This window comes from Clytia hemisphaerica, unplaced genomic scaffold (genome assembly GCF_902728285.1).
Source record: "Clytia hemisphaerica strain Z4C2 unplaced genomic scaffold, Clytia hemisphaerica genome assembly, whole genome shotgun sequence".
NCBI classification, from domain to species: Eukaryota; Metazoa; Cnidaria; class Hydrozoa; order Leptothecata; family Clytiidae; genus Clytia; species Clytia hemisphaerica.
Genome location: NW_027103962.1, coordinates 2,290,405 through 2,348,470, shown reverse-complemented (window position 1 = coordinate 2,348,470; position 58,066 = coordinate 2,290,405). Strand labels below are relative to the sequence as shown.

Genomic DNA, 58,066 nt, shown 5'->3' with positions numbered 1-58,066 from the left:
AAAAAGGCAGCTTACTTTGAAGGGCAAATTCCTCATAGGGGCAGAGTCAATTTCCAGAATTCTAATTTCATAATCTGCCAACAGCCTTCTTTTGATAAAGATGAAGTTTGTTTATGACAATTTCACGGTTTCTTTATTGTTGAACAAAATATACATTTAAAATTTACAAAACTGTCCCGCTTCCTAAAAAACAGAATCTTTAAATACTAGCAAGTAGCTTTCGCTATGATGCTCCCGATGACAGGCATTCGACAGTGATTGATTGAAATTCAGAAAAGGCGAAATGCCGTGTTTATTTTTGTCAGAAATACAGTGATATTGCAAAGTATTCAATTTTTCTCAGCCATATCTTGCACTAAACATGCCCCCTTTAATAGATATAATTTAATAGCTTGAATTACAAAGCTTTAATCATGTTTTATAGGCAGGGTCTTGGAATAATCTTCAGGAAATATTTAGAATGACTTTCTTCTCAAAAGCATTTTCTTTGAAACAACAATAACAAAAATAAAAATAACAAACATATCAAAACATGAATTTATAATTTCCAAGACTACATTTTGACAATGATATAAGTTGTTGTCTATATCGTAATGTAATATTGTTTTGTAAAGAATACAGTGGGTACAGAAGCATTCCAAAACCAAAATGATTCAAAATACAACCAAACAACAGGAACATAACATGAAATATCCTTCAGGAATTTCTCCAACAAAAGGAGTGTTAATGTCAAGTTTGTGTACTGCTCTAAAATGGGATTACTTGAGATAACATGGGACATACTGCTTTCTGGTCAGCTTTTTCTCTCTATCGTCACATCCTCTTCAACAGATTTCCATGTTTCTTGGACAGTACAAAAAAGATGATTCTGTGGAGGTTCGGTTAATATGGTTGCTGTTTTGGTGTCCCATTGCACAAACATTGCACAGCTCCATTAAAAACGCAGACAATTCATTCCAATTCTTGTTCAACATTTTGAAGTCAAAACTCTCTTGTCATTAAAATGTTATATTAAAATGAAGTTTGATGATTGGTTGAACAACTGCTATCTTTGTGCAAACTCAGCGTATTTGAAGCAGCGATTCAGACCTCGTAAAAACATATAGTCAATCTGGCTTTAAAGCAGTTGACGGTACATCCAACGTGTAAAACTACTTTAATGGTTAATATGGTATTTGTCATGGTGAATGAACAACGGCTGGAAGGCAAAACCATAAAGCTGAAATAGGAATAGAGAAGAAGAAACTGTCAATAGATAATTTGTAATAAATATCTAGGTGATGTCAATCAGACTGTTTGATTACCGTGAAAAAGGGAAACTGGTAGAGCTTTCTGGTAATAAAATTGTAAAAATTCAAAAGTCAAAAACATTTAATTTACATTTTAGCTTAGACAAAGTGCAGACCAAGAAAGGTCTGCAGTTTGGAGGCAATGTAAAGTTTCCCTCAAATGATGCAAATTACCCTTTTTCACAGGTACCAATCTAATCTAACATTATCAAACGATAGGTGTTAGATTACCGCAACCAAATCGAACAATCACAAAACTAAAAGATTCTGGTAAAGTTGAATTATGTTCGAACGACCCTGCCGATTCCCCGGACTCCAGGGATTTTCTTGTTGCGTGTCCGAGGATTTTAACATTACTTTTTGAGACTTACCCCGGACTGAACGCGTGGTCTGCGAGACGTACTTAAACAATTGGGCGATCACACATGGGCGTCAATTTCACCATCCCTATTCTGCCCGCTTTCATGCGAACTTAGTCGACCGTACGTTAACTCGTGACAACACGTTCACTTATCCAGCCGCGTGGTTCACTTATCTGGCAGCGCAATTTGTTTGTCTGGGGATAGAAATATTTCTTTCGTTCGACAGGGTCGTCTTCGATCAGGTTCAGTCAGTCTGAGAAATCCTTCTAATTGCACGCTTAACTTCCGCAGACGTAAACTTGTAAATGCGCGCTTATCATAGTGCGCCCGAGTCCACCCATATGCAATTGCACGCTTAATTCTCCGCCCTGCTTGAAGAAACTTGAGTAATATAGTGGGGCTAACTTTTTTAAAAAACGGATGCAAATATGGTCAAACGGACAAAAACTGATTTTTGAATTGGAATCTTTGTAAAATTTTGCGTAAAATTGACCAAGCATTCCAGATTTTTTTCTGAGAAAACTCAAGGAAAATCGTCTATTTTGAACACTCGCACAAACGAAAAGTGTTTTCATTTCTTTTCTAATAACCTTGTATATAAATGATGTATCTCAATGTAAGCAATGATTATAATACTGATTTAGATTATTTGGAGCATGAAATTGATAGCTGATAGGTAAAAACACTTTTAAAAACCTTACAATTTGATAGCCGTGCAATTACGCATTAAAAATCTCGGAATTTTAGGCGTGCAATTAGAAGGATTTCTCAGACTGTCAGTATTACAGTAACCACAAACAGGGAACACCTTTATAGTTTGATTCTGTTTGATAAAATTTGATAGTTCAATTACGAAAATTTGGATCAATTGAATTCAATTGACATCGCCTGGAGATAAACAGAAGGTTCGTTAATGGTGGTATGCAAAGTTTTTTCCAATTTCTGATAGTAATTACCCAAAGTAACCAGACGTCCAGTAAAGTAACTGATGCCTGATTATACCACAACAAGGATACAAAGCAAAAAGAAATTCTTTAAAATAATTTTCCTATCTGAAACATTACTTTTGATAAAATAGTATTATACTTACTATCAAAGTTGCAGAACATATGGGATTATACCTTTGCTACTTTCATACTTTCTGTTCCCAAGTCAAGTTGCTTCGTTGCTTTTTGTTTGTTGTTGTATTCCAAGCTATGACTTTGGAGCGCTAAAGACGCTAAATTTCTGTTCACGCGGTGTTGTTGTATTCCAAGCTATGACTTTGGAGCGCCAAAAACGCAAAATATCTGTTCGCGCGGTCGAGCTAGCTTAAAAGCTCACCACACGGGAATCTTTTAGTAATGCGGTCACTAGGTTACATCGTCCCGTTTTTTTTCTTGAACAATTTTTCGCCAACTCGATCCCCACCACGGCCTCGTGAAGCAACATAGGCTCCCTTCGGGAGCAAAAATGTTCACAAAAATCATCATCAAAATAGAAGTTGCAAATATTTACAAGTGGAAATAAAAAAATCATCAATTACAAAAACTTATCCAGCACAGTTTACAAGCAGGCTCAGAACACCGCCATAGAAGATTTTAGAAACATCCTTGGGCAATTTGGTTGATGCGAGTAATCATATCTAGAAAATTTAGCTGGCCATTTCATACATAAAAACACTGTTTCCTTTAAGGTAAAGAAAATGTTCACCTTGGATAGCACTTTAAAAATCATAAGGAGAGAGTATATCTTATATCATAAAAATACAATCCGGGTCGTCGTATTTCTGCATAGCCGACACCATTTTTCGTTACTTATTTTACACACATTAATACTCTATCATTCATTTCAATAAATTCTCGTAATAAGAATGAATCAAAATACAGAAATCTCTTGATATATATGCGTGGTGGAAAGATAAAATTACGTCATTTTGTAACTATCGGAAACAACCAAAAAACCGTAATTTGACGCTTATTTGGTACTGAAACAGCAAAAAAATCTCGGCTTTATTGGGTGTTTCCGACAGGGAAAATGACTTAGTTTGGATTTAAGCATGTCATATATCATAATTACACTGGATCATCGCAATAGTCGCCAGTGAATCCTGTCTTACACAAACAAGATCCAGTATAACAAACACCATTTGTCTCGCTACAATTGAAACATGCACCGCTCATCTCCACCTTGACGTGAAAGTCTACTTCGTAATGAGGATCGTAGTTGTACCAAATCCCATCCGCCACATTGGGGTTGGCGATCATGAATTCCGCCATGTCTGGGATATCATCACCAGGCGTAAATTTCTGAAACGAAGAAAAATAATTTCCATAAGGTACTTTATAATTCTTTGATCGATTTTGTACCTTAAGATGGATAAATTTCACAAGGATTAATTTTCACCATTCTTACAAAAGTCCAGATTTTTGCCAAAACACTTAAAAATTGAAAGAAATGAGATAAAAAGGAATGATTGGAGAAACTTTGTTCGAGTGAAGATTCTAGATTTCTGATGCTCGAAAAAAAGTCCGCTTTATCGTTTGTTTTATCACATCCCTTTAGAGGCTTTAGCGTGGTGTGCAGAAAACAATGACGATCTGATCTCATGTGTAAGATTCATCCACTTTCCAATTGTCCGCTTTAGATTTAAACGCGCCAAAGAAAAATTTCGCCCACAATATAATTGTTCTGAAAATAACGCTATGATCCTTTTTTTTTCCAACCTTAATGATTAATTCTATTAATACAGCAACTGATCAAAAAATTTGTATACTTTATACGTAACCTTTTTGTTCCTTACCTGTGTATAGATAATATTCCGTGCGAACATCATCGTACGATTGTGAAGAACGCGCATTGATTTGTATTCCATCTCGCGGGCCGAGCGTTGATTGTAAGCGAACCGTTTGAAATCGTCTGGGTTGACAGGTAAGTAGGTTCCTGTGTAATCAACATCCTTGAACAAAACTAACGGTTTCTTCTCAGTTGGGTAAGAATCGTTGGTTGGAGCTGAAATCAAGATTACAAAAGATTTCATTAAAAGCAGTGTTTTGCAATTGACAAGAGAGATAGAAGTTCTATAACATTATGATGGCAAGGAGAAAATTTACCTTTGAAAGGATTTAAGCTCTCTTTAGACGATCGATATAAAATTCATTTCAAAATCATTAGGGGAACGCACTTCGTTAATAATATATCACAAAAAATTCAATTTATCTAAATTTAGTTTATACATTCACTCATGCATTTTCATTTCATTAATATTATTACCCCCTCTCATAGCACGATAAATAAAAAGATCAAGATCTCAGATCTGCTCACCAGTTCCACAATCAACACCAGAATAGCCATCCGCACATTCACACTTCCCTGTCAATCCACATTGTCCATAATAACACGCACCGTTATCACCACAAGTAGAAGGAAGGCTTGTTGTGTCAACCGGATCATCGACTCTTATGTAAAAAGACATCACCCAATGCAGCCATCCTTACAATCGAAAAAAGTACAATTCTCGATTTTTTGTAAGAAAAGAATATACATTACAAGAGCATTTTAAGACTGACTGTAAAACGTGCAATTTTTTAGAAATAACACTGAAATACTCTCAAAATGCTTAAAATAGAAGATCACTTTAGATTTTAAAGCCAATAAGTAAAGGACATTGAAAAACGTGTAAGGCTAGTCAAAATAGCAAACACCACAAAAAGGTATTCAATAAAGTAGATAATTCTGTTGATATTCTAAATTCATGATATTAATGAAAGTTTTTTTCTAAGTGTTTAATAATCAGACAAATATAATAAAATCGTGCAACACTGTTTTAAGTAAGTACGGCTACGGGAAGTAAGCTATTCTGTTTACCCAAATATGCATAATTTTTGGAAATCACTGATGGAAAGTAAGTGCTTTTATTCGACTGCTCCAGTAAACGTGAATAGGGGTATAGGTAAAATATATGTTGGCAAAAATAATAGATCCTTACTTTCATACCAAATACCAGTGGGCCCTTTCAAGTCATCTTGTGTTAAAACCGAATAATGGAGATTCGCTGTGTTGTTCCAATTGTCCACAGTAGATAGGTAGTTATTTCCGCTCGGACAACACGCACGAAAAGTGAGATTAGCTCCAGGTAACATCAACATAGAATTCCATTTATGTTTTCGAGCTCTATTCGGACCTGAAATGTTTGAAACACGTAGATACTTAGGTATAATCCGAGAGAAGAACTATACGATCTGCTCCGAATCTTAGTGCTATGACTCTCGAAAGACGTTTTACTGGTATTCAAATAGAGACTTTGTAATTCACTATGTCACATCACTACACTTGGTTTTATAATATAGGGATTTAAAAGTGTCGAATTTTGTTGACAGATAAAAACATCTATCAATACTTTACATCGAATAAAGCATAATTAAAGAAAATTTTTAAATCTCCATAATTTGAACTTTACGACTATATTTCGAAAAAGTTATGGTTAACCTTCGGTTAACAAACTCTGATGAACTCAAACCGTCTATAACATGGATAGATTTTAGTTTCAATGCATCAAAATTTACCATTTTGATTGAAATATCAACTGTTAAAACTAATAGTTAAATTTAAAACGTATAATCAATATCATACATGCCAACATGCAAACAAATGAAACAATCCAATATAAATTCAACAAAGTAAAGAATGTATGTACCTGACAAATTTTCGGACCATTTTTCAAAGACTTGAGTTCTAAGTCGTCGATGTTTTCCATTAGCTGAACAATTGTTGTAATTTATTCCTTCAAAAAGTACCACAGGGTATTCTGCAGTAGGTTGTGGAAGAACTGAAAAAAACAAGAGCAATATCTTAATTAGGAAGGATAGTGTGCCAATGCGAGCAGCTCAATAAATTTTTTATTGTATCTTAAATCATTATAAAGAAAGTCCCTTAGAAACGTATTCAAAATCAAACGCTTCTGACTTTTACAAAAAATAATTTTTAAAAATATTTTCCTTCATTTAATAATAATTTTTTTTTGCTTTGTGTCGTATCTCTTTCTTTCTACTGAAAAGTTAAGCTTTCTTTCCATAAAGAGGATAATAGCCAGCTCCATGGTATTTTAGAACGAAATGACTTAAACCACAGATATTAATGGAAAGCCTTTGTAACATTTAAAATCGTTTAGTAAATATAGATTTTTAACAAAATGCATATAATATTAGGATGTGTAAATGGTTGGTTGAAAAAGGCCAACAATTATATTATCTTGTAGTGAAGAGTGTAAGATTTGGAGAATCAACATTGAACCAACTTTATGAGCATAGAAATAGTACTAACTTGAAGTGTCGCATGTATAAGTTTTGTTCTGTTCTTCGAAAAATTGTTCCTCTAACGAGCGTCGTGATCGATGCAAAATCTTGTGACTCTCTTCATTGTTTATCCATTCCTTAGAAACATAAACAAAATTAAAAATAAACAGAAAATAGTTAAAAGGGTGTATCATAAAATAAAATAAAATAAAATAATTAAAAAAGAACCAAAGGTTTGATTTAGATTGGTATTTTAGGGGTGGTAAGCTATTTTAATTTTTTATCAATCTTTCTTAAGGCACTTAAAACATACAAACTTTTGTGAAAAGAAACTTTCGAAAGGTCTGAAAATAGTCAAATTTACACATTAATCCTCAACAGACCTTTTAAGACCTCTCAAATTTCTTTCCCATGAAAGTAATGTAAATTACCTCATTCAGTAGTTCAGTATTGCATTTAACAAACAAGATGAAGCATGCAAAAAAGTTTAACTCAAAAATAAATTTTGCCATCATCTCATCATTCTAATATGCATTTTTCCACAATGGGCAAATTTCTAAAAAAAAAAGCATTGATAGAGATGATAGTTTCATTAATTTATGTCAAAATGGTATTGCAATATATTATAAGGTCTATCTAGCTATTATGGTTTTGATCACAATTTGGCAGCTGGAGTTAAGAGGGACTAGTTAGAAAAGTTTTCAAGACTTTCCCGCCTTTTTTCCCTGCGTTTTGGAGAGATGGCTCAAACAGTTTTGGCGTGTAAATATCTTCTTTCCAAATGAATGAAGATCGTATACACGTCTGTATTTTTTCATTTGGCTCTATGTTGCCGAATGTTTTCTATCAACATAAGGAAATTGAATTTTGTTTCATTCATTCAAAACCTGAGCGAGCTGTAGAGCTGACACACTTTTGTGTGTTTACAATTATTTGAAGCTCCAGATATAATTTGAAATTTTGCTTCCCTGTAGTCTACAGTTACAGGGTTTTATTGGAACCCAAACTTGTTTTCCACCAACTTCCAACTCTTCATATATAAAATTCTTGGCGACGAAGATGGGATAAAATTAATTAATAAAATACAAAGAATAATATGACCAAGTGGTGTTTATTTATGTTATTCTTTGTATTTTATTAATTGACCCTGACTCTGAAGATAAGAAATATACGAAATATATTATTAATATTTGGACTTTGTGAGTGAGTATACAGGTTTGTTTGATTGCCAATGATGACAGTGCTGTTATTAATTTTGTTTAAATTTGATCAGACTAATTGATGTTAGTAAGTGCACTTTATACTTTTGATGATCCCATTGAAGAATTATATTCTGGTTTTCATGTTATTAGATGCTGTTTTAGAGGTTTAGAGCTAGTCTTTCCAGACAAAACATAGACTCCATTGAGCGGCTCTAGTTATAGTCTGTTACCCCCTGTGTACGACATGGATTTTCCGTAGCAATTTTCTTTTTGAAAAACCTTTGGATTTCCGTAACATTCAAGAATTTTTAAGGAAAACTCTTGGATTTTCCATAGCAAGAAAATAAGAGCAAAATCTATGGATTTTCCAATACTGATGACCAAATAATTAGGAAAATCCTGTATTTTCTGTAAGTTTTTGCAAAATTTCTCAGGATTTCCAAGTGAAAAGAAATTCCAAAAAACCCTGTTGTCCACAGGGACAGGGGGTAATGGTTTTTTTCTGGAACTGCCCATTTTTGCTGTGTCTCACTAACATTTTGCCGATTGGTAATGTGAAGGATTCTATCACAGACTTGCACCGCAATGGGCTGTGTTCTAATCCCAAGCACTTCCTATATCAGGATTAGAAACTAAGCTAGTCTTACCTCTTTTATCTTTTCCTTTACAACAATACAAGGCTGACAAGTTGACACAACAAATGTGTACATGTACATTGACAAAGTAATCCCTGAGAGAAGTTTTTATAGAAATCTGCAACAAAAACAAAAGTGGTCTCTTCTACTGATTGCTTCCCAGCACTCCTTTGTAGCTGTTTATCAACTTTCCACCAATGAGGTTGCCGCTTTTCAAACGGCCCTTCTTTTTGGCACCTGTGGCCTTTCAGTGCCTTGCACGACGGGCAGCTGTAAAATCCCACCCTTAATATATTTGTTTCAATCAGTGGCTTAGGGTTTTTTTCATCTTTAATTTACTGAAGAAAGCGGGAATTAGCTGCAAGAGTTAGATTGTCAACAAAGTGCCGTAAAAAATCATTGAATAAAAGAAGAACTTAATATCTTGAATATCTTCATTTTGAAGAATAGGTGCAAAAAAGTGAAACATAGAAAAGTTTAATTTTTCATTTTATTAATTGAAATGGGGGATTTGGAAAATTTTCTACGCTTAGTTTTTTGCACAAACCCCTGTAAGTATGGGCAAGCACCCCGTTGCTAAGATGTTGGCTTGAAATCAAAAGTGAAACCACTCAAAACGAAAGTAAAATCTGCACGTACTCGAAATCCCGTAATCTTGATATACGAGTTAAGTCTATACTGACAGAAATTGGAATCCTCATAGCGAATAAAGCATTTTCTGAAAATTTCATCTTTTCCCATAAATGCTGATCGTCTTTTTAATCTGCCATGAAGTGTTATAAAATTCCTTACAGAAAGGCACATTCCCCTATCATTATCCCTATATTCTGCAACAACAAAAAAGGAAAAATAGAAAAGTTGTATTTTTTACTGCTCTATTCAAGTACTGAATTTGAAAGATCTTCTGTACAGCGTTTTTTTGCAAAAAAAAAACGGATTTTTGTCCTGCTTTTGTGGGACTTTAGCTTAAGTGCTTGCCTGCAGCATATAAAGTCCAAATATGCGTTTCCTGTATGTATTAAGAGTTAAGTCCATCCTGTCAAGTAAAATTTCAAGTGGAAGTTAGATTTTGTAGAAAAGAGACATCATCCGGAATTTGGGACGAATGTCCGTAAGGAGCGAAATTTTTGTATGGAAAGGTTGAATTTTGTTCTGATTCTCATTTGATAACATTTCTCATTTGATAGCTTGAGATTTGATTAAAAACATTGGAAAGCGTCCAGAATTAGGCAAGTGGCTCTTGACAGAATATCGTTTGTTTGATTGTCAATGATGACAGTGCCGTTATTAATTTTGCTATACCTTAAGTGGATAAATTTTCGCGTGGACTTTTTTTCGCGAATCGAAAATCGAAAATTTTCGCGTGGACTAAATTTCGCGAATCAGCCTCTTTTTCACCTAATTTCTTTAATTTTCCTAGGGGTTTTGGCAAAAATCATAATTTTAAATTTTTCGCGTGGACAAAATTTCGCGAAAATGGCCAAAATACGCGAAAATCGCGAAAATTAATCCACGCGAAAATTTATCCACTTTAAGGTAGGTCTGACAAATTGATGTTTGTAAGTGCACTTTATAGTTTTGATTCCGATTGAAATATCATATTCTGGTTTTCATGTTATTAGATGCTGTTTCAGACAGTCAGAAGAACCCAGTATGGATTCCATGAAAACTTACACCGAAGATACTTTTCCAAATAACAAATCTCACGCCAAGCAAAACTTCTTTCGTACCAGGATTGAATTTTTCACAAACTGATATAGACCTTTTTTCAAAGAGCACGTCCTATTGAATAATTATGTAGTCCAGCCATAAAAATGGTGATAGAGCCATGCATAATTACTGTATCATGCATATTGTAATAATTATCAGTTACATCAATATGCCTTCTTACCTGTCCTTAAAAATATAAATAAAAGTAATCACGAAAAAGGACGCGAAAAAAAAAGACATAAGTGTGAGAACAGAGTACTGTAATCAAACTCGTTAGAAAAAGTACCATTAGAAGTCATAAAAAATCAACCTGAATAAATGCAATAGAAATTCCAGAGAACTTCATAATTCCCCAAACAACATTATATTACTATGTCAAACTCCCATTACATAAATTTTACAGTTACGTCAGAGTAGACTACGCTCGCCACCGAAGAGGTTTATTTGGAAAGGGTAATTACATTTTATTGTTCGCTTCTTTTTTAAAGATTGGCCAGGTTGGAAAAGTATGAATTTCTTTGTACATATTTTACCTACCCCAAATATTTAGGAGGCTGAGTTTTAAACGAATCGTCAAGTTGAAACGAACGATAAATGTATCAAGGTCTGTTTTATTTACCCCCTGGTGACTTAACAAAAGAGACTTAACTCGATGTTACAATCCAATTATTGAAAGTTTGTCTCGGCCTTTTTATAATGAGCAAGACATACGTTCTCTGATTACGCAATTTTCATATTGACATTTTCGAGGCATTTTGATGTAACTGATTATGCATGGTTTTATCATTGTTTTTCTGCTCGACTACATAATTATTCAACAGACAGGGTGTCCTCCTCTCTGAAAAAGGGTCTATTTCAACCATATCTTTGGGAGTAAAATTTACGCCAATTACACCAGAATTGTTCGAGTTGTACGCCGAAGATCTGCGGCGTTAGTTACAAGAATTCCATACTGGAGAAGAGCTTTAGAGCTAGCCTGAAGCTGAAGTACTTCACACTCTATTTAACTGATCCAGGTACTTCCACTACCGTAGAGTCGTTTAATATCGACATACGTCTTGCAATCTCGACATAGCTGTTAGGCTGGTCTTCGAAATAAAAAATCAAACATAAACAAATACATACCAAAGTTATCAATCAATCACTAAATTGTTCTCTCTCTCTATCCACGTCACAGATTGTTAATATAATATGAGAAATGTGAACTGTTATTACTTATATTTGAAAAGAATACTTTAACGATGTAGTAATCACTAAAAAACTAATTAGCATGCTTTCAACGAAGATGCCCAAATCACAACAACATTTTGCACGCGAGGAATTTTTTAGTAGACCTTTTTACCGTGAACCGAAAATAATTAAAAGAACCTGGTTTCCTTATGAATTTGAAAAGGGACCGGGTGTGCTATCGGCGCCTAGAAGTTTAACGCGGCCTCCTAGCGCCTAGAGCGTGTGCTTGCAATAAATAATAAGGAAATGGAAACCAGGTCGACTAAGCGCGCAAATTATTATGACTTGAAGCGTAATAAAGTTGTAAAATTTTAATGATGGACACGAGAAAGTTACGAGGAAGTTTGCATGCGTTTCTTCGTGTGTTGTGTAAAACTGCTTATAATTTGGCTGTTTTTTTAATTGAAAGGATTGCAATGTTTACTGAACTTCTAGTTTGATGGATGAACTTGTTCGATAAGAATGATACCAAGAATTTCATTCAAGGTTTGTTTTGATTATTTTACAGATCCGGTGTCGAGATTGCAAGACGTATGTCGAGATTAGACGATCCTACGGTATAACTGAATTGCAAATGTAGAACGATTAACCCCCGGTATACATCCATTTTAAGAGATGGAGGAGAAGGCTATGTAAGTTTACCCTTCAATGATGAAAGTTAGTAACATTAATAAAATGAAAAAAAGTCATACCTAATTTTTCAACCAAAGTCCACAATTTTCCAGGCTTCACTCTGGCGCGCCAAAAGGCTTTTTAATACTAACTTTTTTTTATAATATCAACTTTCTTTTATAATACTAAATTTTTTTTATAATACCAACTTTCACTTTTATAATACCAACTTTCATTTTTATAGTATCAACTTTTTTTTATAATACCAACTTTTTATTATAATACAAACTTTCATTTATATAATATCAGATTTTTTTTTTAAATAGCAACTTTTTTTTATAATACCAACTTTTTTTATAATATCAACTTTTTTTTATAACACTAACTTTCATTTTTATAATATCAACTTTTTTTGGTCTCGCTTAGTCAATTTTCTTTTTTCACCATGTAGACGGGCCTTTACAGTTCTTCACTGGAAAATCCAGAAAATCTACATGAGGCACATGGTCATGGATGTCCTGTCCTTGACTTGGCTGTTGGCTGCTTGGGTAAAGGTCCAAAGACTGCTGTTCAGCTTAATTTTATCATTTGTGTTGTTTGTTCTCTCTCTGGCTGGTGGATTGATTCTTCAGACCAATCAAATTTTGTTGCAACTTTTGTTTGGTTAGGTATAGATATACAGTATTATGCAATACTTTAATCGTAGACATTTTAGCGAGACTAATTTTAGCGTTTTAGCGAGTTTTCCCTATTTTCGCTAAAATTAATCTCGCTAAAACACGCCGAATCGACAGATCGCTAAAATTTATCCGCGCTAAATTTTTCAAAAACGCAATTCGCTAAAATAAATCCAGTTTTTTTCTTCTTTTTCTTTTACGATTTTTGCGAAAACTAATAAAGATATTTATTTTTGTCGGTCCCTAGAGTTCTGTAAGAAAATGTAGGCTTAAAAACACACGCTTATCTCGAACCTCCGCTCTATATCTGGAACTTTCACCAAAATACATCTCAAAAAGTTATTTGGAAATGGCGATTCGCTAAAATTAATCCACGCGAAATTTTCTCAGACAAGTATTCGCTAAAATTTATCCACGCGAAACTTTTTGAAATCGTGATTCGCTAAAATAAATCCAAAAAAAATCAAGATTTTCCTGACTCGCTAATATACGCTAAAATTACTCTCGCTAAAATTTCTAATCCATATGGTTGTTAGATCTATATGGCCTTATATGAATATAATGTTCGTTTTATGTCCTCTGTATCAAAATTTTCAGGCATCAGGATTAGAGTCAAGAAAAGGCACCAACGTAAAACCCAATTAACGCAATCGAACACAATAGAATATTACCCAGATATATCAGCCGTTCGATTGAGGCTAGGTGTAATCGCGCTAAGACTCTTACTACACTTGATCGATTATACACGCATAGTAAGCGAGACAAAAATTGGTGTTATGAAAACTAAAAAAAAAGTTGGTACTATATAAAAAAAGATGGTATTATAATAAAAAAAGTTGGTATTATAAAAAAAAGTTGGTATTATAAAAAAAAAGTTGGTATTATAAAAAAAAAGTTGATATTATAAAAAAAAGTTGATATTATAAAAAAAAGTTGGTATTATAAAAAAAAGTTGGTATTATAAAAAAAAAGTTAGTATTAAAAAGCCTTTTGGCGCGCCATACTTCACTTCCAAACGAGATGAGATTTCTCTTTGCTTGACTACTATGTAAACATTTGCCTCGATTGCCCAAACCTCTCAGATAAGAGAACCTAGCTCTGAAACCAGATGACACGTGAGACCTGGTTTCTACTTTGAGCAAAATCTTGGACTTCGGACATTTGCGGTCGCGGCGGAAAATCAGAAGGGAAATTTGTGCGGAAGTAGTTGATTATTTTGATTTTGAATATTTTTGTAAGAAATGTAAGGTATGTTTAGGGTGTGTTATAGGAAAGTATCGACGAAAGAAGGGGGAAGAAGGGCATGGAGAAGCTTTCGAACGAAAGCACGGAGAAGCTTTCGATCGAAAGCATGAGTAATCATCGGGGTAATCATGATCGAACAATTCCAATATGCAAGCCGACGATATTAGGACATTGCCAATTTTGTCATTTACCATTAATAATAACACATTAAGGTTTTCCTTAACATTTTGAGTACACGTTTTTTTTTTATAAGAACGTCAAAAATTTTCGAAGCCTTCGGGTGTTCTTAGTTTTTTGGATTTGAAGCCTAAAAATGTTCTTAAAATGTTCTTATTTTCAGCATTTTTCGAGCATTTTGATTTAATTTCTTAAGAAAATCCATGTTTTTAAGTCTCCAAAGCCTTAGAATGTTCTTAGAATGTTCTTAAATTTTTGGGCCTCGAAGCCTTATGTTCTTATATAGTTTGTTCTTATAAAAAAAAAACGTGTATGGCACTCAAGGTACGCGATTGACCGTAAGGTAGTTTTAACCGGTAGGGAATTTTTTTCTCGATGCTCGTCGTTTTTGTTTGTTTGTTGTTGTTTTTTGTTTTTTTTTTGTGATTACGCACGCGCGGCCAGTTAAGTGAAAACCAGGTCCTCGGTTGGACTTCCAGGCTATCGTTCGATTTAAAAACATTGCTGCATCAGCGTGATTTTACATCTGCTGCCCACTCGCTTGCGCTTGCTGCTGATAGTCACGTCCTGTACTTTCGCTGTCTCAGTCCAACCTTCTACTTTGAAGAATCAACTATAAAGATGCCATTCCTGAGTGATGAACAACAATCCGATTTGGCTAAGGTAGCTAAATCCATTTGTGCACCAGGCAAAGGAATTTTAGCTGCTGATGAGAGCACAGGAACAATTGGCAAAAGGTTTGCTGGGATAGGAGTTGAAAATACTGAAGAAAACAGACGCTTGTACCGTCAGCTTTTATTCACGGGTGAAAAAAGCTTAGGAAGCTGTTTAGGTGGTGTTATCTTGTATGAAGAAACTCTGTATCAAAAAGATGACAACGGCAAACCATTTGTTGAACTTATCAAAGAAATGGGAGCCAATCCTGGTATCAAAGTAGACAAGGGAATTGTCCCTCTGCATGGTATGCTTTCTTTCTTTAAATATTTGGCAAAAGTCATGACATACAGGGGCACTAGGAGATTGCATAGGGATAGTATCTTCTTTTAAGGTATCCAACGTGTTGACAGGGTTGGAAATTTACAGCTACTCAGACCTTTGTTTTGCTGCAATCTATTAAGAAGGTATATAAGCTTAAAAAGGAAGGAAAGCATAAAAAGTCTACAAGGAAAATATTGTTTATTACTTACATGGGAACTGCTTGCTATCTACCGTAAGTTGGTCTAATATCGACATCCCTCATCTAATTCCGACACCCTTCTTTAGAGAAAGGAATAATATGAAAGCTTGAATCACTGATTGAAAAAGAATTATTCCTCTCTGACTAATAAGAAAAGAAAAACAGTTTTAACCTTTCTATAAATTTCAGCTGATAAAAAGGGTGTCAGAATTAGAGGGGTGTCGACATTAGACCAAGTTACAGTATCTATCTATTTGGTTGAGTCGCATGCGCAGGAGGCTTTTAAGGCCCATTCTTGCAACTACCGTGAGTGGTCCTAAATCCGACATCCCTGCCTAAATCCGACCCCTCAAATAACTGCTATGAAAAAAAATCTATGTTTACCAAAATTTCCTCTCCAAGTTGATCAATAAACTATTGCAAGAACTCTGGAAACAAAACATCTAACAAAATGACTATTATGTCAAGATGTCAATTAATGTGATCAATAAAATGTGAGTTGTAAAAATAATTACCTCTATTATTCTGAATCCATTGCTCGTGTTTAAAACGTTTAACAATTTTGTAATAAAAAATTATGTTTTGTATAAGAAGCAATTGTTGTTATTTGGTTCAATTGGTTCAGTGTATCAAATCTCTCAGTTTAGTTGACACTTTGGTATCTTCATTGTGTCACAGCGAAAGGTTTGTTTTTATTTTAGTTTGTATCTTTGAAAGTCCCCATCGGATTTAGGCAGGGCTGTCGGATTTAGGACCACTCACGGTATAGATGCTTTCGATTAGTGCCCCGTCAGCACCTTGAACCGACTACCCAATTCCCCTCACATGGCATGGGTTGACCTGGGCGAAGGTTCATTCACTTGCCAAGTGAACCGCTATGAGTGGGAATCGAACCTCGGTTGCCTGTGTAGCAACCAAGGTCAATGACCACTATACCACAACGCCTCTATAGCACAACGCCTCTCTATATTTTAAGTAAAGCTTTTGTTTTAACCGTTTATGAGATATTGTAAAATATTGACCTCTGTAAGAAAGTCCATAGCTTGTGAAGGTAATGTTTGACAGGCTGTTAGTCACACTAGGAAATCAAGCTTTCAGAAAAAACAACATCAGTCATCTACAGGATGTATTTGCAACGACAAGGATGAGAGTTACCTGAATCAAGTTTGCAAGACAATTAATTAAAAATTGAAAGTTTGAAACAAAATAAAACGTGCAGCAGCCAAAATCAACCAACCAAAATTTGTTATTCAATTCTCTAGACAGCGCTTCGATTTTTAAGGCCTTGTTTATATGCTAAAGTAAAAACAATTCTGCACATGTAAATGGGTCAGTGTTTGAGGTTCGGCAAAATTTCCAGGAAATAGCCTATCCGGCGGTGCGCAGATCTAGGTGGGTTCCCGTGTGATCTTTTTCTTGGGGAGTTGATCTTCAAATTAGTTCTCAAGGTTGGCTTGGCTCAAATTTTTTCATCTATGGCTCAAATTTTAGGCAATTTCTCATACATAGTTTTTGAGAATGTTAATTTCATTAAAAAGCGCCGGGTTATTTTTAATGAGTCCCTTTTATGCTTGAGAGTCAGGTAAACAATATAGGGTTTTCCCAGCATTAATCTTTGATACATATTTCGGCGGGACGCTAGTGTGACTAACTGACAGAGATCAATAATTTATGGAATTGCCTGAACAAGCCAGTTAGTACAGTATATTGATTGTTACCCATGTTTATATTTTTTGTGTATAATGAACCCCTTCAATGTTTGTAGTCTACACAGTATTCTCATGAAATAAAAATACTTCTTTGGATGTATAAATGAGTAGCTCAAAATGAGTGCTATTGGATTACATTGATGTTAAACCTAGTTACTAGTCTTATATCTTGAAAACAAAATAAGTCCATGTTTACGTTGTTTGGAAGTCAGATTTGATTGTTCTTTGTTTGTTTGAAGAAAGATACATATTGTGCTGGTAATTTTTTCTTGAAGGTGATGTAAATGTTCTCAATTTGAAAGTGTGCAAGATTTATTTGAAATTAGAACAATATACTCTGAACATTCAGTAAAAAAGAATCTGTCAGAGCTTTTGGTTTTTTGGTTTTTTATTCGTGTTATGTTATCTTTACAGCCAGTCAACAGACGATGATTTTAGTTTGAACATTCTCGAATGGCTTTCAGTACTGATTATTATCTTTATTATACTCAGGAACCAACAATGAAGGAACCACGCAAGGATTGGATGGACTTGCAGACAGGTGTAAGAAATACCATGAAGCTGGTGCTACTTTCGCCAAATGGAGATGTGTTATCAAAATCAACACCCCAGTAGGTGTCCCTACCGATACTGCTATCCAGGAGAATGCTCAAGTATTGGCCAGATACGCCAGCATTTGTCAAGCTAACGGACTAGTCCCCATTGTTGAACCAGAGATTTTGATTGATGGAGAACACGACCTTGCAACCTCCCTTCGTGTTACTGAACGTGTCTTGGCTTGTGTTTACAAAACTTTGGTAGACCATCATGTTTATTTGGAAGGCACTCTGTTGAAACCAAACATGGTTACTCCAGGTCAGTATCAAAACAAAATTTTTATATTGAAGCTCTTTTCTTCTGTGGCTTGGCAAGGAACAGTTTAGTTATTTTATCTACTCAATGGGGACAATTTTGTTTTCTGTTCTTTTTTCTAAAACGTTTGAGTGTCGATTTTGTTTTCTTAGTTAGTTTCAAAGGGTTTTTAAAAGTTTCAACAATTTGTTTAGGAAATTCGTGCTCAAAAAAAGCAACAGCTGAAGAGATTGGTTTAGCTACTGTGACCGCCCTTCGAAGAACTGTTCCAGCCTGTATGCCAGGTGTCACCTTCCTTTCTGGTGGACAGTCTGAATTAGAAGCTACTGCTAACTTGAACGCCATGAACAAAGTGGATTGTAAGTAGATTTTTTATTATAAATTGTTTGTAGATGCTTTGAATTCCATGAGTTGTGTTTAAAATCTATGACATACAGTACGTACCATTTCTGGGTATAAGGTATCTACTTTATTAATCAGTATTCCAGAGGGCAAGATAAGTTCTTCGTTTTTCTGTACGTTTATCTACAAAATCTCAGCAAACTTTTTGAATATTTTAAATCAGTACAGTCCATGAAAAACTTTAATTATTTCCTTCTTTTTTCGCAGTACTCCGACCATGGTCACTTACTTTCTCCTACGGACGTGCCCTTCAAGCAAGTGTATTGAAAGCATGGGCAGGAAAACCTGAAAACGTTGCCGAGGCTCAAAAAGTCTTATTACATAGAGCTAAAATGAACAGTCTGGCTTGCCGTGGATTGTACGAGGGTGAGGAAAAGAGCGCGGCCGCCGACGAATCGCTCTTTGTCGCCAACCATCAATATTAAAAAAGACATTTGCCCTCCCTCTTGTGATAATTTAACTGAACTTATATCCTTAATAATAACAGTCTTTAAATCGAATTTTTGCGAAAATGTTAGTTAATGTATCTTATTTAAAGTATTATTATCTTATCTTGTCTTATTGAAATTTCTTTTGTCACTTTATCTGTATAAATAGTAGTATTTTTTTGTATTTTCGTTTTTAGTTGTTGTTTTTTTTTTGCACGCGACATTAACTGTATTTTGCTAGAATTCTTATATAAAGAGTATGAAATGATAAAACTGAAATTCATCAGAAATAAAGACTCATTTGTAAAAAATGGGGCAACAGGTGTTGAAAGTTATGGATCATTTTTAAATTTTCAAATTTCAATGTTCATAAAAAGAGTTTGGATTTTTTTTATGAAATTTTGAAAATACTAAACTAAGTTTTGAAACACCATTACACACTACTTTGAAGTTTTACTATCATTTGCCAAATTTTCGGATATATTGAATTTGTTGGTGTCAACGTTGATTGGGCCTGGGTATAACCTATATAAATTTTGAGAACTTTGTTTGGTATTTCTGGTCTTTGAATTATTGATTATCACACGTGTAACATTGCCATGGCAACTATGTTTAAGAAAAATCACACCTCCTGTCCATCTCATTCATCTTTCATTTTCAAATTGACTGACGAAAAATCAGAAATTTCAATTCATCTGATTTCATCTTTTTGTGGAACTGCTCTTATGTAATGATTTCACTTTTAAATAATTTTCTCATTAGATGTCATGACGGATTCATTATGGAGTGTACATGGACTTCCGGCAGGAAAGTATATTTCTTTGTTAATTTATTCTTGAATTTTATTTTCATCTGTTCTTTACCTTAAGACGTAAGTCAAACCAACGATTTTCACGAAGACTATCTAGCTCGTAGGTGTATGTATATGATCATGTTAAGTTTGACGCCTACTGTATGGCTACAGAAAGATTCTCTTCTCAAATTCCTGATGTGTTTATAGATACAGGAACAATTATCAATTTTATAATTAGCGTTCAAAATAGAGTTAATGTATCTTTTTAAAACATAATAGGCGTCGAAGGCGTCCCTACCCTCATCGTAATGGTTATCGTAAACAAACCTATTTTCCCCTCTTGATGATTGTGTGTAATTACGAATGGGAAATCTTAAAGATATTTTTGTCAGACATCTTGTTGTTTGGTAAGTCAGTAAAGTATTCCAGTCAGCTATGAAGAAGTATTAATATTATAAGAATTTGATTAATTCTTGTGTGGATTTGAATTTTGGAAGATTGGGAAGTTGAAAGCCTGAGACGAGTGAAGATTAATATAATTTTCATAAAGATTTTTTGTTACATTTACAAAAACGTAGCGAGAATCCATGTTGGTAGGGATGTACTTGGAAATGTTTTCAAAATTCGCCAAAACTTATCGGGTGCAGAGAAATTTAAAATAAATACACTTGTTTCTCCAAACTTCAGTTTTAAAACCCTCTCCCATAAAGCTTGTAAATACATGCTTTATAACAAAACCATTCCATAGCGGATTATGTTTTACTTTATGTTTATCTTTATTAAGAATAGGAAGGAAGCTTGTGTAAGAGTATGTCATTATATGATGATCATTTCTCTTATAGTCAAATACACTTTATCTGATTTGCGTTTCATTAATAGACAAAGTTGTACTCGTGTCAGAGCAAATGTCGGTTTGTTGGTCTGGTTGAATGTTTCTTTCAGGTTTTAAAAGTATGGAATTTTTAGTCTCCGGAATCTTTGATATTTTAGCTTTGCTTGGGGCGTTCGGGATTAAGGTGTTCAGATGTTCCATGACAGTGCGATTTATTTGTGTTGGCAACTATTATTCACCTAAAACTGTCGCCCAACTGAAGACAGGTTTCCAATCAAGTTTTGATTAGCTATCAATGAGCGCCCCCCAGCGGACCTTCAATTCACGCAATCACGCAAATTTTTTCCGAAACTCACGCATTCACGCAATCTCTTTTCGCAATTCACGCAATTTTTGTTTACGCAAAACTTTCCAATTTACGCATTCATCCAAGTGAAAAACACCCATTTACGCATTTCACGCAAATCGCTGGGGGGGGGGCATTAATGGTGCATGATTTTGAACAGCAGCTTTCTTTAAATCCTAAGACTTTCTAATTGATGAGCCTTAACATAACCTTTTTATGGTTCTGAGTTAATAGACCTTTTAATAAATTACGTCACGAACATCACTTGTCTCGTACATTCAAGCAATCTCCATGGTGATTATGTCTCCTGATTTTTTTATGAATAGGAAGTAGTTTTAGTAAAATCCGAAGATACATGACTTAAGGTAACGTTTCATGTTTTCATGAAAAAGACCTAAAGAGCATAAAGGTTAATTATCAGTTTCTGACATCGACAGAGTCAAAGATATCTGCATAAAGTCAACCTTTGTACTATTTTTTTTTTCGACAAAATTGTTTAATACCGGATAAAACGTAATAAACACAGGATTAAAATTTGCAATGAGGAAAAACAACGGTATTACACTGCACGTTATAATGGAAAGGAAGTTTTAATCAAGAGCTTATGATCCGGGTGCTTGATAATAAATTACCAGTTCGTTTTACATGTATGGTTGTATTAAGGAGTTCGTGAGTATCAAGTTTATCATGGAGAATATATTATATGAAGTTTGAAACCTCCTCAGTGAAAACCGCTTGTGATAACTGGTAAAAACCTCAAAATCTGAACTACTCTCAGAATTGTAAGCGTCTGCCTTTCCTTGTACACAGGAACGCGGGGATAGTGCTTTAAATAGTTCCCATAAAAAATAGAAATTGCCGCGAGAAAGTGGTCTGGAAAGCCACCATAGTATAAGAAAGCCGCGGCTTTCTTATACTGTGAAGCCACGTAGCGAATGTATTGAGCCCATTGCAAGTGTAAGGCTGCAGCGAAATACAACGACGTGGTTTACTAGTCTAAATTAGTCGCAGAATTGCCGACCTCTAAAAAGCCGTGGGTAGTATAAGAGGAAACCTGCATTCGTTAGTGGATGCTATAGCACCCTATTGTAGGATCGATTTTATATTGTTTAATTTTTCACAGCAGTCTGAATAATGGCTGGAAATTGTAAAGAATACGCCACACAGGTCTCGACCAGAAGATATCAAGTCCATACTAGATGATTTTATGTTTTGTTTACGACGGGTAAACAAATTAATTTCAAAATGAGATTTACAACTTACAACAGATCAATAACATGTTTGATTCTGCGGTCTCAGAAATATGTTATCTCTGATTTTAATAACTTATTTCGTACGATAAGAAACGAAAGAAATTTTTTTTAACTAAGAGGGTTGTACACAAGAAGGTTTGTTCAAATAAACTTTGCAAACGGGCGTGTCCAAACTTCTCATTGAGTTTGATCATAGTATAGTTTGATGATAAATCGCAGGTTGTTAGAATTTGCTAGTCGGATAACCATTGATCGCTTTGTAATCGTATGTTGCTTTTAATTTCTGGTGTTTTCTTTAAGTTAGACGAAAGTAACCATTGATGACCAGTATATCAGTATTAAGGACTTACCATATTGTGCCAACACGTATATTTGCAGTATTAAGAACCTACCATATTGTGCCTCAGCTCGATAGTAACTACAATTAGACTTTAATGTTTAAGAAAAACACTGGAAGATGCTCTGGAAAAATAATGGAACTGTCCCCCTTCCCCCCAGTGGCAGTGGTAATGTTTAGTGTGAAAGACCTCCCCACCTTATTTCCAATGCCCTTCAACATTGTCACTGGGGGAAGGAGGGTTGTCTCACAATTTTCGCCCATGATTGTACTACACAAAGGAGTGTTTAGTAGCTAGTAGCTCAGAACTGAAAAGACTGAAGTTCGTGTGTGTTTCATTAAACTGATGCCAATGTCAATGCCATAGATGTATAGGTGATGACACAAAACCTAAAAAACTAGGATATTTTTTAACGAGGTTAGATAATTTAACGTTTTTTGTTTGTGTCTTTTTACTGCATATTTCGCTGGCGTAGTGGCTTACAACAAGGCACTTTGATACTCATTCATATATTATACAAAACAGTCGGATATCTCTGGAGGTCTGAAAAACGCAGAACTGTAACTTACTCAAGAAGAATAGATAGACTAATGCATAAACTTTGTTCATTATTTGACATTCCCACGCTAAATATCGCAGAATTTTTCTTTTTATTTAGCATGCGCTTCTCAAATTTTACTCGAGTCGAGTAAATATTTGGTTCTGATCTGCTGTTTAATTTTCTATTACAGTTGTTGTTATGGAAAAAAAATTTGCAAAATGATAAACGTGGAAATACTCATTTGTGTTCGGTAATGGTAGACGATTATATCGTCCGGTAGTAAAGGCAGGAAAACGTAAACGCAGAGTCTTTCTAACATAGGAAACTTAGGTCGGCCGTCTCAGGTATAGTTGTTATACTACATACATACAATTATATCTACTTCTGTATTCTTTAGCTAGGCAGGGGTCTACCATACACAAAAAATCCTAAAAATGAATTCCGAAAGAAAGGCAATCAGAGTTTGGTGTGATGGGTGTTATGATATGGTTCATTTTGGTCACGCAAATCAAATGAGACAAGCAAAAGCGATGGGTGATTATTTGATTGTAGGAGTTCACACCGATGAAGAGATCAGGCAAAATAAAGGTCCTCCAGTCTTCAACCAAGAAGAAAGGTAGTTTTACATGTTTTTTTTGCTCTGTCTAGACCATTGATTTATGAATATGATTGTTGGAGATTATGTTCTCACACTGCGTCCTTGATCTTGTAGCTAATTCTTTACTCTTGGGGGCAATGATTAGGAGCCGGCTAGTCAATCTTCTAGTTCCAAATCGTTTCATTCGGGAAATATGAATTTGCTATTTAGGCCATTTAGGAGGCTGACTGCGGGGTCTTTGTTGATGGCGAACACATCTACCGTGAGTATCACAGCTCGAATAAATGTTTTCTCTATGAAAACTTGGCCTCTGGTACCCAGGGAAGGTAGCACACATCACCGCCATAGATTCGAGCCCATGACTTAATTAATTGCTGGGGGATGACACCTTGTCTATTGTGGTGCGAAAACAGACGAAAAAAGAATCTTGCTTCAGGCAGGACGTAATTCTCATAATCTAGTTTGAAATATGGGAAACTGGGTACTAGGGTTACGAATTTACACAGATGACCGCGCCCGTCATATAAAATTCTAGGAAACAATAATATAGTGTGCATCAGGCTTTATTATTGAAGTGTGTTAAGACCCTTAAAACGCCCATTTCGAAAATCCGGCAGGATTCCGCTCGATATGTTTGGTGAGTTATCCTGGCGATTTTAAAAATCGAAATAAACAAACAAAAGGTCCGCAAACGTTGACTTCCGCCATTTCCAAAAGCAACCGCAACGCTTCGTGCAAAGACCAGAAACACAAATTTCTGCCTGGTTTTAATCAAATTTTGTGAAGATGTCTGATAATGGCCACGAGACAAATGGTAATGCTTCCAAGAAGAGAAAACAGATTAGAGTTTGGTGTGACGGTTGTTATGATATGGTTCATTTTGGTCACGCAAATCAAATTAGACAAGCAAAAGCGATGGGTGATTATTTGATTGTAGGAGTTCACACTGATGAAGAAATCAGGCAGAATAAAGGTCCTCCAGTGTTCAATCAAGAAGAAAGGTATAGCCTATATTTTGTGAGAATACACTCTTCATAACAGGAACAGGATTGACGATCAAATCGATAACCAGACCAGATCAAACAAACACCCAGACGATCTCATCAATCGAACGGAATCGACGATCGAACCAGTCGAACCAAATCGAATGCAATCAACCGATTGAAATTCGATTGTTGAACGCAATCGAATCTCAATCGAAAGTCAAAATTCTGGGTAATATTTGATTGGTTTGATTGTTGTTCGACTGGTTCGATCGTCGATTTGGTTCGATTGAGCGAGATCGTCTGGCTTTATTCTTGCAGCTTCCCAACATCCAAGCTCTCAAACATCACAAGCCGAGTGAAATTACTTTCGATTTCCCCTAGAAATTATGCGATGAACAATCCGGGGGTCAATGAATCGACGATCGAACGCAATCGAACGCAATCGAACATCAATCAACCGCAATCGAATATCAATCGAATCTGAAAATTGCGGTGATTTCTATTTCTATCCATTTATTTGCATAAGCCTAAAAAAGCTAACATCGCAAATATTTAACAAAAACTTGTTTATAAAAATAAAAAGTATAAAAAGGAAGAAGAATATTATACAATAATAAATAGTTATACAATAATGAATAGTAATAAATAGTAAGACAGTAAAAATAATAAAAAATGTTAAAATATATTGAATAAATAGTTTATCAGTGTAGACCTAAAGCTCTAAAACAGCATCTAATAACATGAAAACCAGAATATGATTCTTCAATGGGAATCAAAACTATAAAGTGCACTTACAAACATCAATTTGTCAGATCTAACAAAATTAATAACCACACTGTCATCATTGACAATAAAACAAACGATTTTCTGTCAAGAGCCTTGTAAACATTCCAACAACTCCCATCGAAATGATCTATCACAGCTCAGTTTACCATTTTTAACGCGGTCCGAGGATTGAGCCGAGAACTCTCGCATAGCGCCCGAGCTCCCGCGCGGCACGCGCCGCGGGGATGAAAAACTTCAATCTGTCAATCATTTTCTCAAGCGAAGTGTACGCGAAGTGATGCTAGCTTTACGATAGTGCCGCGGATCATCAATGGATAGTATTCAATTATCATTATCCCTTTATTTTCATTCCTAGAACTTTTGCAAAAAAAAGGAAAAATAGAAAAGTTGTATTTTTTACTGCTCTATTCACATACTGAATTTGAAAGATCTTCTATGTGGCGTTTTTTTGCAAACTTCAAAAAACTGATTTTTGTCCCGCCTTTGCGGGATTTTGGCTCAAGTGCTTGAGTGCAGCATAGGGTACAAAGTCCAAATATGCGTTTCCCGTAATTTTTGTATGAAGAGTTAGGTCTACACTGTTTATTAGTTTAAAATTCTAAAAAAAATTAAAAAGGCGCAATTCGAAAAAGTTGGTGATCATCAAAATACCAAAAACTTAACAAAAGAAAATTTAATGGGGAAAAAGAAAACGAGGGTATTGAGGAGTGTAATGCTCAAACCTGAAGGTAAGGATAACAGAAAGGCGGGAACTTAAGAATCTCGAAGTATAGGTGTTCTTAGTCATAATAAATTAGGTTTCATATGATTTTTCTACTTCTGCTATAAATTTATTTCTATCTAATATATTTGATATCTTTGATGGTAATTTGTTCCATAAGTCAATGGTGAAGGGAAAGTATGAGTTCTCATAAACTTTCAGTCGGGCATGTTGTCGCTTGTATCTAATATTTACACAGCGTTGACGTGCTGGTTTTAATTGATCGTCCACAAATTATTGTTGATGTCAAATAGTAACTTCAGACATGCTATTTGTCTTCTAGTTTCCAATGACTCCAGTTTAAGTGATTTGATCATTCGACTTGGACTGAAGACATATTGCCACTTGTTTTCCACCCAACGAGCCGCTTTTCTTTGTACCATTTCTAAGTTGTTGATGAGTAGCTGTGTACTATTTGGACTCCAAACAGAGCTAGCATATTCCAAGATTGGTCGCACAAATACTTTGTAACATAGGAGTTTAGATTCTTTGTCAAAGTGGTGAAGATTTCTTTGGAGATAAAGACGAACATTAGTTGCTTTTGATATGATGTTGCTAATGTGTTTTTTCCAATTTAGATTTTTCGTTATGGTTACGCCGAGGTACTTTGCTTGGTCAACATTCTCAAGTTGGACACCATGGATGGAATAAGAAGCTTCGATCATCTTTCTTTTGTTTGTGATACGGATAAGTTTGCATTTATCGGGATGAAATTCCATTGACCCATTATTTTCCCAGTGAACTAAGTTGTTTAAGTCATTTTGGAGCACATGACTGTCTGCTAGCTGTTTTATAATTCTGTACAGTAGAGAATCATCTGCAAAGAGTGGAAGTGACGACTCTACCGTTAGAGGCATGTCATTGATGTAAACGAGAAACAACAGGGGCCCTAAAACAGTTCCTTGGGGAACCCCTGATGTAACTGGGGAGCTTTCAGAAATTGTGCCTCTTACAACAACGTTCTGTGATCTTCCTGACAGAAAATCTTTAATCCAAGCAAGGATTTTTCCATTGACTCCGTAATGTTGAAGTTTTAGTAGTAATTTACGATGACATACTTTGTCAAATGCTTTGCTGAAGTCGAGAAGTATTGCATCTACCTGTTCACCATTGTTTAAGGCCTTAGCAAAGTCGTTTACAGTGGTTAGGAGTTGGGTTTCGCATGAGCGGTTCTTACGGAAACCATGCTGATTGTTGGATAGTATTTTCTGTTCCTCCAGGTGATTTATAATATGACTATGTAGAACATGCTCTAGGAGTTTACACGAAATGGAAGTGAGACTCACTGGTCGGTAGTTTTCTGCTTTTGATTTAGATTTGTTGTTACCTTTGTGTATGGGTGTTATACGAGCCTGTTTCCAGTCGTTTGGTACTGATGATTGTTTCAATGATGCATTAAACAGCAGAACGTAAGCATCTGCAACTTGTTCCGAGCATTCTTTTAGTAGTCGTGATGCAACATTGTCTGGTCCGCTTGCTTTTGTTGGGCCAAGATTGTTGAGGAGTTTTACAATACCGTTCCTTGTTATGATGATTTGGTTGATTTGGCAACCTTCTTTGTCGTTGATGGTGGGTGATTTGCCATCATCTTTTGAAAAAATGCTACAGTATTGTTTATTCAGTATCTCAGCTATGACTTTATCGTCCGATTGAAGATGGCCGTTCTCGTCGACTAATGGTGCGACTCCGACAATGTCTCTACGCTTTGATTTTATATATTTAAAAAGCTTTTTCTTGTCTCCACCAACAGAATTCTTGATAAAGATACTTTTTGCTTTGTTGTATAGTTTACTTGCCATACGTGAACATTCTTGAAACCTCTTCCAATCTTTTGGGTCTTTAGTAGATTTATAACGTCTGTACCTACGTTTTTTCATTCGAGCTGCTCTTTTACATTCGTGGGTGAACCAAGGTTGAGAAAAGCGTTGCGAGGTTATTTTGGTTGGTACATGTTCTTTTTGAGTGTTCAGCATTACTGTCTTAATATCATTCCAGAGGTCGTTGATTGGCGTGTCAATTGTGTGGTTTTGGCAGGCAGTAGTCAAGTTCTTTTTCATGTCTGATTTCAAGGCTTCAATATCTGCTCTGTTCCAACAATTGATAATTCGTTTCACTGGTTTATGACGTTTAGGGCAGCAGATGATATTCGATTGAGATTCGATTGAGTTCGACAATCGAATTTCAATGTTGATTGCATTCGATTTGGTTAGACTGGTTCGATCGTCGATTCCGTTCGATTGAGATCGTCTGGAAACACAATTCATTTGTTTAGTAGGAGAACACAGGCAGGCAGAACCCAACAGTCTTTTGGATCAGTTTGAATAGCTAATAACTAACAGTTAGTCACACTAGGAAATTAAGCTTTCAGAAAAAACAACATCAGTCATCTACAGGATGTATTTCAACAACAAGGATGAGAGTTACCTGAATCAAGTTCAAGATCCCAAGACAATCAATTAAAACTTGAAAACTTAAAATGAGACAAAATTACCGATTGCGAACGTGCAGCAGCCAAATATCAACCAACCAAATTTTGTCATTCAATTCCCGAGACAGCGCTTTGATTTTTAAGGCCTTGTTTATACGCTAAAGTAAAAATAATTCCGCACATGTAAATGGGTCATTGTTTGAGGTCCGGAAAAATTTCCGGGAAAAAGCCTATCCGGCAGTGCGCGGATCTAGGTGGGTTCTGCCTCCCCCGTAGATCTTTTTCTTGGGAAGTTGCTCTTCAAATTGGTTTTCAAGGTTGGCTTGGCTCAAATTTTTTCATCTATGGCTCAAATTTTAGGCAATTTCTCAAAGTTTTTGAAAATGTTATTTTCATTAAAAAGCGCCGGGTTATTTTTTCATGAATCCCTTTAGAAGTTTTGTGGCGCATTTTTTTGCTTGAGAGTCAAGTAAACGATAGTGCTTTCGCAGCATTAATCTTTGATATGCATTTTGGTGGGATGCTAGTGTGACTAACTGCTTGCTATCTGTAACTTTAGCGAACTTTTTTTTAAACATCACCCGGCCACTAACTGTATTGTAGTATATTTCTTTCATTTCCTCATAGTAACAATACTCTATCTATAGCAGGCTTTGTCATTTGAAAACTCCAGGCGTGTGGTCAATCGCACTCCTAGAAAGTACTTTAGGCATGTGATAAGGAGTGCTATGCATAACTTTAAGTAGTAAAATCCAAATTTATGGCGTGTGATTAATCACTCTCCTCAAAGATTTTAGGTGTGTGTGGAGGTGTGCGCGTGCTATCACACACCTCAAACGATGCAGCCTGCTATAGTTATTTGATAAAGGTTTCTTTCTTTTTCTGTTTAATGGTTTGATAAAGCTAAAATATTTCAGCTTCCACAGTCCAATAATCAATCATAATCCTCTCAAATTGTATTTTTGATCACCTAAAAGTCTATTGTTGATGTTTCAAAACTAAAATACAACCATAGTGCAATAGTAGAGCATCCGGCTACTATGTGCTAGGTTATGGGGTCATACCAACTTCCTAGAACTTACTAGTTCAAAATGGTACTTGTTGCCTCTATGCTAAGAAAATGAATGATCAAGGGTAAGTGGAGCTATCTTGGGATAAAGACCTTTCGGTAGATAGCTTTTGAAAGAGGAGGCCTCAGTCTCTCCTGACTGCAGTTGCAGACTTTGATTACTTTTCACTTTTCTAACACACATGAAATATTTTTCCATGAATTAGATCCTTTTCATAATCCACATCCACAGCCCCAACCCAGATAGTTTGTTCACCTCAATGTTTTGATTCCTCTTTGCTTGTTGCAAAGATTAGCTACAATTTGTAAAAAGAATGACAAATTATACAAATGTGTTATTTTAAATGCAGGATTATATGTACAGGAACAGACTGCGCCATCGAGGGAACTTCCTGACTCTTAGGCTAAAAAAATCATGGTCCTTTGGGATCTTCAAAATAGGCCTATATTTAGTGATAGGGCTCTTCTGACTGAGCAAAAAACTGTAGTAAAAAACTGGTAGTACAACAATTTCCCACCTTTGGTAGATCAGAAGATGATTTCTGCATAATTTATGCAAAATTAAAAACCTTCTTTACCATAAAACATATATAACTTTTGACCTTGGAAAGCTAACAACTCTATGCAAACTGAATTGAATCCTTCGGTGGGGTCAGGTAGAGTAGAAATTGAGTCTAAATTGTTTGACGCACTAAACCCATATCGCAAAAGTAGCATCTAAATCTCTCTATAATTTTTATATACTCTGCATGAAAATGACACAAAAATCATAAGATAGGAATTTGCTTTCTAAGGAAAAGCTTATGTTTCAAGATTGAGATCCTTTGATAACACATTGTTTTCTCCAGATACAAGATGGTGAAAGGGATCAAATGGGTGGACGAAGTAGCAGAGGGTGCACCGTATGTCACAAGTCTGGAAACGTTGGATAAGCATAATTGTGATTTTTGTGTCCATGGAGATGATATCACCACGACTGCTGATGGAACAGATACTTATCATATTGTCAAAGCCAACGGAAGGTAATTCTATCTGTATTTCACACTTGAGCCCATGAGAAAACGTGGAGACATTCCTTAATTTGTTTTGTTCCTTGTGCATATAGAGATAGGTTTGGAGCTTGGTAATTGTCATATGTCGAAGATGTCAAAGAAACTTGTTATTGGGAAGATTGAATTTTGTCACAAATGTCACACAGATCCTAAGGTTGGTTCCTTTACGACGTACGGTAACTGAAATTATTTTATCATAAAGTGGACATGGTGATATTTGAATTGCCTCACTTCTACTATTTTCAGATACAAGGAATGCAAACGAACTGAAGGAGTATCAACCACTAACTTAGTAGGACGTATGTTGCTCATGACAAAAGAGCACTTCGATCACGGCCAACCCATCAGTAGTCTAGACCCCAAAGCCTTGGAGACGACACGATCAGACAGTGATGCTCGCAGTCCTTACACCGGTGTTTCACACTTCTTACCCTCTTCGCAAAAGATTGTCCAATTCGCTGATGGCCAGGACCCAAAACCAGGAGATAAGATTGTCTACGTTGCTGGAGCCTTTGATCTTTTTCACGTGGGTCTGTTAGACTTTTTAGAGCAAGCAAAGAAATTAGGTGACTACCTTATTGTTGGTCTTCATACAGATGATGACGTCAATAGATACAAAGGAAGCAATTATCCCATCATGAATTTACACGAACGTGTCTTGAGTGTATTGGCCTGCAAGTATGTCAACCAAGTCATCATTGGAGCTCCTTATAAAGTCACCAAAGAAGTCATCGACCAATTCAAGGTAAGAAAATCATGTTTTTAGGAAAGAATGAGAATTTGCGCATCCAATGTCTTAGGGTGAATAACCAGATTGTTGATGACATCAAATAGTTGAAAACAACTGTAATTTATTCGATCAAAACACCAATCGAATAAATTTCTTACAACTTCTCCACGGGAGACTGCACTTCCCCCGTATAGTCTTCTTGGGTAGATATAAATTGAAGATATTAAATTCAAATGATAACAGTGTGAATTTCAGTTTACTCACATTTTTCCCTGCTAGGTGAACGCAGTAGCACATGGAACCACGCGCATTACTGCGGACGTTGATGGGACCGATCCATATGAAATCCCAAAGAAACTGAACATCTTCCATACTGTGGAAAGTGGGAACCCATTAACGACTGCTGATATCGTCCAACGAATCATTAGACACAAGTAAGAAAGATTTCTATTTGGGCTTAAATCTGTAGTGGTAGATATGTACTTTTACTAATTTTGAACTAGCTTAATTTCATTAGGGATAGCGTCAGCTTGGGCTCCCCCCCAAGTACATTAGGTCCCCGAAAATATTTGAAACATCTTTCGCCCCCACCTTTTTTAAGCTTTTGGAAGGGTTTAAGGGTGAAGGAAAAAAGCTCTCATTCAGCCGGGCGGAAAATTCTTTTTTGCTATTTTTGATAACTTAAGATCATTGAAATAGAACTTTAAAGATAACTCTTATGTACAAACAGTATGAAGCAGGCCTTGAATACTAATGTATCAACTACTAACTAAGTCTGCAGCCGGGTCAGAAAATTATATTTTTTCACCCGGTCGATTTCTGGAAATACTACATTTTTTTATTTTGGCCTTGGGTCTAATAGATAGACCAATTTTTTGCATAACAGAATTACTTTGGTTATGAAAATATTAATAAGCTTTAAATCTTCCTTAAAAAAGGTTAATCAGTTGGCAAATGGGCTGTTCCATTTAATATCCATATAAGGGGTAGACGAACCTTTTTCAAGCCAAAAATTAAGTCATTCTAAAAGTGACGACAAAGGTTTTGTTTAGATAGAAAGGTCTGATGATGCTGATGAAGCAAAAACAAGTGCGACAAGATTAGAAAAAGATTTTATAAAAATGAAAATACATTGAATAAAAAACATTGCTCAAAAAAAGGGACTTTTACTGATACTCTTCCGAATGTTTTTATGTTTATAATAAATAGAACGTTTTCTATAGTCATAACATTCGATTGTAAATTTGCTCGAAATCAACTTTGCTATTTTTTTGTTTCCAAAAACCAATAGAATGTGAGGTCAGATCTCGAAAGAACTTTCGATCTTTCACTTGTTTGCAGGGTATCGTTCCCGGGGGGGGGGGTACTTAGGCAAAATGGGTGCCGGGTATGTGCGAGCCATAAGGGTACCTTTTCTCATTCCTCAAAAGTCTCTCAAAGGGGTACAAATTCAAATAATAGTCTCTGAAAGGGTCCCAAAATCACAAAAATCAAAAATTTCTCTCTCAAAGGGTCACAATTTCCAAAAATTTTGACCAAAATTTGGTGAAAATCAAACCAAAATTTGGAAAAAATGGACCAAAATTTAGGAAAAAGTCTCTCAAAGGGTCCCAAAATCACCAAAATTTTGTCTCTCAAAGGGTCGATTTTCGATTTTCGGCTCGGACATACCCGTCACCTCGCAAACCTAGTCCCCCCCCCCGGGGTATCGTTGCGTAAAAAAGTAGCTTTAATTTATCTGACTCAGCATGAAGACACAGCCTAAAATAGGCTCCTTTTATTCCCGTTGAAAACCTTTAAGGTTTTACTTTTTTTTGCTTGAGAAAGGTTAAAGAGTTGTAAGCATTAATCAACAACCAAATTTTTATTTCTTCAGACTTGAATTCGAAACAAGAAACAAGAAGAAAGAGATCAAAGAACTAGCTGTTTTGGATTACCTGAACAAAACCAAAGAATCCGGCGAAGAAAAAGCTGATACCAACCCTGAACTTGCTACCGTGTGAGACGTTCTCTTTAGTTCCTTAACACGGATATTCTGGATACGAACGTTGACCAGATACTTTCTCCAACCCTGTCACAAAAACTTCAAAAAAGCATCTAATGGGATATGCGTGGTAAATCATATATTAATGGTGCTAGTTGACTTTAAGGACAGTTTTCCTGTTCCACTCATGAATGGGAGACGCATATTTAGGAAATAATGTTTGTTGTATGTCTTCATTTTTGTCGTCACGAATTCAGTTATGAAAAAGGGTGGCATAAGGTGCCTTTATATTAGGATTTTTACCTTTTTTGCCTTTTTTGCCTCTCCGTGACAATTCTTCTTTATTTTTCCATTTTCATTTTTGGTTCTTAATTTATTGTTTTGTATTAGTTGTTTTCTTATATTTTTATTTTGTTTATTATTTCAATTTATTATTTCGTTTCTCTTACACGAAACCAGAAAGCCTAAATTAAGGTATGGCTTAGACGTCAAGCTACGTTAACGTCAACGTTCTTGACCAAGCTACGTCGCTTAAACCTAAGTATTTTCTTACGTCGCCAATGCATGCCATTACGCTGAAAACCTAATTGATGCTGTTCTTCACCATATTACATCTGATTGCTTTTTCTTTGAAATTATCCATATTTTTCTGTTTTCATTTTGTTTATTTCTACTCTACTAGTATTTTGTTTATAATGAACTTTGAATATGCTATGTCATTTTAATTGTAATGTTTAATTTATAATTCCTGGAATATAATGGTTTTAGTCGCAAAGAATTATTTAGTGTGTCATGAATTGTATACAGTACATACATAATGGAATTGGGCAAAAAATTAAGAATTTTCTTAGAACACCACCAATGGAATTTGGCTACTGAACCTAAGGATGCCATTTTAGAGCATTTTACAAATAAATTACCAAGAGCCGTAAGGTTCCGTTTTTTACGCCCTCAAAAGTCTCTCAAAGCGGTAAAAAAATCTTAAATTAGCATTTGAGTCATAAATTCTTGTAATTTGGAGTTCCATTTTGAATGGAAATTGGGAAGAATAATCTCTCTCAAAGTGCAGATTTTAGAAACTGTCTCCTCGGACATACCTGTCATACCTGGCAAACCTAGTACCGCCCCCCCCCCCCACGGATAGTGAACCCTCTAATTTGATAATTTATTTCCTCTCTCTCTGTAAATATGTTAAGAATATCACCATCGCTAATTACTTATTTACCCAATTAAACGATGAACTTTTCAGCCTCAAATTAATTTTTTGTAGCGTCTGTCTATCAGTAAATCTCTCAATTATAAAGGATCAATGTATAAATTAGATTGAGACAAACAGTGATCTGAGATTGAAAAGAGATCAAGAAGCGAACCAGGTACACAAAAGGATCAGGGAACACGAAGAGATCAAGAGAGCGAAAAGGGTGAGAAGAGAGTGGAAATGCAGAAGTGGAAAGTGAAAGGAGCAAGGTTTCGTATCGTTTCTGTATGGTTTCCGTTACAGATCGAAAGTGTTCATATTGGTTTCAGAACGTTTCGGAAGAAAACGGAGCAGTTCCTTTCCAATAAAAATAGTGGAGCCGAGCGAAACCGTTTCGATCTGCTTTGCTTTGTATAACGTCTTCTTTTTTGACGTTTCGAATTTTCACGTTCACACTTGTTTCGAAACTGTAACGTGTGAACAGGTCGAAATTTCGACCATATTTCTTTGAATTTTCAATGATTTCAATCTGGAAGATTTTAAGGGAATCTCGGACTCAAACTAGCACTTCCGGATCTTACTGATTGAATATAATCGTGAAATACCTTTCATGAGTGCTATCACTATCAGAATTATAAAAGCGAGCTAAGGGAACTGGATACAAGTTTGACTTTGAGGTTGTTTTGCTATAGGAGGCTTGAGGAACCTTGAGTATTATGTTTTTACATTCCGTTTATTGACAAACTTTTTGTCAGGATGTTGCGCTGTAATCTATATTTAATTCAAAAATCTTGTTTTGAAAACAAGCGAAAAAAACAACAACAACAAAATCGAGGACGGGGTCATTCTTAGAAAGAATTAATTTATTGATTAACGCAAATTGGTATGTTATTAATTTCGTGAGGCTTTAGCAGGTCATATGATCTAGTCCAAAGTTGAATGGACAAAGCAAGTCATCACTTTGCAATTAATATATTTACCATATAAGGTTTAATGTTATTATTATATTTACTACTTTCAGCAGTAGTAAACAACACAAATCATAAGAGGATTATAACTCTAAAAAGACTCCAGTAGGTGCATTTTGCGATGTCCAAAATCAAGAAATGCTTAAAGTAAAATAAAAGGTCAATAAAAAGGAACTGCTGTAAGTTTTTAATAAAGGAGAAATATGCTTTTTTAACGAGATTGTCTTGCTTTCTTCCGATCCCTCCTTTCTTGTTATCGAGCTTGTTATCATTTGAATTAGTCCAAAGTCTAATTTAAATAAGCCTAATTTATTCAAAAGTTGAATCAGATCTGATTTCAAAAGTTTAGTCCAACTCATACAACTTCAGAACCGTTGATCCATCCCTTAAAAATCCCTGTCTATCTTCCTTTAAATCTGGTTATTTAATTCAAGTCCCAAAGACTACATCTTTTGAAAAACTACGTTATGATTTATCCAGCGCTTGAGGAGCCAAAACCAAGTCAGTTTTCATCAATATTTTGTGTTCCTTTTAATGTTAGCTACGAAATCATTAAAAATCCCTCAGTTCCGGAGTTAGGTTTAGCTAACCGGAAAGAACCACTCAGCGGTGTAGTAGTAGACTGGGACTAGAAATGGGCTATAAGGTGAGTCTTAAGCGCTAAAACACCCCCTTCTCACAGACCCAGCAGGATTTTTTCAGCCAATAGGGGTAAAAATAACAGACCAAAACTCAATGGGATTGATAATTCCATGTTTTATACGGCTGGGGATCGAATTCCATTGCTTTTGAGCCAGAAAAATCAGTGGGAATGAAAAAAATAGCACAATATTTTTCAGTGAGGATTTTGAAAAATGAAGAAAATTTGTCATTTTCATTTCTATCATTGTTAGATTTTACTTAGACCACACACAATCAATGAAACAGGTTGGTTTGCGTGGAGTCTAAAGTTCATCTTTTGTGGGCGTTGTTATTTTCACCCAATCAGCTTCACTTAAAATCCTATAACTTTTTTTCTATTTATGAGGTCAAGGACCCCTCTTTAAACGAGAAAAGATAGAGCTTTCCAATGAATCAAGTTTGACAGGAATTAAAAGTTTGAAGATCGGCCTAAAGTGCCTGGTTAAATCAAATCCAAGACGTAAGAGCTACTCAACTTTTAAGTGACAATCTGTATATCGAATCGTAGTTTTACCTATTGGATTTAAGGGGTGGAACTATTGAAACAAATTTCCCTCTTTCCTTACAGAAAATCGCAATGAGCCAGTGATGGATCCTTTTTACCAGAGGGAAAAAAAGAAAAAAATCCAATGCAATAACGAATTTATTATAACGATTTAGAATTCTATTTTGTACAGCACAAAATCCTCTTTTCTTCTGAAAATGAGACTCGAGTAAAATTTAAACTGAGGCTGCAATTTTAGAGTATTTGCGTCACTGATTTTTCACTAATCCTTCCAATGGGCAGGGAGTAGATCCCACTGGGTGTGGGATAAGGGGGAATGGCTCTTCATCGAAAGGCATTACGAAGTCATGAATGACAAATGATTAACATTACAAGGCACATTACAACGCGAATGATTCAATTTGTTTACATGATTCATGAGTTTGCATCGATTTCATATCAATCTTATTACACATCATTCTAAAAAGGGAATTCACCCGGTGACGTTGATCTTGTTTGCAAACTGATTCAAACGAACAAGGTTAAGGTATTTTCACAGTTCTATTTTCCTGTCAAGTCCGACTCATTCGTCCCACGTGTATGGATTAGAGAAGAATCAATTATTTTCAATCCTTATCACCTAATCATATGAGTAGGAATACTCTTCAGCGAGTAAAGCCAACTCAATAATCGTCTAATTCATCGTCCTCCATCAAGCGTTAAGTCGTTGCAAAAAATGGTGCGACATTCTAACCTTGTTTGATTATCTTTAATAATTGATGTGTTTATGTACTGTATAATCTATGCAAATAAGATTAGCAGTTCCTCTGGGCAACGTCCAACGCTCATCTTTCTGTTACGACACCCCTGTGCCACAGCCCCGCTGGGACCACAGCCACACAGGAAAATTTGGCAAAAAAAGTTCCCGGTGGAAAGATACCATACCCTAGAACTTCAGCCCTACCTGGATATTCTCTTTTATTTCATCCCTACTCGAAATTCAATGTTCAAACAATGCACTCCAAATCCATCCCACTGGATTTTTTAACTTTGGAGCAATAGCACTCCTATCCCTATTAGAATTTCAATAGGAATTCTTATCCCACTGCTTTTCACCTTTTTGGGAAAAGACACACTATCCAATATTTGGGGAATAGTATTCATTGTCAGATTGTTGTGATACATAAAAAAAGTAATTATTTTAATAAAGCTACATTTTGATCATGTCAATTTTCATCCTGAATTGAAAATATTGTAATGACCAAACAGCCAGACCAACCAGACCAAGCTTATGAGTCATGGTACCTCTAAGTGCTTGCATACACGTTTTCTAAGAACAGCCAAAATTTTTTCAGCCTTCAGATATTCTTAACTTCTTGAGTTTTAAGTCTAAAAATATTCTTATTTTTGCCCATTTTCTGAATATCTTTGTCCATTTTCCTAAGAAATCGGGTGTTTTAGAGTCCGCAAAGCCTTAAAATGTTCTTAGCTTGTTCTTAATACTTTGGCCATCTAAGTCTAATGTTTTTGTATGGTTTGTTTTTATATTTAAAAAACGTATACAGAACATAATGAGCGTGGTGACATCTTTCTGTTCCTAAGTATCGGATAAAGATGGTTTAGATAAAAAGCAACGGCCGTTCACTTCTCCGATTTCGTCTTCAGGAAGCTCAAAAATGAGGAACGATATTTCACCATGTTTTTGATTTTTTCATCATAGTACATACTGTAAGCTGTCATTTGACAACTATTATCTTACACATAAATGATGCCAAATCACAATTGGTGTAAATACACTATTACATCATGTAATTTGATGATAATTATGTTTTCAATAAATAAAGCATAATTATGCATTTGCATAAATTATAAATAAATTATTAGTCATATGATCATCCCAAACATTGCAGTAGGAATAACAATGTAGTTCTTAGAAGTCGCACAGCTTATTATAAAAGGAAGTAAAATTAGCCTGGCCAAACATCTTGATTCAGTCTTCCTGAGATCTTAAAGCAAGACGAGACAGAACTAAAAGAACTGAAAAAAGCTTTACCAAAAGTTTATCAGGTTTGTAGAGTTATATATTTTTTTATGTACATTGCAAGCTTCATAAGTAATCTAGTTCTTTCGCACTGTTCCTTTTATATAGGATACCAACATCTAAACGTAACTAAGGAGGATCTTACACTTTCAGTTAAAGTTTTCTCTTTGTTAGAATGGTCATTCATTACCCAGCTGGCACACAACGTCGTTTCAACGTTTTTCTAATATTCACAACGTCCATTTAACGTTAGATTAACGTTGAAACAACGTTGTGTGTCAGCTGGGTAGAAAACACTTTACACTTCTTACTGTAATTCTTATCCTTTTTTATTTATTTTACATTTCCAGATCTCGGTATCCAATATATCAACAAAGATGCCCGGACTCGGAAAACTTGACAACAAACCAAAAACCTCGAAAACTGTTACCACAAGCAATGGAGGAACCAGTGCACCCAAGAAGTCCCTTGTAACTGTCAACAACAGTAGCATCCCAAAAAATATCCCAAAGAAATCATTTGCTTTGACATCACGAACGTCTTCATCTAGCTTCAGCTCAAAATCTAACATCAAGAAATAATTGCCTGGATTCATATGGTATTGATCTGATTCGAGTTAATTTCTAATATATCTTTTGTAAATATTTGTAAATATTTTAATTCTTTTGTATAAAGCATCCTCGTATCGATGAGAATTTCCCACATTGAAAGCTTTTTCATTTAGTAGGTACTGATACTCTCAATTTTCGATGATTATTGTTTTGTCTTTAAGACGTTTTTTTTGTCTTCCGGTAGATTGGGGACTAGTATTTCAAAGCAAAAGAGAAAGGATTTTTTTCCAGAACCTTTACTCCTTGCTGCAATACATGCTTGATTATTTTATTAACTCCTATTATTACCCTTATACTCTGTCAAATTGTTTAAATACTTAACTTTCCTGTATTATACACATACTGCATTTGTAAATAAGTGTCCGATGTAAATATTATATTCTAAGATTTTATACTGTCAGATTGACGAAATAATCAAATGTAATTGAAATGAAAGTATCGTTTACTGTTGGATATTTAACATTTGCACTCTGAACTTTTAAGTTTAACGCAAGATACTGTCGATACACTACTGTCTCGGTGATCCAGTGGCATTTTGAAAACGCACTGAGACAATGGAGTTACAGTAGTAAAATTTCAACGGGCCCTATTTTAAGATCTAAAATCCATGTGAAACACCAGTATAGCAGCAAATTTTTGTTAACTTTGAAATGTTGAGAAAAGACAGGTATAAAATTTAGAGATTTTTACTTGACTAGGCTGCTCCACGTAAAAAATATGGAATGTTTGACCGGGTTGACTAACAGAATGTAATCAATGAACGGGTTGTGATCATAAATTTACAAATTCTGCCTGGACTAGAAAATCTCGATTAATTTTAACCGTGTTCACTCAATATTCTACTGTGGTTTAATTATTTTTCAATGTGTTATCCATCGGGGTCACTGATGCATTCGTCAATTTATCCTCAAAAGTAAAAAAATAAAAGATTCTCACCAGGTCACCGAAACAGGGATGCTCAACACCAAATTTACAAAAATAAGTTAATTAATACCGCACCCAATATACCATTTCTTGTTTTTTTTGTTTTGTTTTTTTGTAAAAGTCAAATTAAATTGTGGTTAGATTCCTGGTAAGATAATTATGTCAGTACTTTTAACATGATATTAACAAACATGACTTTAATCTACGGTCTTTTCAAATTTACAAATCGAATTCAAGTAAACAGGAACTAGCCTGTATTCTCTCTACTATATGCAAGGAGTAATTAAGAACGACTTAAGTTCTGTTTTGATGACGTTCGGTATGGAACTTTCAATAGATATCAAATTTAGCTTAATTATGCATATCAGTAATAATGTCATATATTTTGTCTGACTTGAGTCATACGACCAGGGGGTGTGAGAGACCCTATGATACACACCTCCTGATATGGGCCTCACGTTTCAAACTCGTTCCCATACTCCACTTTTTAATGATCTTGATAGCGCTAACGAATGTGTACCAATGCCCATCGGTAATTTAAAAAAAGGGGTTAATAGGCTCTTGGGTACACGAGAGTGGTAACTTTTAGAACTCGTATACATATTTTTAAGGCACATGGTGCTATCTATCCAGTTTTAACCCTTTCTTTATCAAGTCTGGTAGCAACCATTGCTTATTGGTTCGGACAAACTTTCTAAGATTCTAGACCTGTCAAGTGATACAGGGGTGTGTAATCAAGGGGTCATGGGCCCGTTGAAATGAATGCTAAAAGCAATACGTAAGAAGCAATAAAACACCAGTCAAAGTTCTTTGAAGTTCTCCATAGTCCTTTAGGAACCCCCAAAAAAAATGCGTTCTCTGGCATGTATATTAAGTTTTGCTTTTGTTGAGGTGCAAATTTTCTTCAATAAACATATCTGTCAGCCTTGACAGGGCTTAATTTCAAACCATCAACGATATGCGCTTGTTCTTAGAAAAGGATTAAATTGTGAAATATTTTTATTGTGCGGTAGTTAACAATGAGATTATATTACCTCGAGTGCAAAAACTTTTTTTGTCAGTTCAGGACGAAGTGTCACAGAAAAATGATACCACAAAAACCACAGCGGTTTTGCATTAGTTGGTTGGTCTTTTGGAAAGGAAGTTATCTCTTTCTCTCTCCCAAAATGAAAGAAAGATGAAAGTTTAAAAGATGTCCAAAATAGCTTACTTTAGAGAGAAATGACTGATTGATCTGAGCATTAAAAGCATCAATAGTCAGGGAAGAAACGAGAAAAATTGTAGAAAATCGGGGAAACTTCTAGAAAATCGGGGAGATTCATGTTATCAAAGAAAAATTGAAATCGTTAAATGAAATCAAAGTTTATATTCGTTTGCGACTTTATGTGTTTATACGATTTTACTTAGAATTTTAAGTGTCTTTCGCAACCCCGGAAAATGTCATCTTAAAAAATATTAAATATATGACGATTAAGTGTTATTGCAATGACCTCTATTTGTTAAAAGTGTCGTTTTTCATTTCACAAGATATCCGTTTGCAGCTACTGTTGTATTGGAAATAATCCAAAAGCTTAGTTTTCTGGTTGAAGATAAATAAACTCATTGTTATGGTATTTTCTGGTCAAAATATTGTCATGATCAACATAATTACCCCCCCCCCTACGAGTACATATACAACCGATGTCATGTACTTGTGGAAAATAGGGGCATATATTTTTCAAAGGCCGCAAATATGACTAAAATTGAATTTTTATAGGAAGAGTAATATGAACAAGATTAAAGCATCAATTTTTCATAGCAAATTCCATATAAAAAATAAAATGAAATCTTTAAAAGTCTAACCACCAAGGAACAAAAGACAAATCAAAGCCAGAGCAGGCTAACTTATGCAAATATTACGTATCGAAAACTTTGTTTATGTTGGATTAGCTAAATTAACCAGTTGTTGACGTTAAGTAAACACAAGCTTCTGGTTTCGAGCCAACTTTTTTGACGGGTTTCCCTTCATGTCAAGGCAAATTGGCCCAATGATAAAAACAAGCATAAACTTGATCCTTCAATCAAAGACTATAGCGGTGTACTTTCATTTATGCTCACATGTATGCTTTAAAAGTTACTCCATCCGTTTTTGTGACAATCTAGCGTTGTCAAGTGCTTTATATACTGTTATACTTTGGTTCGAGATTTCAAAGTTTTACCTAAAATCACCTAGACATTTAACCATTACTCTTAGCTAGTACTTCACATTGTGTCTCAACAACAAAGCTACCATGATAAAGGTAGAAAGAATTGACTTCCAATCCCGAAGGACTAGACAGGAGACTCTTGGCTGGAAAACGAAACAACTTATTTTTCCCATCTTAAACGCGTGACCCGTGTGGTTTTCACACGAACACGCTGGATTGAAAACAAAACATATATCGCAAGATTTCGAAAAATATGTTGCATGAAAACAAAGAAAGTGCTAGATTCTAAATGCGGTTCAAATCTCAAGGTTTCACTTTTTTTTTGCTTGAGAAAGGTTGAAGATTCATTTCTAGCCCCTTCGGGGCTTTAAACTCAATGAGAATATATCCCTCTTTTAAACGCTTGTAATCATCAAATTCTGATAGTTCACGTTTGAATTGCTAATACAATTTCAATGTCCATTTTTTACCTGGCAAGCAAGCAAGGATGATGTTTTGAAAAAAGTTCTTGATGAAGGGGGCTGGTTTTATCTCAGATATTTTTTCATGGGGATGAGTAATTCAGAATGGTGGATAAATAGAAAACACCCCTGTCCCGGGGATATGATTATGAAGGAAAAAGTTGAGCGAATTGAATGGAAACAATTCTGCAGGGGTGTCATTAAAATTGTAGAATCTCATTAGATTCTATCATATTTTAGAACAGTTTTCTGTTATGATATTTTCGATTTTGCGGGTCAAACTTTCAGGCTATCCAAATGTTCAGTCGCCTTGCCTTATAGAGTATAGCATAAACATGTTAATAACATTTTAATCTATACATTTGGCTACCTATCCTATGATTACCTTGACTGTGAGTTTTTACATGAAATTTGATTTGCTTTCCTTTTGACTTGGAATTGAGTAAAAAAGTAACTTTATTCTGCCCCAACAAAACAATAAGTTTTAAGAATGTTTTATTCTATACAAAAAATCTGTTCCGCCGGACACGCTGTAAAACAATATCCCAATCCTTGAGGTCTTCAAGACGTGTAATCTTGTCCTCGTGTACCCAAGGCTTCATTATGTTACTGATGGACGCCAGAGAATACCCTGGTGTTGCTTCTTAAACAATATGTCATAAAAAATCTAAACTTACAATAGTTTCACATTGAACATGCCTTTTTTCTTTTAAACTACGTAATCTTTCGCATTCGAAAATAAAACACTGGCAAATATAAAAAAGCCGGAAAACACACGGAACGAGGCTGGCGTGAGCACTTCGTGAAAACACAACACGTGAAAATCGTAAAACTTACTAAAAAATTTTTTGCCGGTAGTAGCAACTTTAAGCCAGAGAAAAGTTGTTTAAAATTTGCCACCACTGGCAAAAACCGGAGTGTTTCCGTATAAAATGCTACGTAACGAATATCGTGAGTCGTAGACGGATTATTCAAAAGGTTCGTCAGGTTTTTACCTTCTTACATCTCTGTCTGTCTTAGAAAAATGACAATTCAACAAACTTCTTTGTGACCGCGTGGGAAAAATGTCAAGTTGGAAATTACCTTTCTTACCCAGTTTTTGTGCGTACGTTTGCAGATTCCCCTGTCGATCGTTCGATTTTTTTTGGGTTTCGACAAAGTTTTCATTGAAAGCGATATATTCTAAGAAATGTTGGTATTCCCAGAAAGAAGGTGCGGGTAAAGGGGATACACGAATTTCCTATTAGCAGATTCATGTAAAAAAGTCACGAAAAAACGTCGAGTAAAACTCTGATTGGCTGAATATTCTACACATAGGCATATTTTTTTCTCTCAGCCAATCAGAGCTTAGACTAGGAGACAAAGACGAAACAGCTCCTACTACATTTAAGATGTGTTCTGCTTAAACATATATCTGTTTGCTACTTGCTGTTAGTATCCAAAGAAAAAAAATCAAGAGTCTCTGACCCTATCTCATTTGATCTATTTTGTACATGAAGACAAGTGGCCAAAAAAATGTACAAACTTTTGACAAAATTAATGTGGACATCTGTGATTTTGGTCCTTTCTAAATACAACCAGTAAAAGTCACTCAGGATAAACTCCAAGGATTTTTGGGATAAAATATTGAAACCTCACATCTGATATCTCAGACTGTCGACAAAAATAGAATCTTAAGACGTCATTCGAATTCTTTCTCAACGGGAGACTTGGGGAGGAAAGGAAAATTTCTTTTTTCCTGACTTGCCCTTTTATGCTAAGTTTTAGATTCAAAATCAATACCTCTAAACCTATATACAACATATATAACATTGCTGATATTTTTAAAATCCCTCTAGACTCTAAAGTACGTACTTTTGCAAAAAATCTTAGATATTTTCGGTTTGAGATTTAAAGTTAAAACCTTTATACCTATATAACATTGCTGATATTTAAAGCTTTTTAGGATTTAAAACCTAGCGCTTTTTTATGTACTTTTGCAAACCATCTTAGATATTTTTTTGTTTATATAGTGACATGTAGCAATGACATGAGACTTAGGTCTGTTCAAGCTCGAAAAACCTCAAAATATAATCTGAATTGCACAAGACTAAGTTCTAAGAAAACCAGTAAAAGAAAATTAATTTTTATCATAATATGATAACAGTGTCAAAAACAACTAAAGTCATTGTTGAGTTTCCTTTGATCGATATGATCTTTTCTAACCTTTGGGCCTTTAGAAAATCCATGTGTCCATGTTGCTTTCTTAAAAGAAAGCTAAAATACTCCAAATCTTTATCAGAAATGCTACAATTTCAAATGTAAGCAGACTAAAAGTTAACAAAAAATCATGAAAGCGTCAAAGATAAAATTGAAAGTCATGCTAGAGTTTAGTGAGGCATTCTGAGAGAAGTTGGCTGATTTGAAGCTCAGAATCTTGAAAGAATATTTTCAAACGGTATTTTATTCATACACAATAGAGAAGTTTTGATAAATTCGGCAAAATTGCAGTACAGAATTACAAAAGTTAAACCTTCGACCTTAGGAGAGGCTTTTTACTCGGCATTAATTCATTTTAGGAAAAAGTTAGAAAGCTAGATCCTTGATCTGATTGAAAATAATAATCAATGCCATGTGCTTGTCTCTTATGAATCTAGATAAGCAAAATTAACAGAATAAAAACGACAGAGAAAATGGTCACACATCCAAAGTTAAAACAATGATGAAGTATTCTAAATTAATTCTAGGAAATTCACCCACGCATATCCTTCGTTTACATCGCAGTTGAATTCTGGGATTACTGTAGGACAAATAATCCATTGTTTTGCTATAATTATTCTTTTGAGATGTCTATCTTTTGAAATTTATTTCTCTGGAGGGCCGTTCCTGTTTTCCAAAATAAGTTCAAGAGCTGACATATCACATCGAACCGAGAGCACTTTGATATCACACATATGTGAAAAGAAATCTCTTGTAAAAACACTTTTGAGTTCTACTATTGTGCGCTTTAACTTCTTAATTTAGGTAAGCAATTATTTTACTACTGAGAAACCCTGTAAAGCTGGAAATGCTGTCGTATATATCCACTGCCCCCCACTGGTTCTCCTTATCCCTTGGAAGAGGACGAAAAATCTTCCCTGGTGAAAACGATATCATGAAATCACACCCCAAAGATTTTCGAGACAGGGGTGTATTTAGATATCTGTAATGCAACCTTTTCAGCATGATCCTTTGTCATTCAGACCCTGTATCTCCCTTTTATATTTTCTTTCTTTCTCAATCTAAACTTTGTTATGGTTATCAAATTTATGAAAAACTGTTTGCTTTTACCTCACAGAAACTTCAACATGTCAAGTAGAGGAAATTCGTTGATGAGCAAAGGTCTTAACAGCAACAACAGCAGCAGTAATTCCAAAACCAAATCCAAACCAATTGGTATCAATACTGGAGGTTCAAGCAGCTCCATTTCCACCTCATCAAGTGGCAGTTACGGTTCCCCTTTAAACAGTGGAATTCATTATTACGGATGCCAATCAACTATAGTGAGGCATGATATTAACTATAGCCTACCAAAACAAGAACCAATCCCTAAAGCCAGTAATTTAGGATATGTCACTCACAAGAATCATGAAACAAAACTTTATAAAGGAAAATGATAAATTCCTTGGAACACTTGACCATACATGCTATACAAAAAGACCATTCGCCTTAAAGTATACACTCTTCTTTGCTTACCATCATATGTGTAAACTATTGATATAAGTCCCTCTTCTACAGAGGTTTTTACACCAAATGTTATATTTTTGGATTTGTACATAGAAAATACTGTAAATAAATCTTTATAAAAGCTTTTCCCTAGAATTATCATTCAGCTTAAAAGTTCTGTAAATAGTTTTTATAATTTTCATGGAAATAATTAAACGTTTTGAAGAAATGACTTTTGTTGTTGTTATATTCCTAGAATCTTTAATACCATAGTTAGCTACAGCCTGACAACAAACAAAAACGTTTTAATATCATTCGTCTCTAAATTAGTTTTAATGAAATGACTCCTTAATTATTTTGTCAAACAGCCCTGTGTCACATTCCCGGTGAAAAAAAACTCCCGACTGGAGAAACTGCCCAAGAAACATTCTCTGTGGAAAAATTTCACCCCATTAGGAAAATAACCTATAGCTTCATCCCAATTGGAGGTTAAATGGAAAAGAATGCACCCAAAAACCATATCATGAGATACAACCACACTCAAGAAATAAAGAGTCCTCCAACCTATTTATGCTACGAAGCTAAGCTTTTTCAAATGAATTAAAGAAATAAATTCTGCATAAAATACGCCTACCCAATCTAAAAATTCTCTCTCTAAGAAAAAAATTTGTCTAAGGGTCTTGTGGTTTGGTCTGGTCCCCACATGCCCAGCATTGTCTAGTACCTCTCCTCCGGAAAGAAACTTTCTGCTGATCTATCCAATATGCTTCAATTCATCCCTTTTTAATTTTTTAACTACCATTTTCCTGAAGGTTATGTTTAGACTTTAGGCACTGTATTGTCCAATAACTCCAGTAATGGTAACAGGACAACCTGTGGTAATTGCCAGATAAAATTTAAATGTATTGGTCACACAGATTCGTCCAATGTGAGAAAAACCCTAATTAGACCGCTGGAATTCCATTAATAAACTTTTTTATCTTCGCCCGGAACTACACAATAAATTCCGGTGGATCTATGAAATCCCTAACAGCCCAAAACTTTTCTCAATCTCCTTTGGTATCCACTGAGACAGGGTGTAACAATAAAATATTATATTTTGCACATGTTACATAAAAGCAAGTCGATTTTAATGAATTCTAATTTCCAGGTAATACACGCTCATTAATTTTAACGAGAATTTATCTTTTCGAAAATGGTATCCTGGAATCAGTACAATTAAATTACTCTTTATCTATTTTCATCTTTTGATAGGTTAGTGGAAATTCTCTGTCACGTTTTTTGACCTTAAAATCTATAATTACAAAGAAATCTAATAAATGACATTCTGAGAAATTTAGCCACAAAATATCAAAGACTCAAGTTACCCTGGTATCCTAGAGACAATAAACCCCTTTGTTTTACTAATGACTTATTCTATAAAGGGTCATTAGTTAGCCTTTTATTTGGTATTAAAATGGAAGGTGAGGCTCCATTGACACCAGTCAACTGGCAAACACAAGTTGGAACCAAAACAATTTAAAAAGTACATAAAAAGACTGTAAAAAGAAATTTTGGTAAGTTTCTTTTTACTTGATAGCATTTTGCAATCAGCCGAGTTTCCCGTATCTTAAACGCCAAGGTAAAATTTCGATTTATGGAGAGTCGATTCAAACACCCCCTTCTCACAGACCCGGTAGGATTTTTTCAGCCCGTTGGGTTAAAAACTGAAACTCGATCAGGATTGTTGTTCCTATATTCTCTTTGGCTGGGGATTTAAATTCTAATGTTTTCAAGTCAGAAAATTCAGTGGGGATGGGGAAAATAGCATAATATTTCACAGTGAGGATTGCTTTATTTAATTATTTTCATTGGCGGGGACAAAAGATGGAGTATAATTTTCAGCTGGGGACGATATTGACCAAATATTTTAGTAGAAAAGGGTCTCAGTGGGTCTGTGAGAAGGGGGTGTATTCAAGATATAAAGAGGCTCTCTCTAGGAATCAGAAAATAATTTGGAGGTATAAGAATGAACTATGTATCTACAAATTGTCGAAAGATAAAGGCACTCTACAATAACAAGATGATTCTCTCAAGCTTTTAGCAGTGATAATTTAACATCACATGAGTCGACATCCCAGGGTTCGAGAGGAGGAACAATATACTCCAAAGGGGCATATGAAATTCCAGGGCAAAGATTTTGGGAATAATGCACTGTAAAGGTCATAAGAACTGTTGGAGCCTAATTCTGAAAGTCATTTTATTTTTATCTTTCTGATCAGCAAGATGAGTAGCATCATGCGAAATGGACTTGGTACCAATTCATCACGCCCTTCTTCAGGAAGTTCACGCCCTTCTTTGGGAAGTTCACGCCCTAATAGTGGCAACAATAGATGTGGAGGATCAAGCAACCCAAAAAAAAAGATCCCATTCACTGGCATTCGCCCGGCCGAAAAAACTGGGTGGACATATGTTTTACCTAAAAAAGCGGATTTGGATAAATCAAATAAAACGTACGTCAAAAATAATCAAATTGATCCGAAGAAATGGATCAAGAAATGAAATAAAGAATTTGGATTTGGACTCTTTAAAATCAACACTTAAAGTTTATGGTGATTTTAATCAAGGCATCGTTTCTTAATCGTCTTAATTAACTTGTAAATAATACTTATTTTTAAATATTTGATAGGATTTTGATAATTAGGTGAGTTTTACTAATATCAACTTCACCAGTGGCACACTCTCGCCGATATTTTTGCTGATCTGTTATCACGAAAAATTGTCGAAATTATTTTATCAAATAGCCAAAATCTTGCACTGGAGGTCATATACAGTGTGGCTTCCCAGTAAGCTATTACTTAAAAGTGTCACTGTTATTCACAAAAAACTCAAGTTCCATAAATGAATTACATTTTTCCTTTTCCATATTATCAACAAATGTACATAGTATGTAAGGCCCCTCATATATTTTTTATATCACACAAATGTAGTGCTTATAACAATTTTTATCATGGTTTTTAATCTTGAATTCATCAGGGATAGAATTCCACGAATCGAAAGAAAAGATCTTAAGCGGAAAAAGTACGTTTTTCTTGACTTTTTATGAGTATTGCCAATTCTTGCTGCCCTTTTTATTGAAATACCGAGAAACATTTTTGCCTTACTGTACATTCTTTGAAATCTGAAATGCATGATTATAAGTAAGTTAAGCGTGAGGATTATGAATTATGAATTGAAATTGATTCAGTCAGATCCCCGTAACTTAAGATTTTCTTTTAGAATATTATTTGATTTTAAGATTGCATTGTTGATACAGTTTATCAGGCTTTATTGGCTTCTCAACTGTTGGAACGGGGTAAGATTTGTACATTTTTTATAAAAGATAGCTATCAAAATATTCGAATCAAAATAACGGTCGAACATTGCTCAAAGCTCAAGCTTAAATACATTTTCACCACTTCCAAGATTAAAAGTTCTAGGGTCCCTTCTCGTAAATCAGGGTAGGTAAATATGAATATAAATGCATTATTTTAGATGTCTGTTTCTTTTACGAAGAAATATGAGATAATAATTATACTGTTCAGGTATTTTTCTAATAGAAGTTATGATAATCTGTGTGTAAAAGCATTACGAGGGAATTACAAAAAGAACCTTCAAAGTACACAAAGTTCTTTATTTCCCTAATAAGGTTAAAAAATTGTTATGACCTTGGTACTTCTTAGAGTTTTCCTTGAAAATAACAACATACAAAAAATTCATCCAGGTAGCTGCTTTTTTCAGGTTTGATTTATTGGGAATTTCAGCAAAATGCTGCATTGCTTATAAATGAGATATGTGCAAGTCAGTGCCGTAGCAACTGGGCTATGCCCCCCCCCCCAATAATAAAATGGTTATTTTGCAAAATGCAAAGTTTTTCTTTTTTAATTTGTCATAATTGTCTTTATGTGCATGTTTTGAGTGTATTTTTAAGCAATCTAGAGCTCAAATTTTCAAAATTTCTCCCCTCGGGCCAAACTATCGTTGGCCCTCGCGGTGTCACTAAACTTCAGCCCCCCACCCCCAATATGATAATGCTTCCTACGGCACTGGCAAGTTCACAGGTATTTATAAATTACACAAATCGAAGCCTTGTGATTCTTAATTATTTTTTTTTATTTTGAGCCTTAAAATATTCTTAGTGATTCTTGGTTCTTTTTTTAATTGATGGTTGAAATACACGTTTTTCATAAGAACATTTAGATTTTTCGAAGCCTTCAGATATTCTTAACTTTTTTCAGATTTCAGCCTAAAAATGTCCTTATTTTCCTAAGAAATTGGGTGTTTTTGAGTCCGCAAAACCTTTAAAATGTTCTTAACTTGCTCTTAATATTTTGGCCATTGAAGCCCTATGTTCTTATATAGTTAGCAAATAGCAGTACATATGAAAATCATGTTCCATACTTGCCAACGCGAGTAAATCTGTTTCGTAGAAAGATATATTAAGAGATACAAAAGCATAAAAGAACGGTTAGCATAACTCTCACATACCACTCGAACATATCTCTCCTTTACTTCTTAAAATCCAAAACAAAATGCCACGATGGAAAGTATTTATTTAGTTAGACTCCTTAAATGGAGTTCTTTAACCTCCATCAAGGTGTTTCAATTTTTTTGCACTTAACTTAACTTAGTGCAAGTTTTACTTCTATATATTTGTGTGGGAGGAAAGCTTTAGATCAAGTGGTAATAAAAGAATGCTTTGATTTGATAAGCTCATGTTACTGTATCTCTGCAGGACTCTGGCACGCGATCTCTGGTCAAAAGAAAAATTTTATACACTTATGCTGAAACGATATGTAAATGAGGGAAAGCAAATTTAGGTGATTTTAAAACGAACTTTAAAACTACCAGATACTAATTCTTTTACCCTTATAAGGGAAATAGACTTATGAATTGTTAACCGAGGTCAACTTATTTTGAAGAGAAGGTTGAGGAGGAATAGGGGCATTTGAGATAGCGGTCTCGAATTCTGAAACTCAATTTATCCGTTTTTTTCTTGGCTTTTTTGGTCAATGGCCTATTCTGATAATTTATTCCCTATACAGTTATCAAATTGATAAATCAAGTAATAGATCCTTATCCCCAGCTGGTTGGCAACGTTGTTTCAACGTTAACCTAACGTTATTTTGTATGTTGTGAAAATTAGATAACGTTGAAAAAACGTTGTGTGCCAGATGGGATAGGCCGAAACAAGGCTCTGAAGTCATGACTTTGAAAATATTGAGCAAATAAAAATTGATAACACCCCTGCCCCATAACTTCATTCATTCCTTTTAGATTTTAGTAGAAAAAGGGCTTCAATATTCCAGACTTGTAAATATACTGACATAAAAACTGGTAACTCGAGAGCTAGACAATGGTTTTAGTACCATTAGAAATGTATTTCTTATGTTCTATTTATTCCTTTTTTTAAATCAAGTTGTCAGGAGTTATAGTTATAGCCTTAAGTCAGGGACTTGGTATATTGGCTAAATTTTGAATGTACACGTCATGTCATTTGGATTTGCAGAGTTGCTTGCATAACAAAACCTTAGAATGCTCCCTCAAATCTTAAGCTTTTTTCGTGACAAAAATTTGTTCAAACATGTTAGCAGTGTTAGTCTTTTTTTCAAGCACATCCAGAATTTTTTGAAGCCTTTGATTTTGATTGTTCTGAAGTTTTTGATGAAAATGATCTTTATACCTATATTCTTATTTTCACCATTTTTTTAGTATTTTTTAGTACCCGAAGGAATCGGGTGTTTTATACCCGGAGGGGGGGGGGCACTCAAGGTAAATGACCTACCAGACGTTCGGCCCTTAAGGGTAGGTTTTTCATAGCTTAGCTAGTGCAGTGTAAGGGTAGGAAATTACAAAACTGCACTGAACTGTACTGTAAGGGTAGGAAATTGTGATAAAGGCTAATGTTTTGGTAAAATTGGCACAAAATTGGTCAATTTTGGAGGAAAAATTCCACATTTTCTTGGAAAATTGCAAAAATGTTCGCCCTTACGGGCGAGACATTGAAAAAAGCACTGTAAGGGTATCATTTTTCATGGAAATTCACTGCACTGTAAGGGTCCGATTTTAGAAGCCAAATTTGGGCCGAACGTATGGTCGTTTTAAGATCGAGTGCCCCCCCCTGGGGTTTTATAGTTTACAGAGCCTTAAAATATTCTCAAGTTTTCAGCTGTTGAAGACTTATGCTCTTATAAATGGTTTGCTCTTATAAAAAAAATATGTGTACAAGGAAAATTTTCACAAACCTTGAGATAGAACGAGCACTCATTTTACAGGCAAGCTAAGACACGTTGTATGTATTCTCGCATCAATCGAATGATATTGGATCTGGGTAAGAGTGATAAAAAAATTTATGCGTGTAGCATACATTATGCAAATACCACATAAATTATGACTTGTTTTGAGGTCTACTGTATAATCACTCGAAACTTGTTTAAACGACGATAGGCTTTATCCACTAAAAGGAAAACAATTCTAAGATTTTTGCCCATATTCAATCGGGCTCTGATTTTTCAAATACCGAAGGATTTAGCTGTGAAATTCTAATTCCGATTCTACTTTTATTTTAAGCCATTTATCCGAAATTTCGAAATTTAAGAGGATAAAATCTTCATAAAAAGATTTTAGAAAATTTGCTTTTAAAGTCTATTCACGATAAGTGTGCACTCTTTTTTCATTTACCTATAACTTTTGAAGGAATTCTTAAATCTTTATAAATTTGGTATCATTGGAAAGATATTAGTGAGTGGAACAATTTGAAATAAAAAAATCTTTAAAATAATTCTAAAAATGAAGATGAAAATGAAGAAGAAAAAAATGAAGATCTTGTAGAAAAGTGCTATTACTATCATTTTCACTGAAGTGAAACCTTGATTATCGAACGTTATCACTGTGAAAAAATTTCTCAAAAATATTCATTCAGTCAAAAGATATCAAACAAAGTTATAAGCTAATTGACGTCTAAAAACGCTGTTTTCTGCTGTTTTCTGCTGTTTTTTGGGGTCAATCACTTATCAACTTTGTATCATAACTTTGTATTGAATAAATATTTTAGTGAAATTTCTTCACAGTGATGATGACCTCCAAAGATCAAAGAATCTCTCCAGTGAAAATGAAAGTTATAGCACTTTTCTACAAGATCTTCATTTTTTTCTTCTTCATTTTCATCTTCATTTTTAGAATTCTTTTGAAGATTTTTTTATTTCAAATTGTTCCACTCACAAATATCTCTCCAACGATACCAAATTTATAAAGATTGAAGAATTCCTTCAAAAGTTATAGGTAAATGAAAAAAGAGTGCACACTTATCGTGAATAGACTTTAGGATTCCACAATACCAATTTTGTAAGACTACGGAAACTCGAGTTCAAAAGTTTCGATTTCCACAATATCCAAAATCTCGTACTCTTAGGTTCCAAATAAACGGGGGGGGGGGGCTCGAATAAACGGGGGGGGGTTGGAAATTTTTCTAGATTTTAATAAACGGGGGGGGGGGGGGGCGGGGGACCTAATTGCCGAGGGGTTGGAAATTGTACTTCTGAAACCCAAAAATAAGGTGAAAATAGGCTAAAATCAGGCTATTTAGGGCAAAATAAGGGCCCTTCTCTTTAACAGCTGAAAATATTCGTAGAGATTAATAAACGGGGGGGGTCCTAATAAAGTCTGGGGGGTTGGAAAATTTTCGAAAAATTAACAAGCTGGGGGGGGCGTTTATTTGGAACCTAAGAGTACGTTCCAGCCCCGTCTTTTATTGGGGAGTGGTATGAAAAAATTATTTGCTGGGGTTCGAAGGTTTAGAGAGCATTGAAAGGTTTCTAGGAATGGAAAAAAGAGAATGCTTTTCTTTCAAAAGAGAAAAAAGGTACAGACTTTCCTCAAAAATTCAAAAAATTCCTGTAGTTCATAATTAATCTTTCAATCGCGCAACTTTATTTGACACCCAAAACCTCAGTAGGATATAGGCTTGTATCTTGAGAGTTAAATGATGGCTCTACCTTTTTAATAAGCTATAAACGGGCTTCTAATTTCTTCTAGTTCCGGAAACATAACGCTTTAAAAAATTTGATTTGACCTTCCAAATTATTTAGAAAACTTACTCGTAGGTTCCAAATAAACGGGGGGGGGGGGAGTTCGAATAAACGGGGGGGGGGGGGGGGGGTTGGAAAATTTTCTAGATTTCAATAAACGGGGGGGAACTAATTGCCGGGGGTAGGAAATTGTACTTCTGAAACCCAAAAATATGGTAAAAATAGGCAAAATAAGGGGCTTTCTCTTTGAAAGCTGAAATTATTCTTAAAGATTAATAAACGGGGGGGTCCTAATAAGGTCCGGGGGAGCTGGAAAATTTTCGAAAAATTAACAAGCGGGGGGCCCCTTTATTTGGAACCTAAGAGTAAAGAAAAGGGCCTGGTCACTTTTAGAGACTCTAAACCATAAAGTTATTCTTCTTGGGAAAAAAAGAATGATTTTCCTCGAAAAATACATGAATGATGGTTTTTGATATATGCAAAAATTTTCTGGTCAGAGATGTATTATATGACATGATAAAATCATACGACCCTGCATTTTATCACGTTCTATTCTTGCTAAAAAGTTTAAATAATTGGATTTAAGCCAAAACGGGCTATTTAGATAGAAAGATATTTAACCATACGTCCTCTCTGGATCTTCTGGTTCCCTTATTTTGAATTAGTTTCGAATGCTAACAAATTTTCACTTAAAAACTAACTTTTTGAGTACCCAGAGGTGCTTTGTCAAGGGGATTTTAACTAGTATAATTGTAAATCATAAGAATATTTACCATATAAGGCAGCATATCTCAAAGATGCTTTGAAGCATGATACATTCTTACTAAAAAATCTGGTCCTGACTCCTTTTTACGCTGAACTGTTGGCAATAAAGCCAACATAAATTATACTTTCTCATAATGTTATAAAATGACACAAGTATAAAATCTTTGCCAAAAACTTTCATCCCTAAAACATTCTTTTTAAGAATACGTAAAATAATTGCTTTCTCGAGATTTCTAAACCAATCAAAACACGAACACCCCTGATTCACACAACACCCCCGTTTCACAGCCCCAGTCAGAATTTTCCCCACAGTGGGGGTTAATTTTTTTTTTTCGAAATCTCAATGGGATTTCTATTGCTCTTGAGTCGAAATACAGTGGGAAAGGTTTTGGAGTGCAATTTTTTCCTTAGATTTCAAATGGGGGATGAAATCAAAGTAAATTCCCAGTGGGACTGAAATTGTAAACGGTAATTTTTCTCACCTGGAGACCTGTGACACGGTGATATATAAGAAAACGGAAAGATCATTTGGCGACCAAAAACCATTAATTTTAAAGCCCTTAAGGAGGCTAGGTTTGAAACTCTCGCATGCAAGGTGAAGCCACTTATTCCCATCAAAAACGTGTGACCCTCGTGGTTTAAAAAACAAACGCCAGATTAAAAGTAAAATCCATCGCAAGATCTCGAAAAAAATGCAGCTTTAAAATAAAGAAAGGGATAGATTCAATCTATCATTTTTAGCGGCGCAAATCTTAATGCTTCCGCTTTTTCCCCGGGGGGGGGGGTACTAGGCCAAGATGGGTTACGGGGATGCTCCGCTGGTCAGGGTACCTTTTTTAACCTCCACGAGTCCCAGGTAGGGTCGCAAAAACACCAAAATAGAAAAATCAGTCCCTCGTAGGGTGCCTATTTTTGGAAAATTTGGGGAAAAAGTAGAAAATTTGAGAAAATTTTGGAATTTCAGTCCCATTCAGGGTCACTTTTTTCGCAAATTTCGAGTCCCACGTAGGGTCCATTTTTCGAACCTCAGCGGAGCACCCCCGTCGGTCGACAAGGGTAGTACCCCCCCCCCCGGGGCTTTTTCTTGCTCGAGAAAGGTTGAAAATTGCCTGTACCAGATGACCACGGCTTTTTGGTATTTGTTCTCCACCGTACCGTTTTGGTACCAAAACAAATATGGTGTTGAGGCACGGTTTTCCACCGTAGACGCGAAAGTGGTAACAAGTGATAGAACAACAGAGTGATAAAAAACCACGTGTTGGGATAGAGATTGAGATTAGGTTGAAAATTCCTTTCTAGCCCCTTCGGGGATTTAAACTAAATGAAGCAAATCCGACTGACTCAGACCTATCGAGAGGATTCACTAAAGTAAAATCGTTCTGAGTAAAACAAGCCTTTGCCTTGAGTATAATTTCCTCGCAGATGTATGACGTGTTATTTTATTCATTTTTAGCCATTTTCTACTGTGAAGATGCGTCCAAAAAAACCTTTGGCTTCCCAAGCTGGCACAGCGTTGTTTCAACGTTTATATAACGTTCACAACGTCCATATAACGTTAAATGTACGTTAAAACAACGTTGTGTGCCAGCTGGCTTCGTGTTAATTTATATGCCGTTCGCTACCTATTTTGCCCCTATTTTGACCCGAATGGCAGCTACAGTAAAAACACTATGAACAAGCTCGTGCAATGATGGCAGTGAATCGTTTCACAGACTCAATCAATAGAATCTCAGTTACAGTTCTAGACGATCCTATCGTCTACACAAGATCACTAAAAAAGGGAATAGTTTAGAAGAGGCGTGATAAATTCGGGTGGAGTAAGCAGTGGCGGAGATGTTTACATGTTTACACGAACACTTGTATGGTTTGTCGAAATCTTTATTTAATTAAACTTGAAAACGATATGCCACTTGAATTGGCCTACCTGTTTGAAACCCAGAGGATCAAATTTATCGAAGCAATTTTCACTCCTGAATACATCTCCAAAAGTGATGACGATATTGAATTGGTCTTTTGGATGTTTCGCGGTGAACGTGACGCATTATCAAAACTTTTGAATGATTTCCTTAAGTTTTACTCAGATGTTTACTGTCAAAAAACATTCAAAAACTCCATCTACTGTTTCATCAGCACAGTGTAAATAAGAAAGTAATTGCAGAGGTGTAGCGCCCATGCTTTCAGTAAATGAGTCAAAAAGATTTTGTGGCGAGGGTTTTACTTTTACCAATAAGAGGGTATTCATCCTTCAAAAAAATTTGTCATTTTCGGTCTTTAGACATTCTGGTGTTCAATAAAGTTTGTTCATTTATGCGGGGTCGAACCCCTATACAAGCAAACAAAATCTCCTTTTCTAAAAGGGTATTTCCTACCAAATGTTTTGCCAACTCGGATCATCTTTCAATTTTTCTAGCGTTAAGAGTTACTATTAGTTTTATTCTAGAGTTTTTCTTTTAGTTTTCTACTGAAATCTTAAAAGACTTAAAGTCAGGGTAGGTCTTCAGCCTCACAAATAAGAAATTTTAAATATAATTTCTCCCTTGAT

General features: G+C 35.2%; 3 protein-coding genes and 1 long non-coding RNA gene across 6 annotated transcripts; 3 read left to right on the top strand and 1 right to left on the bottom strand.

The window, feature by feature from the left end:
• Positions 1-3,519: 3,519 nt before the first annotated feature.
• LOC136810299 (uncharacterized) lies at positions 3,520-12,446 on the bottom strand. 2 transcript variants are annotated; one of them, XM_067066866.1, is made up of 8 exons: positions 12,394-12,446; positions 7,356-7,480; positions 6,953-7,061; positions 6,327-6,458; positions 5,619-5,813; positions 4,955-5,122; positions 4,434-4,642; positions 3,520-3,939 (listed from the first exon to the last, which is right to left on the bottom strand). In XM_067066866.1, the coding sequence occupies exons 2-8, from the start codon at positions 7,437-7,439 to the stop codon at positions 3,706-3,708; spliced, it is 1,131 nt and encodes a 376-aa protein (XP_066922967.1). In that variant the 5' UTR covers positions 7,440-7,480; positions 12,394-12,446; the 3' UTR covers positions 3,520-3,705. The 2 variants fall into 2 exon arrangements, with proteins under 2 accessions (XP_066922967.1, XP_066922968.1); XM_067066867.1 differs by lacking the exon at positions 12,394-12,446 and adding an exon at positions 8,774-8,796.
• Positions 12,447-14,868: 2,422 nt separating this feature from the next.
• On the top strand, positions 14,869-19,311 carry LOC136810282 (fructose-bisphosphate aldolase A-like). Its single transcript, XM_067066850.1, has 4 exons — positions 14,869-15,373; positions 17,791-18,153; positions 18,345-18,509; positions 18,760-19,311. The coding sequence occupies exons 1-4, from the start codon at positions 15,034-15,036 to the stop codon at positions 18,975-18,977; spliced, it is 1,086 nt and encodes a 361-aa protein (XP_066922951.1). The 5' UTR covers positions 14,869-15,033; the 3' UTR covers positions 18,978-19,311.
• A 4,141-nt stretch (positions 19,312-23,452) lies between these two features.
• On the top strand, positions 23,453-34,254 carry LOC136810281 (ethanolamine-phosphate cytidylyltransferase-like). Of its 2 annotated transcripts, none has more exons than XM_067066849.1 (5): positions 23,453-23,699; positions 30,559-30,732; positions 31,009-31,507; positions 31,772-31,926; positions 33,369-34,254. In XM_067066849.1, exons 1-5 carry the CDS (start codon positions 23,518-23,520, stop codon positions 33,493-33,495), a joined length of 1,137 nt encoding a protein of 378 aa, XP_066922950.1. In that variant the 5' UTR covers positions 23,453-23,517; the 3' UTR covers positions 33,496-34,254. The 2 variants fall into 2 exon arrangements, with proteins under 2 accessions (XP_066922950.1, XP_066922949.1); XM_067066848.1 differs by lacking the exon at positions 23,453-23,699 and adding an exon at positions 24,376-24,682.
• An 11,623-nt stretch (positions 34,255-45,877) lies between these two features.
• Positions 45,878-46,946, top strand: LOC136810318 (uncharacterized). Its single transcript, XR_010847093.1, has 2 exons — positions 45,878-46,033; positions 46,347-46,946. It is a non-coding gene; the product is annotated as an uncharacterized lncRNA (long non-coding RNA).
• The last annotated feature ends 11,120 nt before the right edge of the window (positions 46,947-58,066 follow it).

Coding starts and splice junctions, on each gene's coding strand:
- LOC136810299 (XM_067066866.1), bottom strand. CDS start 7,439: ATGATGGCAAAATTTATTTTTGAGTTAAACTTTTTTGCATGCTTCATC. Junction 5,814..6,326: donor ATGGTCCGAAAATTTGTCAG/GTACATACATTC, acceptor CAAACATTTCAG/GTCCGAATAGAGCTCGAAAA. Junction 3,940..4,433: donor GGAATATTATCTATACACAG/GTAAGGAACAAA, acceptor TCTTCGTTTCAG/AAATTTACGCCTGGTGATGA.
- LOC136810282 (XM_067066850.1), top strand. CDS start 15,034: ATGCCATTCCTGAGTGATGAACAACAATCCGATTTGGCTAAGGTAGCT. Junction 15,374..17,790: donor GGGAATTGTCCCTCTGCATG/GTATGCTTTCTT, acceptor TATTATACTCAG/GAACCAACAATGAAGGAACC. Junction 18,154..18,344: donor ACCAAACATGGTTACTCCAG/GTCAGTATCAAA, acceptor CAATTTGTTTAG/GAAATTCGTGCTCAAAAAAA.
- LOC136810281 (XM_067066848.1), top strand. CDS start 24,468: ATGTCTGATAATGGCCACGAGACAAATGGTAATGCTTCCAAGAAGAGA. Junction 24,683..30,558: donor GTGTTCAATCAAGAAGAAAG/GTATAGCCTATA, acceptor TGTTTTCTCCAG/ATACAAGATGGTGAAAGGGA. Junction 31,508..31,771: donor AAGTCATCGACCAATTCAAG/GTAAGAAAATCA, acceptor TTTCCCTGCTAG/GTGAACGCAGTAGCACATGG.